The 71,673-nt window shown below is 42.2% G+C and overlaps 2 protein-coding genes, 1 long non-coding RNA gene, 8 other non-coding genes and 1 pseudogene across 11 annotated transcripts in view; 2 read left to right on the forward strand and 10 right to left on the reverse strand.

The window, feature by feature from the left end:
- The window catches only part of LOC125801709 (zinc finger protein 658B-like), a 16,380-nt gene extending 7,437 nt beyond the window's left edge, over positions 1 to 8,943 (reverse strand). Inside the window, exon 1 of the mRNA XM_049478803.1 lies at positions 8,860 to 8,943. The gene's annotated coding sequence lies outside the window, so the exon portion shown is untranslated. The remainder of the gene's footprint in view (positions 1 to 8,859) is intronic.
- A 3,385-nt stretch (positions 8,944 to 12,328) lies between these two features.
- Positions 12,329 to 14,051, forward strand: LOC111194582 (uncharacterized). Its single transcript, XR_002651183.2, has 2 exons — positions 12,329 to 12,574; positions 12,664 to 14,051. It is a non-coding gene; the product is annotated as an uncharacterized LOC111194582 (long non-coding RNA).
- A 239-nt stretch (positions 14,052 to 14,290) lies between these two features.
- On the reverse strand, positions 14,291 to 14,395 carry LOC125802092 (U6 spliceosomal RNA). The gene has a single exon (XR_007439051.1). It is a non-coding gene; the product is annotated as a U6 spliceosomal RNA (small nuclear RNA).
- Positions 14,396 to 21,528: 7,133 nt separating this feature from the next.
- On the forward strand, positions 21,529 to 23,479 carry LOC111197182 (uncharacterized). Its single transcript, XM_049478996.1, has 4 exons — positions 21,529 to 21,546; positions 21,638 to 22,421; positions 22,508 to 22,753; positions 22,843 to 23,479. The coding sequence occupies exons 1-3, from the start codon at positions 21,529 to 21,531 to the stop codon at positions 22,636 to 22,638; spliced, it is 933 nt and encodes a 310-aa protein (XP_049334953.1). The 3' UTR covers positions 22,639 to 22,753; positions 22,843 to 23,479.
- Positions 23,480 to 29,659: 6,180 nt separating this feature from the next.
- Positions 29,660 to 29,762, reverse strand: LOC125802090 (U6 spliceosomal RNA). Its single transcript, XR_007439049.1, has one exon. It is a non-coding gene; the product is annotated as a U6 spliceosomal RNA (small nuclear RNA).
- A 488-nt stretch (positions 29,763 to 30,250) lies between these two features.
- On the reverse strand, positions 30,251 to 30,353 carry LOC125802084 (U6 spliceosomal RNA). Its single transcript, XR_007439045.1, has one exon. It is a non-coding gene; the product is annotated as a U6 spliceosomal RNA (small nuclear RNA).
- A 2,318-nt stretch (positions 30,354 to 32,671) lies between these two features.
- On the reverse strand, positions 32,672 to 32,774 carry LOC125802087 (U6 spliceosomal RNA). The gene has a single exon (XR_007439047.1). It is a non-coding gene; the product is annotated as a U6 spliceosomal RNA (small nuclear RNA).
- A 686-nt stretch (positions 32,775 to 33,460) lies between these two features.
- LOC125802093 (U6 spliceosomal RNA) lies at positions 33,461 to 33,565 on the reverse strand. The gene has a single exon (XR_007439052.1). It is a non-coding gene; the product is annotated as a U6 spliceosomal RNA (small nuclear RNA).
- Positions 33,566 to 34,255: 690 nt separating this feature from the next.
- LOC125802094 (U6 spliceosomal RNA) lies at positions 34,256 to 34,360 on the reverse strand. The gene has a single exon (XR_007439053.1). It is a non-coding gene; the product is annotated as a U6 spliceosomal RNA (small nuclear RNA).
- Positions 34,361 to 35,627: 1,267 nt separating this feature from the next.
- On the reverse strand, positions 35,628 to 35,745 carry LOC125802089 (U6 spliceosomal RNA; annotated as a pseudogene).
- A 609-nt stretch (positions 35,746 to 36,354) lies between these two features.
- LOC125802088 (U6 spliceosomal RNA) lies at positions 36,355 to 36,459 on the reverse strand. The gene has a single exon (XR_007439048.1). It is a non-coding gene; the product is annotated as a U6 spliceosomal RNA (small nuclear RNA).
- Positions 36,460 to 37,139: 680 nt separating this feature from the next.
- On the reverse strand, positions 37,140 to 37,242 carry LOC125802091 (U6 spliceosomal RNA). Its single transcript, XR_007439050.1, has one exon. It is a non-coding gene; the product is annotated as a U6 spliceosomal RNA (small nuclear RNA).
- Between the last annotated feature and the right edge of the window lie 34,431 nt (positions 37,243 to 71,673).

Below are 71,673 nucleotides of genomic sequence, written 5' to 3' on the forward strand. Positions count from 1 at the left end.
TAAATGCAATATTAATTAAGCTAATTATATAAAATATCATCACTTATAAATGCAATATTAATTAAGCTAATTCAATAAAATACCATCACTTATAAATGCAATACTTAAGCTAATTAAAATAAAATACCATCACTTATAAATGCAATACTTAATTAAGCTAATTATATAAAATATCATCACTTATAAATGCAATATTAATTAAGCTAATTCAATAAAATACCATCACTTATAAATGCAATACTTAAGCTAATTAAAATAAAATACCATCACTTATAAATGCAATACTTAAGCTAATTAAAATAAAATACCATCACTTATAAATGCAATACTTAAGCTAATTAAAATAAAATACCATCACTTATAAATGCAATACTTAAGCTAATTAAAATAAAATACCATCACTTATAAATGCAATACTTAAGCTAATTAAAATAAAATACCATCACTTATAAATGCAATACTTAAGCTAATTAAAATAAAATACCATCACTTATAAATGCAATACTTAAGCTAATTAAAATAAAATACCATCACTTATAAATGCAATACTTAAGCTAATTAAAATAAAATACCATCACTTATAAATGCAATACTTAAGCTAATTAAAATAAAATACCATCACTTATAAATGCAATACTTAAGCTAATTAAAATAAAATACCATCACTTATAAATGCAATACTTAAGCTAATTAAATAAAATACCATCAGTTATAAATGCAATACTTAATTAAGCTACTTAAATAAAATTTGATTTCAATTAAACAATTTATAAATCAACAGGCATTAATACAATTATTTTAATAATAAAACCATTTTTAATTCACATAATATAAACATGCAGACACAGACGTTTTTTGCAGCCAGCTGTGCCTCCACTGATGAGAGCATTCTTGGACACTTAACACCACTACAGTGCAGCCTATAAAAAAGACAAAATAAGAAAATATTTTATTTCAGAAACAGCAGAAAAGAAGTGGCTAGAAATGAATATAGCATACTAAAATGACAAGTGTTTTTCATTTGACCAAATTTCTAAAAGATATATAAATGTCACAGCTGTATTTAATAGGGGCTAGCTAATTTTCATTTATACCATTTCACATAATAAATAATTACCATTTTACTGGAATTATGCACCCAAAATTAAAAGAAAGATAAATAAAAAGTGCACTTATAGCTTTGGGGTGCATTTCCCAAAAGCTTTGTAAGGCTAAGAACTTTGTTAACTCATACTTAAAATTATATTGTATTTTATTTACAATAGAATATAAGTCAGCGTTTTTTGATAAATGCATTTGTTGTTGCAGTTGTAATTGTGTTTTTGCTAATAAAGCGGCCAGGTGATAAATGTTCAGGTTAACCCTCAAGCCCCCTTCAAATTTTGCACCCTCTGGACACGTTTGTGGTAAAAATGTACAAGCACCTAAAAAATGCTCTTAAATCATTATACATCAATATTTTTTTTTTTTACATAAATAAACTTTTTTTTTCATAAAATCACTTAATCAACTTCCGTTCTACCCAAAACTATCAAACATTAAATAATTTTCAGGATTTTAACCCTTTAAATGACAGTTTAAATATTTTAACTATTGTTATATTTTGGCAAAAAAAAAAAAAAAAAAACACAAAAATTATTTTCCACAAAACAAACAGCAGACAAATGAGGCATTGGTGACTATTAGAGTCTTGGACATGTAAAAGATTAGCAACAAAATTGATTTGATTGCATTATTATTTTTTTACGTAGTGCCAGATTTAAATTTTGCACCCTCTGGACACCTTTGTTGCCAAAAATGTACATGCACAAAATCAGCAATAAAATACTCATATACATTTTTTTTTGCTATTTTTTCATAAATCACTTAATCAAATCCAGCCCTGATCAAAATGATCAAATATTTAATACATTCCAGGATTTTAACCCTTTAATTGACAGTTTAATTACATTCATGATTAATTATTCATTAAAAACCCCCACAAAAGTTGTACTATTTCTCATATAATAAATATTAGATGTATGGGGCATTGGTAGAATTTTTTTATGTAGTGTCAAATACTCCCTCTGAACACCTTCGTGGCCAAAAATGCCCCATTGACTTCCATTGAAAACACATTTTTTTATCTCACTGTAATTACTGTATAAAATTATTAAACAGTTATTTAAATGGTTAAAATCCTGATTTATAAAAAAAAAGCAAAACAATATTGATGTATAATGATTTAAGAGCAGTTTGTAGGTGTGTGAACATTTTTGCCATGAACATGTCCAGAGAGTGCAAAATGCGTCCAGAGAGTATGAATGACATGAGAGTAAAAGACATTAGATTTCAAAAATTTAATGAAAAAGCAGGTTTTCTGCAAAAATGCATTCCCCTGGCTGCAACATAGCCAAAACGATCACCAAATGAAAAAAAAGTTGAGTCAGTACATCAGTAGGTGGGCCCATTACATTCTCATTGAAGGCTAATGCATCCAAAATTGATTTAAATGCTATTCTCAGTGGGCCCTGTTTCTTTTCAAAATAGATATTAAAGTCACCAACAATGATAACTCTGTCAGAGTTGAGAGCTACTGCAGCTAAAAAATATACTGAATTTCTTAGTGAATTTTGCATATGGTCCTGGAGGACGGTACATAGTTATCAGCAGGAATGAATGTTGGGTTTTGGTGGCAGTAGATGGGCCTGCGACTATAAGGTTAAACAGTTCAAATGACTTAGCTTCAAACTCTGTATTTTGATTTATTCCTATAACTGACAACTACACCACCACCCTGACCAGTCCTGCATGGGTAGATGAAATAGCTAGAACCTGGGGGGAGTGGACTCATTTACAGCTAAATATCCATCAGTTTTAACCCATGTCTCATAGAGAGTGCATTGTCAATGATAATTTAACCTACAGTAACTGATTTAGGTGCCAGCGATCTTATATTTAACAGCCCCGATTTAATGTGGTTGTTGCTGTAACTCAGAAGGACAGACGAGTTTGTATTAATTCTAATGGAGTTGTTAAAACAGATTTTCCAGCTATTTTGATAACGTGTTTTATTTACACTATTATGAAGAATTGACATACAAATAGTACAAGCAGAAATACCAGCAAACAAACCTACTTGGCTGGTGTGACTGGGTAGAGACAGTCAGTCTCAGCGTAGCACCGCCTCGATGTTCACAGAGAGAAGCCTGTCTCTGTGGAACGGGGCCGGTCGCTCCCGAAAGCTCATCCCCACGTGGAGGGCGATGGTGCCGGGGTTCCTGCTTTGGCAATGCGCCCCAGGGAGCCGCTTGCCGACTACCAGCATGCAAGCATCTGGAAGACATGAAATTGTGCCATTACTCTTAGATACTTTTAAATGTCTAACAATTGAATCTCCTATAATGAGAGTACCGCCCTTGGTAGTTTTCCTCTGTGCTGGGGGAGGCGAGGGCTGAGGACCTCGAACCATTTTGCGGATACCAAATCCTGCTGAAAAAGTTGTAAATTAAATAAATTATTTTAAAAAAATCATAAATTGTGATTTCCGGATTTTTATTATGTCTCTCACGGTGGACATGCACCAAATATGAAAATTTCAGACCCCTCAATGATTTATAAGTGAGAGAACTTGCAAAGTCGCAGGGTGTTCATTTTCCTCACTGTATATATGTGTGCCTCTAGGTCAACTCAGTTCCACAGAGTTCCACCATGTACCACCTAACTGCCCACTGATTTTATGCTACAGGTGGTTTCCTGCAGACAACTGGTGATGGTCACGGTCTTAGCAAGTGTGCAGACTCCAAGTCTGTGCATTCTGTAACCCAGTTGTTACTGCACCATACACACACTTATATGGAATTCCCAAGGAAATACAGGATTTACAGGAATTGCAAAGGGGAGGAGTCAACAAAGACGCTCTTTGAACTTTTTGCAAAGCTCTATGGGAAACACTTGAAGAACTGGCTCGTTCTTTTCTCACGTCATGCGTTAGTTTGTTTGTTATTCGCTAAGATTGATCACTTTCAGGAAAAACACCCCTGTCCTATTTAGTGTGTCATGGTGACCATGTGTAATTACAGTGAGTCTGGAGAAATCCTGCAGTAGTTCTCTCCAGCTTAAAAAAAAGCAAAACATTTAAAACTGTTATTTTTAGTTTTCTAGTCAGGAATAGACAACTGATTAGGAATTATTTTAGTTCAAAAGGTGGCAATCATTTAAGATAAAGCAAAGGGATGAAAAGTAATGAAGTATTAGTACTTGGTTACTTTACTCAAGGGTATAGAGTTAGCACGGACACCAATATCCAGTGATTTTTTAAATGGTCCCCGCCAACAATTTGATTTGATAATTTGAACCTCGATCTGATAACGCCTGATGTAATTGTTATTATACGTAACAACACAAATGTTTTAAAAGGAAAGAAATGTATATTTCTTACCTTAACTACTCTATGTATAATGTCACTGCTCAGTGCATCAAGTACTGTTAGGATCCAGGCTGATCCTGCGAGGGGGAGATGCAGCAAGCGCAGACAGAAAACAAAACACAAACTTAAAAGCTATTCTGAACTTCAAAATCACTGTTTCACTCCATTGAGGTGTAATACACTGAATAATATTCCTCTCATGTCTGATCTGACCTCCACGGTGTTGAAACGAGGCTGAGAAAGTTCTGATAGCAGGGCACGCAAATACTTACATAGCCTTGTTTTAACACAGTGGAGCCCAGATCAGACATGAGAGGACTTTTATTCTGTATATTACAGCTCAATGGAGTGGAACACTAATTTTTATGGTTGTAAATTTACTTCTTTAAAAATGTATATAAATTAATCAAGAAAATCTTACAGTGTCCCTTAAAGTTTTTAGTGCAGTGGCACAACAAACAATTAAAATAAGAAAGTGGATAAATGCTACATTAAGAGCAAACATATCAAATCAAACGTGTATCAACAGACTTAAAGTCAAAATTAATTACAGAACTGCTGGAAAATAGAATTAATTACCTTGTTAGGTGATTTGATGGGTAAATGATTACACCTAAAAAACAAACAAAACAAAATTACATTCAGTATTGTAAGTTAAGCATTTTCTTTTTTAAAATAAAGGCTGAACTTTAACTTACCATACATCAGATTTGCATCAGACTTTATGTATCCAGATTGAGTTATCCAAAAACTTATTTGCAAATAATGAACAAACTAAACTAAATGAGGCAATAAGTTTTGTAAACCTAACTATTAATCACTGTTGCAGCAACCTATACATGAAAGATCCATGTTCAAAGCTTTGTTGTCACATATTTAGCACTTCTGAAAATTACTACACTACAAAGCAGTAGAGGGCACAGAGGCCCTTTAAGGCAAGTTCGGCTCAAAACGTGTTTTTTAGGATCATACTGTTATTGCATATATTTATTTATAGAATTGGCCTCTGATACAGAATGCAAATTTTCTGCTTAATAATAAACATGAACTTCATTGGGTAATGGTGCTTGCAATTATGACATTTTCCTTAAATGGTCATTTATAGAATTGGTCTTTGATGCAGCAGGCAAAATATATAATAAACTATTAACATAATATATGTTGTATAACAAACAAGACTACCGTAATATTAAACATAAAATGCATTAGGTGGATCCAACCTGTAAACATACATTTTATTAGCTAAAATAATTGTATCTCACCTTATCTCAGGTCCCCAGCCCTCAGCAGCCCTACTAAGCAAATGCATATAATTAATATATTGTAGTAACTTTGAACAGGTGTTTTTAAGTTGAAATCAGAACAGATATTGTTTAATATTACTACACATATGCTGATTTAGGCTAGCAAATATTACCCAATTATTATTCTAAAGATTCACATTTTGCTGATATGGACACTGGCCAGCTCCTTCGTGCGCCACGACGTGAGAATAAATTTAAGGTGGAATGGAAAAGTTTATGCTGGAAAATAATAAGTTAAATGCAGTCTCATATTTTTATTGACAGTAACTTAGTTGTGTTTATAACAAATTATAAAATGTATAATTACTTTTTTTTTTTTTTTACTTTTGGCCAGCTTCTTTGTATTTCCCACTCCACCTTAAACAGTGCTTAAATATGTCAATGTCAGTAAGCCATTGCTGCACGATTTAAGGTGGAGCAGGAAAACGTCTGACGAGCTTTATTATAATTAAGCCCAAACACAACTATTTAAGGTTCTAAGAATAACTAAAGTTGTTTATTTTAATAAAAAAAAAAGGTGTGTTACTCGAGCAAAATGAGTTAACAGCGTTTATTTCAGCTAGTTAGCCTGGTTAGCTTAGCTAGTTATACTAGCTAATACTAGCATAACTAACTGGTATCGTTAACTGAAGCTTTTTGTCAATTTTGCCTACAAATTGACAACAATTAACATTAAATACACAAAAAAACAATTGATATTATCCAACATACACGTGATAAATCAACTTTAGCATATACAAGATTAAAAATGAGCAATAAATGTAATTAAATGACGCTGATATCTAGTTAGCTAGTTAACTCACCTGAAGCGCAGATTCAGCAGATGTCAGTTGGTCCTCGCGCTGAGTTTGAATTTCTCCCGCTCCTGTGCCGCTCCGCCGATGCGGCCCGGATCCGCAAAACGACACTGAACTGACACTGAACTCACATCTGGTATCTGACTCCGTGCTGAAGTCATATGGAAGGCGTGAAATGAGACGGACTGTTATGCGGATTTACCGTCAGTAAAACGGATCTGAACGTGAGTCACAATCATAACCCGAACCCGGAGTGAAGCCGGACCAGATCCACTAAACAGACCTGACTGTAGCGCGGATCTGCCGGAGGTAAAACGGATCCGGATCGGAGTAGTCTGCTATCAGGGGAGCTTCCTCTCTCAAAAGTGAAGCCACCACAGGTCGGGCGCCCCCTGCTGTTCGGTTTCAGAAAGCCGTGTAACCCCAGCCATCCCCATAGGTTTCAATGGCAAAACAAACAACTTTCAATCAAGATTTGTTCTAATATACTGTAATTCTACCTCCATTATTTAAATGCTACAGCTAGTGTAACCTCTGCTTATATTGCCAAATTTTTATATCCCAGCAGAATTCGTTTTTTAAAACGTTATTCAGCTCTATTCAAAACAGGTGTGGTTATTGTAAAAGGGCTGGTTATGGGCGGGACCAATAACAGACCGTCAGCTCCGCTCGGCTCTGCTCCGCTCAGCAGTCTGTGACCGCGAGGCAGCCCTCATAGGCGGTCTCTCCACAGTCTTTCTCCCTCCTCTGGTCTCTACTGCGCAGACTCGGGTATCAGGATCACCAACATGGCGGAAGATTTTGGCTTCATTTTCATTGAATGAATGGGAACGGAGACACAATGTCCATCTTTTTTTACAGTCTCTGCTTCAGACTAACAGTGACTAACATTTTCCCTCAATTTTCCATTCCACCTTAAATATCATCACTTCTTATAATTTGTCCTGGAAATGTAGCTATACGTTTAGTGAATAATAACTTTAACATTTCACATATATTGTTCTTTTTTTGAGCATGTAATTCTAAGCAGCCCGGTATGGAACGTATATGCTTTAGAGAGAGAGTGTCCTCTCTACGGACGTTTTTGCGTTCTAGAAATGAAATCATGTTTTTTTTTCCAGTTGAGGGACAGAAAGACATACACACCTTGGGTTTAACCGATGTGAGTCGAGTGACAAGGCAGAGAGCACAGGACAAAGACTGACTAACGTTCTCGAACAAACTCTCCCTCTTTAAAACAAAGTAAAAAGTCTGCGTGTAAAAAGTCTGTGAGTAAAAAGTCTGTGATTTGTCTTTAGATGTGAGAGGGAGTCAGACTTTAGTCTGTTAAAAGTCTTGTAGTCGTGTAGTGTACGGACAGCATAACACAGACTACACTGCTCAACATCACCAGACTGAAAGGGTTTTCACCTGTTTATAAATACTTGATTTATATATGATTATATATAAATGATATATGATTTACAGATATTTAGATACTATGAATGATCCTCTGTGAAAAAGAAAAACAATCCAAATCGTGATCTGACCGGAGCTCCACAGCCGGTGTCATATCTCTGATAGTCCCCTCACATTCTGTGTTGTAAGGTCAGTTCAGTGCGCTGTAGCATTAGCTAAACGCTAGCATTATTCTAATTATGACACTTAAACGATCTCGTAATTCAGAGGATCCAGTGATGTTCATGTGTATTAGTGATGTGGGCAAGAGGTGCTTCACAGGGCAAATGCACTGCCAAGCCCCAGAAATGCACTCTCAAGCCCCAAACCTTCAGTGGCCAATGATGACTGTTGTGCGCACTGTATCTATTAATTAGCAAATACAGACCAATACAACCAGAGAACAGATTAGAGCTATTAATATGAATAAACGGCTTATCTTAGAATAAACTGTTTTTATTTTCTTGTAGTTACCACAGATAGACAAGCTCATCCACGATGCATCGTTTAGGGTAACAACAACTTGGGGCTTGAGAGTGCATTTCTGGGGCTTGGTGGTCCATGTGCACTGGGAAACCCCTGTTGCACACAGACCCCTCTCTATGTGGGAGAGGGCAGGAGTGTGAGGCTCCGTTATCCTGTGTATGATCTGTAAAGCCCCCCATCCCCAGCTCCGCGACCCCCTACTCAAACCTGTGTCCGTGGGCCAGAGGCAGACGGCTGGGCAGAGCTAGGAGAAGATCCAGTGCTGGTGGTGTAAATGCTGCACATGTTGAGTGTGGTGTTGGTGTGGGTGTAGGAGTGAATGTAGAACAGTGTGTTGAAGAGAGAGAGAGAGAGAGAGAGAGAGAGAGAGAGAGAGAGAGAGAGAGAGAGAGAGAGAGAGAGAGAGAGAGATAGAGATTCTCCATACCTCCTGTAGTTCAGTTGATCCTGCTCTTTCTCCTCTCCAGCTACAGACCCCAGAAGCTCAGCCTCATCCGGGTCATGGACAGTCCCGCCCGATCTCCGCTATATCACGTTATACCCCATCACCGCTAGAGGGAGACCGCGAGGGAGTCCTCAATGCATGGAGCTGAATGGAGCTTAACAGCTAAAACTCTCATTTAAAACACTGTATAACTACTTCTCTGGGGTTTCTTTAATTTTACAACGTAGAACAAAGTATTTAACTAAAATAGAAAAAAAAATGTACCCATACAACTAATGTTTTTTATTTAATAGATTTACTAGCATTACTGCTACTGATGCTGGAGTTACACACAGAGCTTGATTAAAACTGCAGTTTAAAAGCTTTAATTAATAAATCTGTGCTGAAACCGTTTATGATATTCTGTGTTGAAGAATATAAGATAATTCTTTTTTGTATAAAAAGTATCAAACATTTATAAATTATTATTTTGCTATTATTTTATTATTATCAGTTAGTCCATATGAACAATGTTTACATGTGGAACAATTGAGCCATAGTTTATAAATGTTTAATACTTTTTATACTTTTTAAATCAGTAACTGCTGTGACCATGTATGTCATATGTTACTGTATGTTACATATTTCTGCACCTTATTCTCACTAGCACTTTTTTAATTGTACCACTTGGTTACTGAACCGTCCTGTCTGTTAAAGGCACACTAGGTAGGATTTCCTTGATTATTGAACTTTTTAAAGTAGTGAACAGCTTCAAACTCACTGCAGCGCTCCATTAAGGTGTAATAGGATGAAAAGCGGTCTTTTTGTGTCTGTGCTGGAGCTCCTCTGAGATCAAACCAGACTCTGTAAGTTTTCCTATGCGGCCGCAACCAACGCTCCCAAGAACTGCGCCTCTTTCAATAACTGCGACCTGCTTTCCGACCTGTATGTAGTTCTAACAGTTCTACAAGCACTACAAAAACTATAATTTTCTTTCTATTTTACAGATTTAGCCATTTTCTTCCCTTATTAACCAATAACTTAAATATTAATGACAATGGTTCAACAGTTACTGTAACATTAATATAAAATCATAAAAGGTGGTATCCACAGCGATTGCATTTTATACAAAGACAAACATGTAGTTGACAGACAAACAAACAAACAAACATTTATTGTTACAGCACTTTTTCTCTTGTCCCTTTTATCTATTAAATTCGCTTGAATTTTGTCTTGCTTTGCACTTATTAATTTTCATATTTATAGAGCTCTTTGTATATGAAAACTTTAAAGACAGTAACCACAATGTACGCACTTAAACAAAGACAGTGAAGAACAAACATATAACATTTACCTTTTCCCTTTTCTCTTGAGATGTCTGTTATTTATCTCTCTCTGCACTTCAAACTCTATCATATAACTATTCTTACAACTGTCCTAAGCACACGTCTCTGTCCAGGCATTAATGCAGCAATAAGCAATAGCAAGCAATGCTAATTAGTGTAGTTCATACAAGGCAGCAATTTTACACAGCAATTCTGAACCAGCCATATTACACACCAATTTTGCACTAGCTATATACAGCAGTATTACACAGCAATTTAACACCTACTTATAGATAAAAATGTAAAAATCAATCACCTTTCACACTTGGCCAACAACACAGTTTCAACACTCCAACACACCTTTGCAAACACAATACTCACACAATTAGACAACTTAACAAAATAAACACAACATTTAACATATATCTCTTTTCTCTTATTCTCTTAGGGCTTTTCTCTTGGGCCCTTTTTACTCTTTATTTCTCTTTGTCTCCTTGTCTTCTTTCTACAGCTACTTTAACGTCAGGCTAGCTTACCACTCGCACCATATGACGTGTCCGGTTTGCACTGCACGGTGTGTGAGGTGACTTAAAACCAGCACATCAAGCATTAAAACACCTTAGTGCCTCCGCAGAGAACGCGTATAAATCAGGCTTTCAGTCACCTTAGTGCTAAGCACGTATAAAATCAAGCGTTAAACGCACCTTAGTGCTTATTAATTACTTATATAGCCAAATAATGTTGGGTTGTATATCCTTCAATCTTTACTTATACCTTACTTTCTTTAAAGCATGGTTCTCGTCTGTTGCACAACTTAATTAATCTTTCAGATGTTTTAACAATCTGTTTTAGGCTTTTAATAACAACTATACATGCCAAACAACACAGTTTATCAATAATTAATAGCACAGTTAATTGGGTAAGCCATCAAAATAGAGTCATTTAGAGCAATGGCACTATTGTAATGAGAAGATACAATATTCACCTTAATACAGAATTTTTATAAAAAGGCTTTTGCGCACCTTTTAATTTCAGCACTTGCATTGAAGTTTGTATGGTTCTCTGTCACACGGTGTCACCGGTGTCTTGGTTGCTCCGTCAACGTGGATCCGTTTCAAGCCACACAACGTTAGGGCACCAATTCTGTCGTGCCTAAATACAACAGAGATGGGTGGTTCCCCCGAAAGGAAACCAGGGCTCTCTACAACTTACTAAGTTCGCTAAGCATACAATTTATAAAGTAAAAGCAGTAAATAAAGGATAGACGAGAATCAAACTTTTAAAGAAAGGGGGAGACAGGTTTATTTAGCAGATAGTTTTAATCTTACAAGGTCATTTGAATCACCAAAATCTTCCAGCTTACAGAGTCAAAAACACAAGGTTTTATACAGTTAAAAATTGGTTGAACATTCTCAGTGGGCTGGAACACAGTTGGGGCTTCAGGTTCCACCATTTTCTTCATTATGTACCCCCCTTCAGTTTAGTTTAATTGTATCCAAATTAGGTCAGGGTCTGTTTATTAAAAATAATCTTAAGCGTCCTCGAGAGGGCAGATTGACCCCACACCTGCTTTATCAGCTCTTACCTATAACTCCCCCTCGGAAGACAGGTCTCAGTCTTGCTAACGAGCCGTTGGCTAGCTTGCTTGGGGAAATTGTAAACTTCTAAGGTTAGACCTTGGGAAACTGGGTGCCTCCTTTACCGTTACTGTATATTGGCCCGCTGCCAATGGCCAAACTGTCTGCTTGTTGTTAATAAGTCTGCACCTGCACTTGGGCTCACTCCCCATCCAGGTCTAAAACCCTTACACACATATGCTTGAGAGGCCAGTTTGAGGAGTTTGTACAGAGTACAGTGCAGATCAACACCTCTGCTGTTTTACAGTTACATTGCATTAAGATACATTGTAAATATCTATAAGGTAACCTATTTTGATTACCACAGTATCCTCCACGCCATCAGGAGAAACTAACCGCCAGATGCTTCAAGGCCACAAAATATACCTCGGGCACTCCTGGTGTAGAGAGTCTCAAAAGATAACAGGTGTTTAAATCACTTTAGAGAGAATGCTACTGACAATTTGCCAAACAAAAGAACACTTGTCCTTATCAGCCTGAACTCACTGAAATGTTTGTGTTTTATAGGTGTCTCTTGGGAGAGACTACCGGACCTGAAAAGTGGCCAGATGCTAGCAGGATTGTGGAAGCAGTCTGCCGCCAGTTGTGCGATCTGCACCCATCTTCTGTACAGACAAAGGGGGTGTGGGTCGAAAGGTGGGCGCTGATACTTTGAGACTACCAAAGCATAAGACAGCTAGTCCTAAACACTCCAATGCTGCTGAGCAGGACTACGCTGCAGCTGTTTGAAATAAATCGGCGAACTCTTATGCAGCGGTAAGTTTACCATACAAATGCTGCTTTTAGATATGAGGGTTTTTTTTCTGCTAGATTGGTCAGATGATTAATATGTTGCTCTATTTTAGGTTCAACAAACGTCAGAAGGCCCAAGAGTGTGCTGTTCTTCTTCAGGGGGTGGAGCGACCGAGTGCCAGCGCTGTGGCCCAGGATCCACTCCCACCCCCATGTGAGCAGCCCTTTGCATTCCAGCCATTCACCTTCACAAATGCCTCAAGCTCCCCGTGCTCGCCTTGTCCTTCCTGCTGCCTCTGTGACTCAGACACAGCCTGTATGTGTTTTTATTCCACCGCCTCCTTCATCGCATATTCCGGTACCAGTGTTTCAGCCAGTCCAGTACACCGCTCAATCACCCACAGCAGTGACAGGAGCAGCAGTACAGGTTGAACAAGTTTCACCAATCACAGCCTGGTACCGTAAGAAGACTAAGGGCACCCAGAGGCGCAAGTATGAACGCTCCAGTGAGCACAACTTGTGCTCTAAATGTGGTCAGCCCAAACAAAAGGAATTTGGCCACAACAGGTTTGGAAGCGAGACCTTTCGTGCTGCAACCTCATCACTAACTGTGGACCAGTGGTTGGCACAGATGAGTGAAAAACTACAAGAAGTAACATTTTATAAGCAATTTAATGTCTTCTACTTCAAGAACTTCTTCACTGTTTGTTTACCAGTTCAATTTAACAATCGTTTTATGCTGCACTGTGCAGAATTGTCCTGTTTGTATTGATTAGAATTGATTGTTTTATTATACTGCACTTTATATTGAGCAGACTTTTCCTGTTTGTATTGATTAGAATTGTGTTATTATTCTGCTCTGTTTATATTGTGCAGAATTTTCCTGTTAGTATTGATTATAATTGATTGTTGTATTATACCGCACTGTTTATATTGTGCAGTGTTTTTCTGTTTGTACTGAAAGACTTGATTGTTTTATTATACTGCACTTTATATTTTATTTTAAAAAATGTTTTAATTTCTTCAAACAATTCTTATTTTCATTTATAGTGCCCTATTCAATGTTACCACCCATGGGACACCATTAAAAACCACCGGCAACTGTTAGAACCCACCGTCGACAGTTATACCCCACGGGCGACCGCTAAAAACCAGCAACTGTTAGAAACCTCCGGCAACCATTAGAAACACTGGGAGCCGTTTGCGTAGACCAGTCGTGATCAGGCTGGGTCGTTCTTCTTTTTTTTTTACTTCATGTATGGTAACACTATAATCTATTTTCAGTGCCTGCCGATGAGACGGCAGTGTAAGCTTTTCCTCATTTGCACAGCCTTCAAGAACTTAACATGCAGAACTTTTGCATGTAAAAGACATGATTTCATCAAGCTTGTATTGCAAGTAAGTAAATTAAATACATTTTAGCTGACTGGTCAACGCATACATTCCATTGCATAATCTTGTCACAGTATTTACTGTATTGAAATAAAAGATTGAGTGACAAGTTGTTTTTCTTTTTTTCTCTTTTCTTATTTCTCTCTATTTCAGGTAAGCACTGATTTTCAAAGGATTACCACATTAAATGTTGAGACAAGTCGTGTAGAGGTTGGCTCTTAAACTGTTGTTCCTGTTCCAAGCTAAGAAGAGTAGTGTAGCAGAGCAAGAGGTGAAAATAAACGGTGTCGTGCCAAATTCACCACCCTTGCCACAATTTTTTTAATTATTATTATTTATTTGTTTTTAGATGAGTATTGGCGCTTCACGATTTTGCGTGTTGTCCTTGCGCACAGGAGGCCATGCTAATCTTCTCTGTATTGTTCCAATTTTAGTAATTAGCCAAATGTGATTCTCTTTGTGCATCTAGTGAAGAACAACCAACTCTCTCATATAGTCTACAGTAGTGAGTTCTGTAAGGGGTGCCAGTAATAAATCTCAGAGCAGAATTGTAGATTCAGTCTAACGGTTTGTGAGCACTGGCGGAAGCTTTTTTATAAGTTACATCACCATAGTCCAGGACTGCTAGTATGGTTAGTATCGGCTGCTTGTAGCTGTTAGAGTCTACAGGCAGCAGATAGAGTCAGCAGGCTTCATTAACATGTATTGGCGACCATTATAGCCCACTGGCAACCATTAGAACCGAAGGGCCACGCTTAGAACCTACTGCGACCATTAGAACCCATGAGCGGCTTTTTTTCTCTCTTCTCTTATTCCTCCCTCGGGTAAGCACTGATTTTCAAAGGATTACCACATTAAATGTTGAGACAAGTCTTGTAGAGGTAGGCTCCTAAACTGTTGTTCCTGTTTTAAGCTAGGAAGGGTGCTGCAGCAGAGCAAGAGGTGAAAAAAAAGGGTGTCATGCCGAATTCACCACCCTTGCCCACATTTTTTATTATTATTTTTAGTATTGGCGCTTCACGATTTTGCATGTTGTCCTTGCTGAATGTTAGAGTTTGCGCCGACCAATCACAGCTCTCCAACTCCTGCTTTTTAGAAATTTTAGAAAATCAGAATCAGCCAATTGCGACAATGCATTGGGCGTCTCCGCCAATCCTGATCGAGAACTGTGAATTTTAGAAAGAGTTAGAATCAGCCAATCGGCTTCAGGTACACGCCTTTGTTTACTATCGACCAATGGAGAGTGCGCTACTCTGCTAACAAACCGCTGGAACTGGCCCCTGGGTCTGTGAGCGAGCGGTTTTCCAGAACGGAGCGGAGCGTTATACAGACAACTTTTGAGAAAATCTTCCAAAAACGTGAGAATTCTGCATAAATGTAAGTACTTTTCCTTTAGTTGTGTAGTAGAAGTAGTGCCATATTTATTGTGGGTTTTTTTGTGAGTTACGAGCGTTGGTACCGGCGCAAAACGTTATAGTCTCCTTTTAAGTCAGTTTTAATGTGTTTTATTACGTGTATTCTTTTAAAATAATGCCGTTTTATTATGATATATGTTCGTTTTATTTAGCTAAGTACTGCTAGGTCTTTGCTTTAAATTTTTTCGAGTAAAAATATTTTGAGACAGTTGTAATGTGTTTTATTACATATATTCTTTTACAATAATGCCGTTTTATGATATATGTGTTACAGAAGTGAGGGGATGGACGTAAGTGCAGAATAATTATATTTATTTAAATTAACAAACTAAAACAAATTAACAAACAAACAAAATAAACCAAAGTTACACTGAATACAAAACTACAAAACACTAAACTTGAAAACAGGAAGCTAACAAACATCAAGAGACATGAAACAAACCTGATCACGGACAGCAAACAAACTAACAAAAGACTAGGCAAAGAAGGCTTGAAACAAAGGGGCTTATATACACATGGAGGGAACAGGAAACTGGAAACACCTGAGGATCAATCAAGAGGGGGCGGGGTTACAAATAACTAATGACAGGGTGGGGCTAGGGCAGAGACAGGACCAAAACACAACAATAGCACATGGCTGGGAAACATGACAGGTAAACAGAGGGGCAGGAGCACACGAGACCAAATGAGGGAGAAACATGACAGACATGGGCTAAACTGTGACAATATGTTCGTTTTATGTAGCTAAGTAGTGCTAGGTCATTTAAAAAACAAGTAAAAATGAGTTTAAGTAATTATATAATACTATATCATTATTTTCCTCTTTTAATGTTTTTCTACATGTAATACTTTTGAAAATGCACATTTTTAAGGTATTTTATTTATTTGTGGTAACCACTTTAAAATAATACTACCCTCATAAAGGGATTATAACTGGTTTATAAATTATTTAGTTAATAGTTATTGATAAGATTGTAAAATCCTTAAAAAACTTTAATAAGCAGTTACAACCAATTCATATCCAAAAAATAAACTCCTTTATAAACCATTTGTAAACCTTTATAAAGGTAGTCTTATTTTAAAATGGTACCAAATTTGTTAAATTGTTGAAAAATTTAAGACAGAAATTTCAGTGTATGGTGTTTAAATTGCTCAGTATGCTTTATTATTTAGCATTGTCAGATGAATTTGGGCCAGATTCATAACATATAAAAATGGGACCCAAACCTCAGATTTGAAAGATGCCAGACGGTAGGAGGGGCTAAGTTGCCTGATTTGACCCAGACCTCAATTTTGAAAGATGCCAGACAGTGAGGGTAGTCTGGGAGGGGCACTGGGTAACTAATGAGTCTAGGGGCCTGGGCAAAAAATTAAGAGACCACTTCCCTTGTCATTTAGAGCATTTATTTGCAGAAAATTAAAATGGAAAAAGGCTGAAACAAAAAAGATGCAGAGAAATCAATATTTGGGTGGAATACCCTAGTTTTTATGCATCTTAGTATGTTCTCCTCCACCAGTCTTTTATATATATATATATATATATATATATATATATATATATATATATATATATATATATATATATATATATATATGTATGTATATACATATGTATGTATATGTGTGTGTCATTTAAAACGAACGTATTAATGCATTAATACTACTCCTTTGTTTTATTTATTACAGAGCCATGGCTGGAATTCCCACATTTCGGCACGTCCCTGATTCCGAGGAGCTTCTTCTGTCTCCTTCTGATGTGGCAAAGTCTTCTGCTGAATCCAGTAAAAGTTCATCCCAGGGATGGGTGCCGAAGTCATCGGATCAGGTGCGCAAGGAGGCCTTGTTCCGAGTGAGAGCGGCTAGAGGAGATGTTGATGACAACCAGCTTGTCCTTAGACACTACTCTATACAGTTTGGCAAATATCGTGGCCAGACCTTCCTGTGGCTGCTGGAGAATGACGTCGGTTATGTCGTTTCCGTCGTCGCCATCCACATAAAGGAGAGGCAGACCTTGACAACATGTCCAACAAAGACTCTCTGAAGGAGTACACCTGCAGTTTTCCACACGTCATTGCTGCAGCGGACCTGCAGAAACTTCAGAACGAGGTGCAGGAAAAGGCCGCTGAACCTGGCCAGGAGGACCTACGACTGCTGGGGTTTGGTCAGCACAGGGAGCTGACTTGGCGTGAGCTTTATGATGCTGAGGATAAGGAGAAGAAGGGGTAAGCCTTAATTGTGTGTTGCCCCCTAAAGAAATACTTTAAGAACAATTGTGCATGCACATTACATTAATACATTCAATTAAACAGTTGTGTTTTGCTGATACTGCAGGTACGTCAAGTGGATAAAGCAGCAGACTCCTCGCCCTGGGACACAGATGGAGGCGTTCCGCGCTATCCTTAACGAAGACTCAGCTTGGCAGTAAAGCCCCTACAGCTGGTAAGCACTGACTGAGTTGTGTTATCAGTTCTTAAAAAAAACATACATTTTCTCTCTAACCAGAATGAGTAACATTTTCACTTCTTACAGCAGCGGAGAGGCAGCCTTCATCTTCTGGACCAGCAGAAGTGACAGATGCAGAGCTGCTAAATGTAGAGGAGCCATCAGCTGTGGTCCCAAGTTGTAAGTTCTGCACCAGCACAGATGAAGAAAAACAAATACTGATTTTATTCACCACATATTGTCCTGTTACTTACAGCTTTAGTGTTTACGTGCTTGTAATAAAGCATGTGCCGTTTTAGAATTTTGTGCAATATATGTAAATAAAAAAATGTATATATAAATTAATAAAAATTAAAAAAAAAACAGTCAAACATCGTTATAAATTACAGAGCAGTAAGTATAGCAAATAATGAGATACAATACATGCTCAAAACATACAATAGCCGATAGCCACTAATTGGATTTCATTGTACACACATTATAAATGTACACTTTCCTTTTTTACAGGTTATTTTTCTCCCATCCCCTTCTACAGAGGATGGACTCACTCATGTAATTATAATTCAGTAGTTAGCCCACTGGTACACTTTTAGAACCCTGCAGGTAAGTATGAACAGTGTAAGACTGACACGGGTATACAGTGCCTTGCAAAAGTATTCACCCCCTTGGATTATTTCCCTATTTTACTACATTACAACCTGTATGTATTTTTTTTATCGGAATTGAATGTGATGCATCTGCACAAAATAGTCTACGTTTTAGAAGTGAAATGAGAAAAAATATATATGTATATAAAGAAAATATGAAAATAAAAAACTGAAAATTGGCATGTGCATATGTATTCACCCCCTTTGTTATGAAGCCCCTAAAAAGTTCTGGTGCAACCAATTACCTTCAGAAGTCACATGCTTAGTGAAATGAAGGCCACCTGTGTGCAATCTAAGTGTCACATGATCTGTCAGTATATACACACCTTTTCTGAAAGGCCCCAGAGGCTGCAACACCATTAAGCTAACCAAACAACACCATGAAGACCAAGGAGCTCTCCAAGCAAGTCAGGGATAAAGTTGTAGAGAAGTATAAGTCAGGGTTGGGTTATAAAAAAATATCCAAATCTCTGATGATCCCCCGGAGCACCATCAAATCCATCATCATCAAATGGAAAGAACATGGTACCACAACAAACCTGCCAAGAGAGGGCCGCCCACCAAAACTCTCAGCCCGGTCAAGGAGGGCATTAATCAGAGAGGCAGCACAGAGACCAAAAAGGAGCTGCAGAGTTCCCAAGCAGAACACAATAAGCCGTACACTCCATAGAGTTGGGCTTTATGGAAGAGTGGCCAGAAAAAAACCTTTACTTACAGGCAAAAATAGGAAGGCTCGTTTCGAGTTTGCAAAAAGGCATGTGGGAGACTCCCAAACTGTATGGAGAAAGGTACTGTGGTCAGATGAGACCAAAATTGAACTTTTTGGCCACCAAGGAAAACGCTATGTCTGGCGCAAACCCAACACATCTCATCACCCCAAGAACACCATTCCCACAGTGAAACATGGAGGTGGAAGCATCATGCTGTGGGGATGTTTTTCAGCAGCAGGGACTGGAAAACTGGTCCGAGTCGAGGGGAAGATGGATGGTGCTAAATACAGGGATATTCTTGAGCAAAACCTGTTTACGTCTGTCAGTGATTTGAGACTAGGGCAGAGATTTACCTTCCAACAGGACAATGACCCAAAGCATACTGCTAAAGCAACACTTGAGTGGTTCAAGAGGAAACGTGTAAACATATTGGAATGGCCTAGTCAAAGCCCAGACCTTAATCCAATTGAGAATCTGTGGTCAGACTTGAAGATTGCTGTTCACCAACGGAAACCATCTAACTTGAAGGAGCTGGAGCAGTTTTGCCATGAGGAATGGGCAAAAATTCCAGTGGCAAGATGTGGCAAGCTCATAGAAACTTATCCAAAGCGACTTGCAGCTGTAATTGCTGCAAAAGGTGGCTCTACAAAGTACTGACTTACGGGGGTGAATAGTTATGCACACTGATGTTTTCAGTTATTTTGTCCTATTTGTTGTTTGCTTCACAATAAAAAAAATTGTTAAATGTTGAAAGTTGTATGCATGGTCTGTAAATTAAATGATGCAGACCCTCAAATATTCCCTTTGAATTCCAGGTTGGGAGGTAACAAAATGTGAAAAATGTAAAGAGGGGTGAATACTTTCGCAAGGCACTGTTAGTATACATACGTGATTGTATATGTTGGTAATGAGTAGCTGTACTTTACAGTGTTTCTCTTTTTTTTGTAATACACGAGAAACGAGGATAGGGTAAGTCTGTAAAACTGCATGACATGGTTTCCATGTCTCTGTGCATGGCTTAAGTTCTTTTACACCTTCCCTGTAGAATCACGGTAGTAGCGGAGCCGTCCTTGGTTTAGTATAGCTGCTTCCTTTGTGCTTGCTGCCATTAAGTTTGGTTAATCCCTCATTGAATAGGTGACCTTCCTAACTCCTATAATGCATCAGCTTTACCTAGTAGTTCACAGCATTGTGTTTGCAGCACAACACTTGGGCAATTGCGTTATGTTCCTAAACGCACATGCAAAGACGCACTCAAGCTGCTAGTGTCTGAAAGTCTTTTACGTGGCCACTTGTACCCCCTTTTTATTTATCCAGCCACAGGGCCGAAGATTCCTCTGACGCCAGCCGTGACGACGACCCCTCCGACGCCAGCTGTGATTTCTGGCTCGTTGCCCGTGCTTACACCCCAGGCTCTGCAACAGGCATCTCGGGTATTTAAGAGGCTATATATTTGTTAAATCACAGCCATGTCACTAAACACCTCTCATTTGTTCAAATGTACTACATACAGTGATTTAAAATGTACTGCAATGCATCCTTATTAAACTGTATTGAGTGTGCTCTCTGTAAGTAAATGCATATCTGCGTTAGCAATGTTTTACGCTTTTAATAACTTCCGTTCATACTTGCAAAAAAAAATAAATGTTGTCAGAAGAAAAAAAAAATTAATTGTAATCACATTTCTGTAATTTTATTTGTTCTCTCAAGATGCTGATGCCTGAGAGCTGGAAGCAGTGCCTGCCGCCGGAACAGCTTGCATGGATAAACAAGGGACTGTTCCGCAGGAACCGCTTCGGGAGGCGTGAGCTGATGCCAGAATTGAAGCTGTGGTGGTACCCTCCGCAGCCACAAACTGACAGGGGCTGGGCTCTACAAAACAGTCCGAAGGGTACTGTGTGTGGACGGGTGGTACGATATGGCCATGGAGTACATGGAGTGCAGGAGGTGCAAGAGAAAGTACACCTCTTGGTCCGGCAAGCTCCTGAAGTAGCTGGATCCGGGACACAGGAGCTACTTCCCAGCAATCCTCACATACAGGTATGAAAAAAATCCCATTCTGTTAATTTACCTGACATTTATATTAATTACAGCAACTGTGAAGTAACACAATGTATTTTGCTGTAGGTTGTCCTGTGATTACAGTGTTATACGAAGTACAGTAACTGTGTAGTATTATAATGTATTTTGCTGTAGGTTGTCTTGTAATTACAGTGTGGTGCGGCTCACGAGGGAGTGCACGCTTGGCAACAGCTCCACGCAGCTGTGTCAGCAGCTGAGAGAGCAGCACTCAGAAACATGGATGAGGAAGTGCCTGCGATACCTGGCGGACTGCGAGCAAAGTGACCTCGACCTTTGGGTCCATTCTGAAAATGGACTCCACGAAGAAGGTAATTTGTGTGTTCCCGCTCTACAGTTCTCCATGATGTCAAGCTGTGTGCACACGCTTATGATAATATCTGTCCACAATGTGTCCTGCAGATCGTGAAGAAGCTGGCAGGCGACACTGCGGGCACCGCCGCGTGGGCTACCAACGTCAGGAAAGAGCACGGGCAGGTCCTGACGACCGTGCTGACGTCCCACGAGGGTACGGGCCTGGTGGACATGGCGTCAAGCTTAATGAAGCGCTACAGGGATGCCATGGATCCTCCTCCACGTGTGATCTACATGGACCGTGACTGCTGCTCCCTGACGGGGTCCTCCAGCGTTGCCAAACTCTTCCACGAGTGGGAGGACGTGACCATTGTGCGTCTGGACGTGTGGTATCTCATGCGGTGGTTTGCGAGCCCCGTCACCACAGAAAGCCACCAGTTGTACGGTGCTTTCATGAGCGGCCTGTCTGGATGCATCTTCGTGTGGGAGGCTGGCGACGTGACAAGGCTGAGGGAGGCCAAGCGCCTTTTCGGCCTGAGCGACGACCAGGTAGAGCTCCGCATCACAAAGAAGGAGCTGGCGAAGCACTGCAGGAGCCGCACGCGTGGGGCGGAGGAAACCACGTGGCTGATCAGGCAGCTTACTGACACGTTTAAAGGGCACAAGGGCAGCGACACCATGGGTATACCCCTTTTGGACAGAGGGCGGATCGAAGCTGTGTGGCAGTCCCAAAAACGCCACCTCATCTGTATCCAGGACCTTGACGAGGAGCAGCTGTACACTAAGGTCAGGCAGCTCGTTAAGGGGGGTGTGACGTTGCCCGTGTACCACTGCGCTCGAGGATCCACCTCGCTCGAGTCCTTTCACCTGCACCTGAATAATTTCATTCAAGGTATGTATGGGCCTCAATGAGAGTTACTGCCGGTACTCCCAAATCTAACATGACATTCATGGAAAGTTATGCTCTTTGTTTTCTAGGCACAAGTGCGAACGGCATGCACTTGCAGGTGTACTTGCTGGAGGGCCTTGTGAGGTGGAACGAGAACCGTGCCATCGCCGCCATCAAGGGAGAAAAAGCTGCCCGAGATCGCAGCCACTGCCGCCATTAGATCTGGCCTAAAACGCAAGTAGGACAGTGATGAAGCCAGCAAAGGGTCCCAAGGTGAGGCCCCACCTTTGCAGGAGGGAGAGCTCAGCCCCACTTCATTGTCGCCCCCACAGACCGTGAGTGTACAGATATGAGCAGAGTTGTGCCAGTTTGATATTTTGTGTGGTTTAAGTTTAGAACAATTTTTTTTGTTTTGTTTGTTTAGCGAGAAGAGTCACATGGACCTGATGGCGCACCAGGGTATGAGCATGTAAATCTCGCAATTGCTCTGGTTGGTCTTCGCAAGCTGACTCACCTGACTGACAGCAAGGTGGACGAGCTTGTTGCTTTGTGGGAGCTGCTTACTGACTCTGACAAGGAAAGGTCAGTGTATCCTCCACGTCATCAGGACAGACTAACCGCCAGACAAGTCAAGGACACAAAATATACCTTGGGCACTCCTGGCATAGAGAGTCTCAAAAGGTAAGAGGTGTTTAAATCACTTTAGGGATGCTACTGACAATTTGCCAAACTAAAGAACACTTGTCCTTATCAGCCTGAACTCACTGAAATGTTAGTGTTTTATAGGTGTCTCTTGGGAGAGACTACCGGACCTGCAGAGTGGCCAGATGTTAGCAGGGTTGTGGAAGCAGTCTGCCGGCAGTTGTGCGACCTGCACCCGTCTTCTGTACAGACCAAGGGGGTGCGGGTTGAAAGGTGGGCGTTGATCCTTCAAGACTACCACAGCATAAGACAGCTAGTCCTTAACGCTCCAGCGCTGCTGAGCAGGACTACGCTGCAGCTGTTTGAAATAAATCGGCGAACTCTTATTCAGTGGTAAGTTTACCATACAAATGCTGCTTCTAGATTTTTTTTCCTGCTAGATTGGTCAGATCATTAATACGTTGCTGTCTTTTAGGTTCAACAAACATCAGAAGGCCCAGGAGCGTGCTGTTCTTCTTCAGGGGGTGGAGCGACCGAGTGCCAGCACTGTGGCCCAGGATCCACCCCCACGTGAGCAGCCCTTACAGCCCCACACCTTTGCATTCCAGCCATTCACCTTCGCCTCTCCGCCAAATACAGCCGTCAGAAGACAAAGATGCCACAACTGCCTCAAGCTCCCCGTGCTCGCCTTGTCCTTCCTGCTGCCTCTGCGACTCAGACACAGCCTGTCTGTGTATTTATTTCACCGACCCCCTTCATCGCAAATTCCGGTACCAGTGCTTCAGCCAGTCCAGTACACAGTTCAACACCCACAGCAGTGACAGCAGCACAGGTTGAACAAGTTCCAGCAACCACAGCCTGGTACCGTAAGAAGACTGAGGGCACCCAGTGGCGGAAATATGAGCGTTCTAGCGAGGCTTACTTGTGCTCTAAGTGTGGTCAGCCCAAACGAAAAGAATTTGGCCACAGCAGGTTTGGCAGCGAGACATTTTGTGCTGCAAACTCATCACTAACTGTGGACCAGTGGTTGGCACAGATGAGGGAAAAACACAAGAAGTAATATTTTAGAATGTAATGTCTTCTACCTCGAACTGTTCACTGTTTGTTTAAGGGTGAAAGACATGCCGCTCATTTTTTGCTGTCCCTGCAGTTTGAATAACTTTAAAAATGAGAACATTTCGTAATAAAGTTATATTTAACTTTAAAATAAGTTTTTCTGTCGGCCCCTACCTTGAAATGTCTGATTTTATTAAGTTTTGAGATAATATTAAGATAATAAGGGCAAAATTGTCTAAATGGTGTAACCACAAAAATGCAGCACCAAGAATATAAGTTGTTGAAAAAATATGTAATCATCTTCTAAACAGCTTCTGAAATACACTGGCATAATCTTAAACAAGTATTCTTTAATACCAAATAATAATAGAGAAACATGGCAGTTCTGAATTTATCTAGTAACATGGGGAATCATGTCTGCCAAGTGAAACTTCTAAAATGTCAACTGGTGTAACCACTCTTTTTGGAGCCATTTTGAACATTTTGAGCCAGACGATCATGTGACAGGATGTCATGTCAAACAGAAGGACCCCTGAAGACCCCAACTGCCACAAGTCAAGGTTAGTAACTCTCTCTAAAATTTGACAAAATAAAGCATTTTCAGGTCATGGTCAGGTATGATTACAATACATGTCAAATGGTATGACCTCATTAAAATGTTAATAAACATGGATAATCATAAAATTTTCATAATAAAATGAAAAACAGTTTTAACAGTTCAATCCAAGGTCAAGTGTTTCCATAGTTGTCCACTAAAATGCCTGCAAATTGTGGTTTTAATTGGAAATGTCCAGTGGTGTAACCAGGTTACACCATTGGAATTTTTCTTTTATGAATTTTTCTTTTATTTTTCTTAAATTGACTATTATTATTGTTATTAATAATAACAACAATAATAACAATAATATTATTTTTTATATATTATTATTGTTATTATTATTACTATTATGATTAATAGTAATAATAATAAATAGTGTTATCATTTTTTATATTTTATTTTTTATATACATTATTAATATAATAATAATAATAATAATAATAATAATAATAATAATAATAATAATTTAAGACAGATTTTTAAAGTTAAAAAAAAATGTTTTACTACATTTCACAATATACCATATCATCATTTTAATTATATCAACAATAATTTTATAATAATAATAATAATTATTATTATTATTATTATTATTATTATTATTATTATTATTTTTATACAATGATTGTTATTATTAAAATGATGATATGGTATATTGTGAAATGTAGTAAAACAATTTTTTTAAACTTAAAAATCTGTCTCAAATTATTCTTATTATTCTTATTCTTATTATTATTATACAATGATTGTTATTATTAAAATGATAATGCTACAATGTGAAATAAAGTCTTAAAAACAATAAAATAAATAACTGGAATCTGTGTTTAATATAAAAATTATATAAGACAAAAGCATGTAGTATGTAGGTTGAAACTTGTGTATGCAAACATCTAACTCTCCTTTTCTCCTAATAGATGCCACTTTCAAGTAAAGAAAAAGTGGCTCGCCACAGAGCACGGGTTAATGCTGATCCTGCTACAAGGGCACATTACCTGACTAAAAGAAAGGAAAGGTACTCTTCATACACCCACCCACACTTAATGAGAAAGTAAAATCAGTAATGTAGATCTCCTAAAAGGTTTTAGTGAGAGATGTTTAGTTAAAATGAAAGATAAATTAAGGTTCTGGACATAATGCTAACAGTTTTAGTAATTTTCTTTACTCTTAGCTATCAGAGGAGAAAGAGACAGGGAAAGATCACAAACACCCTAGTTGCAGATCTGCCCAGGGAAAAACAGGAGCAGATGAGGGAAAGTGTAAGGGCAGTGCAGAAAAGTACCAGCAAACAAAGAGCAGTGCTGAAGGAAAGGGAAATGCTAAGGTTTGAGCTCATCAAGATAAGGAAGGAACTTAAAAGTGAAAGAAAGAAGATAAAAAAAGCTGCAACAGAAAGTTGATCAACTCAGAGAGAAGAAAAGAAAGAAAGTGTGTGCGAGAAACACAAAGAAAGACAAAAAGAAAATTGCAGAGGACAAAAAGGAGCGGGTTGTCAGCTTTCTCTGTAGAGATGAAAATAGCCGCATGCTGTCAGGTAAGAAAGACACTGTTACAAAAAATAAAATAAAACACCAAAGGAGAGTACTTCTTCATTCTCTGAAAGACCTCCACTCCAGCTATAATACAACCTCCCTGAAACACCATGCAGTCTCCTATCGACAGTTCCTCAGGTACTGCCCTTATTATGTTACTCAAGCGAAAGTGTCTGACTGAAACACCTGTAGCTGCATTGACCATGACAACTTTAAAATGATTGTCGACAGGCTCTGCCAGAAAGGTATTCTGTCGACTAACAGCATTTCAGAGCTTCTGGAATCCATTGTTTGTGACCCAACCAATCAGAAGTGTATGTACCGCTTATGTACTAAGTGTTGCTACAATGAGGTGGAGTTTGAGGGCCCACTAGATAATAGCATCATCACATGGGAGCAGTGGGAGAGAATTGTTGTTACAGGAGGAGAAATCATCTGCAAAGTATCACAAGGTTGAAAATAGTGTCAGGACGGCAGAACAAGAAGCTAGACGCCTTCACACAGCATCACTTTAACTGGCTGCACCAGACCCAGTCCCTGAGAGAATTAAAACATTCGTTGCTTAGAGATGAACTGTGTGTTCATATTGATTTCTCAGAAAATTATGGCTGCAAACTAAACCGCGAAATCCAGCCGTTCCACTTTGGTAGCAGCTGGAAACAGGCCACCATCCACACCTGTGTGGTATACACAGGTAATGCCACTCACACCTACGCCACCATCTCTGACTGTCATCGCCATGATGAACGTGCAGTGTGGGCACATTTAGAGCCTGTTGTGAGAGATGCCATGACAAAATGTGAAACGCCACCTTCCTCCCTCCACATTATAAGTGATGGGCCTGTAACACAGTACAGGAACCGAAAGAACTTTTACCTCTTGAGTACTGTACCTTTTCTTTTGGGATTCAAGAGTGTGACCTGGAACTTCAGTGAGAAAGCACACGGGAAAGGTGCACCTGATGGAGTTGGGGCAACTGTGAAGCGTCTTGCTGATACAGCAGTGCAGAGAGGAAAGGATTTGCAGACCCCTGAGGATGTATATGACTTCCTGATTAAACAGAAATCTACCATTAACATCTACTAGATATCTGAGGAGGATGTTAAAAAATTTGATGAGAAAGTGCCAGAGCTTTTGCCAGCTGTAAAGGGCACCATGAAGCTACATCAAGTCATCTCCACAGAGCCAGCCACAATTCTATACAGACACATTTCATGCTTCTGTTCAAGACCAGCAGCCATTTGCAGATGTTACAACCCATCAACGGTAGATTTTAGAAATGTGTCAGAAGTCCCAGAACCACCCAGTCTGAATCAGAGAGGCAAATTCATTGTTGTGAATTATGAGGGTAAGCCTTTTGTGGGACAGATCATTCAGGTTGTGGGCGATGAGATAGAGGTCAGCTGCATGAAACAGCTGAGTGCAAAGAATGTTTTCACCTGGCCTCACCCACCTGACATCCTTTTCTATTTTAAATCTGATGTACTGTTCATGATCTCTGAGCCAGAACCTGTCAACTCCCGTCACTCCAAACTGACAACAGAAGACTGGAAAAAATTCCAGACTCAAAGTAAAGATGTATAATTGAGATATGAATGTTTGAATCAGAAATAAGAAATAAATTATCAGAAATAATCTCTCTCTCTCTCTCTTAAAAGCATTGAATTGTATTGTTGACATGATTGTTTTGAATGTAATTTGATAAATAACATGTTTGAATTTTTCTGGCCATTGTTCAAGTGCCATTTTTTGGACTACGAATGTTTTTTTGGAAACCAAAATGTTACTGAAATCTGTTACTGAGGTCAATCTGTTTCTTCATTGTTAAGAATACTGTTTTTGTGTTATGAAAAAAAAAACTAATGAGAGTTTTTTCACATTTATTAAAATACCCAAATCACTTTACTCTTTGACTTTTCATTCAAATTCATGTGTCAATTACTTGTCGTTCTCTCTGCAGATAGTATGGTCAGTTGGTGTAACCGATAAATGTCAATTGGTGTAACCAATATTTCTCATAGAAATCTGAAGCTGAAATAAAAAAGTTACTATGAATATGATTTTAGTACTATACTACACTGTAAAAATGACATTTTAAATGATTGTAAACCAACTGACCCAAGAATAGAAAGAAAACATTCATGTGCACAGCATACTGACCTGCTCAGTGCAACAAAATCCCAATATTATCCACATTTAGAAATAAAAATAATTAAATCTGCTTTGAGATTATATTTCATAATAAATTCATTATTGTCATCAGGACTCTTGCATAACTTCTAGGAAGGTGAATTATTTAATATTTGGCGTGTTTTTGTGGTTACACCATTTGACAATATAAAGGGACTGCAAATCTTTATTTGGTTAAAAATGGTAGAAATGTCATATAAAATACTATGACACCAACATAAATGCAAACTATACATTTAAGCAAACATCTACTTGTTTGAACAAGTTTAAAGCATATTTTAGATTTGGACATCACGCCAACTCTTATGTCACTGACCCTTAACTTTTGTTCAATTTAATTAATTGTTTTATGCTGCACTGTGCAGAATTGTCCTGTTTGTTTCTGATATAGTTGATTGTTTTATTACACTGCACTTTATATTGAGCAGTTTTCCTATTTGTACTGACAGAATTGATTGTTTTATTATACTGCACTGTTTTATTTTCACTATTTATATTGCCCTATTCAATGTATTTATTTTTAGTTTTATACTGCACTGTTTATAGTAAGCAGAATTTTCCTGTTTGTATTGACAGAATTGGTCATTTTATTTTACTATATATAATTATATTTTATTTACAAAATAGATAGTTTTATATAATTTCTTTAAGCATTTTTTGTTGTGACTATTTATATTGCCCTATTTAATTTATTCATTTTTAGTTTTATACTACACTGTTTATAGTGAGTAGAATTTTCTTGGTTGTATTTTATTTATTTAAAATTGTGCAGGATACTGTTTATTTAATGAATTTTTGTCATCCCATGTTACAATTTTTTTTATATGGTGAAGAATTGTCTTGTTTGTATTTATATATGTACTGCAATTGAGTGTGCAGAATTCACTTTTATGTACTATTATATATTTGTTTAATAAACATTAAATAAACATAATATCTCTAGTCTCTGTCTGTTCGCTCGGTGGTGCAGAATTCTGTAATTTTTTGGACTCGGCAACGGTTGTACCCAACAGGCAACCGTTAAAAACCACCAGCGACTGTTAGAACCCAAGGGCAGCCGTTAAATATTGAGACAAGTCATGTAGAGGTTGACTCCTTTACTGTTGTTCCTGTTTCAAGCTAAGAAGGGTAGTGTAGCAGAGCAAGAGGTGAAAATAAACGGTGTCGTGCAAAATTCACCACCCTTGCCACAATTTTTTTTTATTATTATTATTTTATTTTTTTTAAATAAGTATTGGCGCTTCACGATTTTGCGTGTTGTCCTTGCGCACAGGAGGCCGTGCTAATCTTCTCTGTATTGTTCCAATTTTAGTAATTAGCCAAATGTCTCTTTGTGCATCTAGTGAAGAACAACCAACTCTCTCATATAGTCTACAGTGGTGAGTACTGTAAGAGTCGCCAGTAATATATTTTAGAGCAGAATTGTAGATTCAGTCTAATGGTTTGTGAGCACTGGCGGAAGCTTTTTTTTATAAATGACATCACCATAGTCCAGGACTGTTAGTATGGTTAGTATCACCTGCCTGTAGCTGTTGGAGTCTACAGGCAGCCGATAGAGTCGGCAGCCTCCGTTAACATATACTAGTGACCGTTATAGCCCACCGGCAACCGTTAAAAACCACCAGCGACTGTTAGAACCCAAGGGCAACCGTTAAATATTGAGACAAGTCATGTAGAGGTTGGCTCCTTTACTGTTGTTCCTGTTTCAAGCTAAGAAGGGTAGTGCAGCAGAGCAAGAGGTGAAAATAAACGGTGTCGTGCCAAATTCACCACCCTTGCCACAATTTTTTTCAATTATTATTATTTATTTATTTTTAAATAAGTATTGGCGCTTCACGATTTTGCGTGTTGTCCTTGCACAGGAGGCCGTGCTAATCTTCTCTGTATCGTTCCAATTTTAGTAATTAGCCAAATGTGATTCTCTTTGTGCATCTAGTGAAGAACAACCAACTCTCTCATATAGTCTACAGTGGTGAATACTGTAAGAGTCGCCAGTAATAAATCTCAGAGCAGAATTGTAGATTCAGTCTAATGGTTTGTGAGCACTGGTGGTAGGGCTGGGCAATATGGAAAAAAATCTTATCACGATATAGTTTTCCATATCAGCCGATATCGATATATATCACAATATAAATCGAATCACTTTCAGTTACACTTACAGGTTTTGACAGAATAAGGGAGTTATGGCCAAAATCACTAGCAGGCTCAGAGTCTTGTGGAAAGTCACTAGGATGTCCACATCATGCCAGGTGGGTACAAGGTGCTCAGACAGCATTTAAATTAATTTTAAAAAGTCATTATACATCCACACAGGTCCGGAACCCCCCCCCACAGGTTTGGCCCTTAAAACAAGTACAGGGGGACAAATATAAATAAAACTTTAAATTAAATTCAGACCCTTTACATTATTTGCCTGTTTAATTTAAACTGCAATAGCAATTAATACAATTATATTTAATCAAAGGATTATTCCCCTCCCTGAATGCAGGCAACTACATAAAGCAAAATACAATAGTATATCACAGTGTTCATTTTGACAGGTGATTTTGATACAGTTTAGTCTTAGTCTTTTGACTAAAATGTTTAATAGCTTTAATTACATTTAAGTCTATTGTATATTATTAGTTTCAGTCACATTTTAGTCTAGTTTTAGTCTAATAAATTTTGGTCATATGAAAAGTATGTATTACACATGTTTTACTGTTTTTCTATTTTCTATTTGTTTTTAATTTGAGATTATTTACTGCTAATGTTTATTAAAATAATAGCCTTTAAGTTTTGTTGCATTTAAATTATGCTAACATTTTAATATTTTAAAGCAAGTGACCTGTAATGGAGGTGGGACGAATAAAGTCAAGTTTCTGAAATGAACCACTTCTACTGCAGTACAGATTTATACTAACATTACAGGCTTTCAGTAGACTAGACTTAACTTTACTTAACAAGTGTATTTAAAACTCATCCAGTTCAGTAACAGCAATGTTTGGCTCAGTTCAAATGCAGCTACACAGATTATATAATCTTCTGTATTTAGTAAAATATCCAGCACAACAGACTCGCTATCTGTTAAAAACTAAAAACACAAAGACAGAGGAGAATTCTGCCCTCAGGGTTTTCTAAGAGAAACAGTGAGTTTAGGAAAAAACGGAAAGTGCTGCTTCTCTGTGTGTTTATATACTAACCCATCACTCGCGCTGAAGTTAACGTTAATTTACACGGAAAGTGGATAAACACATTAACGTGTGTTACCCATTAGTTTATTAGAATGTAAAAAGCAGTGAAGGCACCTTAGCTAATTATGACAGATTGCACAGAACCCTTTTACACCTAAACAGCAACTCTGAACCGGAGACGATCAGACAAGCTAACCTAACTAGCAGACGGGCTAACGGAGCAGCGTCACCTGCCTTCAGAAATCTTCACAAGCTCACCTCTCTAAATATCTTGGTGAGGAGACTCCATACCACATATTTAGGAGTTGAGTTTTCCATGGTAGCGCAGCTGAACTTATTGTTGTTTATCCAGTAAATTTGAGAGAAAGAGCAGCTGCGTGAATCAACTGTGTGAGGATCAGAGTGAGGGGCTCGGAGTGGTGCCAAGTATGTATTGCTGCAGACTGGAGCCCCTCCAAAGGGGAGGGGCTTACCTCAAAATGGGAAGTCCACCAACAGTATATGGCTCGAGACTGGGAGCGCGTTTGTGCGCGAGACCTCTCTCACCACGGCTCCGGCGAATGTCATAATAAACGTCTTCCATGATTATTATTATTACTATTATTCTATAACATCAAATTTAATGTTATATAGCATGTACTATCACATTATATTATATTATATTATACTATATTATATTATATTATATTATATAAAAGTCTACATTGTAAGGCAGGGAGACCTCACTCAACACAGCTCCATTTCTCTGCCGAATGCCACAAAAAAAGTCCTCCGTGATTAAAAGGCTCATGAATGTCAATAAATATATTAGTCAACAATTAATGATTATTTATATTTCTTAAATGTTAATATAATAAAATACGTGTAGTGTGTATGTATTTATAATATTATTGGCTATGAATAAACAACTGCCTTTATTATTTAGATCTTTACTATTTTATAATTTGAAAAATTCACAGCATAGCAAATAGTGCAGCAGAGCAAGGAGGTGAACATAAACGGTGTCATGCCAAATTAACCACCCTTGCCACAATTATTTTTTATTATTATTTTTTTTTATTTTTAAATAAGTGTTGGCGCTTCACGATTTTGCGTGTTGTCCTTGCACAGGAGGCCGTGCTAATCTTCTCTGTATTGTTCCAATTTTAGTAATTAGCCAAATGTGATTCTCTTTGTGCATCTAGTGAAGAACAACCAACTCTCTCATATAGTCTACAGTGGTGAGTGCTGGAAGTGTTGCCAGTAATACATTTAAGAGCAGAACTGTAGATTCAGTCTAATGGTTTGTGTGCACTGGCCGAAGCTTTTTTATAAATTACATCACCATAGTGCAGGACTGCTAGTATGGTTATTATCAGCTGCCTGTAGCTGTTGGAGTCTACAGGCAGCAGGTAGAGTCGGTAGCCTCCGTTAACATATGCTGGCGACCGTTATAGCCCACCAGCGACCATTAGAACCAAAGGGCCATGCTTAGAACCTACTGCGAACATTAGAACCCACGAGCGACTGTTAGAAACCTCTGTCGACCGTTAAAACACACAGGCGACCTTAGAAACCTCCGGCGATTGCTACAGTCCACGGGCGACCAGTAAAAACCACCAGCAACTGTAAGAACCCACCGGCAACGGTTGTATCCCACAGGCGACCGTTAAAAACCACCAGCGACTGTTAGAACCCAAGGGCAACCATTAAATATTAAGACAAGTCATGTAGAGGTTGACTCCTTTACTGTTGTTCCTGTTTCAAGCTAAGAAGGGTAGTGCAGCAGAGCAAGAGGTGAAAATAAACAGTGTTGTGCCAAATTCACCACCCTTGCCACTATTTTTTTCAATTATTATTATTTATTTATTTTTAAATAAGTATTGGCACTTCACGATTTTGTGTGTTGTCCTTGCACACAGGAGGCCGTGCTAATCTTCTCTGTATTGTTTCAATTTCAGTAATTAGCCAAATGTGATTCTCTTTGTGCGTCTAGTGAAGAACATGCAACTCTCTCATATAGTCTACACTGGTGAATACTGTAAGGGTTGCCAGTAATACATTTTAGCGCAGAACTGTAGATTCAGTCTAATGGTTTGTGAGCACTAGCGGAAGCTTTTTTATAAATTACATCACCATAGTGCAGGACTGCTAGTATTGTATGGTTAGTATCGGCTGCCTGTAGCTGTTGGAGTCTACAGGCAGCCGATAGAGTCGGCAGCCTCTGTTAACATATACTGGCGACAGTTATAGCCCACCGGCGACCATTAGAACTGAAGGGCCATGCTTAGAACCTACTGCGACCATTAGAACCCAAGAGCGACCGTTAAAAACCTCCGTCGACCCCTAAAACACACCGGCAACCTTAGAAACCTCCTGCAAACGTTACAATCTACGGGCGACCATTAAAAATCACCGCTAACTGTAAGAACCCACTGGCGACCGTTTTACCCCACAGGCGACCGTTAAAAACCACCAGCGACTGTTAGAACCCAAGGGCTACCATTAAATATTGAGACAAGTCGTGTAGAGGTAGACTCCTTTACTGTTGTTCCTGTTTCAAGCTAAGAAGGGTAGAGCAGCAGAGCAAGAGGTCAACATAAACAGTGTTGTGCCAAATTCACCACCCTTGCCACATTTTTTTTTATTATTATTATTTATTTATTTTTAAATAAGTATTGGCGCTTCACGATTGTGCGTGTTGTCCTTGCGCACAGGAGGCCGTGCTAATATTCTCTGTAACATTCCAATTTTAGTAATTAGCCAAATGTGATTCTCTTTGTGCATCTAGTGAAGAACAACCAACTCTCTCATATAGTCTACAGTGGTGAGTACTGTAAGAGTTGCCAGTAATGCATTTTAGAGCAGAATTGTAGATTCAGTCTAATGGTTTGTGAGCACTGGCGGAAGCTTTTTTATAAATAACATCACCGTAGTGCAGGACTGCTAGTATGGTTATTATCAGCTGCCTGTAGCTTTTGGCGATTCGGCAGCCTCCGTTAACATATACTGGCAACCGTTATAGCCCACCGGCAACCATTAGAACCGAAGGACCACGCTTAGAACCTACTGCGAACATTAGAACCCACGAGCGACTGTTAGAAACCTCTGTCGACCGTTAAAACACACTGGCGATCTTAGAAACCCCCGGTGACCGCTACAATCCCCGGGCGACCATTAAAAACCCACCAGCGACCGTTATACCCCACAGGCGACCGTTAAAAACCACCAGCGACTGTTAGAACCCAAGGGCAACCGTAAGTGTGCACAGGCAACCCTTATAAACCACCGGCAACTCTTAGAAACCACAGATGATCGCTAGAAAACACCAGCAACCAGTAGAACCTACAGGCGAACTTTAGAACCCACCAACAACAGTTAGAAACCTCTGGCAATTGTTAGAACTAACCGGCGACCTCCGGTAACTGTTACACCCAGGGGTGACCGTTAGAACATACTGGCCTGAAACCAGGTCAACCGTTAAAACCCAAGGACAACCATTAAAAACCTCTGGCTACCGTTGGAAACCAACAACGACCATAAGAAACCTCCGGCGACCGTTAGAAAACACTGGGAGCCATTCACGTAGACCAGTCGTGATCAGGCTGGGTCGTTCATTTTTTTTTTGTATGGTAACACTATAATCTATTTTCAGTGCCTGTCGATGAGACGGCAGTGTAAGCTCTCCTCATTTGCACAGCCTTCAAGAACTTAACATGCAGAACTTTTGCATGTAGAAGACATGATTTCATCAAGCTTGTATTGCAAGTGAGTAAATTAAATTAATTTCAGCAGACTGGTCAACGCATACATTACATTGAGTAATCTTGTCACAGTATTTGCTGCTCTCTTCTCTTATTTCTCCCTCTTTGGGGTGAGCACTGATTTTCAAAGGATTACCAAAATGTTGAGAAAAGTCGTGTAGAGGTTGGCTCCTAAACTGTTGTTCCTGTTTCAAGCTAAGAAGGGTAGTGCATTAGAGCGAGAGATAAAAAAAAAAAGGTATCGTGCCATTATTATTATTTTATTTATTCTTTTTTTAAATAAGTATTGGCGCTTCACGATTTTGCGTGTTGTCCTTGCGCACAGGAGGCCGTGCTAATCTTCTCTGTATCGTTCCAATTTTAGTAGTGATTCTCTTTGTGCATCTAGTGAAGAACAACCAACTCTCTCATATAGTCTACAGTGGTGAGTGCTGGAAGTGTTGCCAGTAATACATTTTAGAGCAGAATTGTAGATTCAGTCTAATGGTTTGTGAGCACTGGCGGAAGCTTTTTTATAAATTACATCACCTTAGTCCAGGACTGCTAGTATGGTTAGTATCGGCTGCCTGTAGCTGTTAGAGTCTACAGGCAGCCGATAGAGACGGCACCCTCCGTTAACATATACTGGCGACTGGGCCACGCTTAGAACCTACTGCGAACATTAAAACCCACGAGCGACTGTTAGAAACCTCTGTCGACCGTTAAAACACACAGGCGACCTTAGAAACCTCCGGCGACCATTAAAAACCACCGCCAACTGTAAGAACCCACCAGTGACCGTTATACTGCACAGGCGACCGTTAAAAACCACCAGTGACTATTAGACCCCAAGGGCAACCGTTAAATATTGAGACAAGTCATGTAGAGGTTGACTCCTTTACTGTTGTTCCTGTTTCAAGCTAAGAAGGGTAGTGCAGCAGAGCAAGAGATGAAAATAAACAGTGTTGTGTCAAATTCACCACCCTTGCCACAATTTTTTTTATTATTATTATTTATTTATTTTTAAATAAGTATTGGCGCTTCACAATTTTGCGTGTTGTCCTTGCGCACAGGAGGCCATGCTAATCTTCTCTGTATCGTTCCAATTTTAGTAATTAGCCAAATGTGATTCTCTTTGTGCATCTAGTGAAGAACAACCAACTCTCTCATATAGTCTACAGTGGTGAGTACTGTATGTGTCGCTAGTAATACATTTTAGAGCAGAATTGTAGATTCAGTCTAATAGTTTGTAAACACAGGCAGAAGCTTTTTTATAAATTACATCACCATAGTCCAGGACTGCTAGTATGGTTAGTATCGGCTGCCTGTAGCTGTTAGAGTCTACAGGTAGCCGATAGATTCGGCAGCCTCCGTTAACATATGCTGGCGATCGTTATAGCCCACCAGTGACCATTAGAACCGAAGGGCCACGCTTAGAACGTACTGCGACCATTAGAACCCATGAGCGATCGTTAGAAACCTCCATCGACCAGACTGGCAACCTTAGAAACCTCTGGCGACCATTACAACGCACGGACGACCATAAAAAAAACACAGGCAACTGTAAGAACCCACCAGCGACCGCTACACCCCACAGGCGACCATTAAAATCCACCAGCGACTGTTAGAACCCAAGGGCAACCGTTAAATATTGACACAAGTCATGTAGAGGTTGACTTCTTTACTATTGTTCCTGTTTCAAGCTAAGAAGGGTAGTGCAGCAGAGCAAGAGGTGAAAATAAACGGTGTTGTGTCAAATTCACCACCCTTACCACAATTTTTTTTTTATTATTATTATTTTTTTATTTTTAAATGAGTATTGGCGCTTCACGATTTTGCGTGTTGTCCTTGCGCACAGGAGGCCGTGCTAATCTTCTCTGTATTGTTCCAATTTTAGTAATTAGCCAAATGTCTCTGTGCATCTAGTGAAGAACAACCAACTCTCTCATATAGTCTACAGTGGTGAATACTGTAAGGGTCGCCAGTAATAAATTGTAGATTCAGTCTAATGGTTTGTGAGCACTGGCGGAAGCTTTTTTATAAATGACATCACCATAGTGCAGGACTGCTAGTATGGTTAGTATCGGCTGCCTGTATCTGTTAGCTGTTAGAGTCTTGTCACAAAATGCCCTGTGTGCACAAAGCGTTCCACTGACCAGACCTCCAACAAGATGAAGGTCAGTAAAGCTGCTGACTGCGGGATATTTCTAAATAGGCAAACATTAATAAAACCAAAATAACAAAGCGCTAAGGCTGTCTGGTTTTCTGCCAAAAGCATTATTTTTTTCAAATATATATATATATATATTATTTTATTTTATTTTTTTTTTTAACCAAGTATTGGCGCTTCACGATTTTGCGTGTCTGGACAGGAGGCCACTACAGTGGAACAATCTTCGGGCGAACCATGACGAAGTGTTTCACCTCCTGATTGGTCGATGGAAGAAGTGTTTCACACCCTGATTGGTCGCTGGAAGAAGTGTTTCACACGAAGTGTTTCACGGCGGACGGCGCTGATAGGTTGCTATGCGTATAGAGCCCCCGCGATTGGCCAGTGGGCGTGTTTTGGTGACGAAGTGTTTCAGACTGCTTTCCCCTCCTGGCCCGGGCTCTGAGGCGGCATTTTTGAAACCTGAGCGTTTCAGAGCACTTCGGAGCGGACGGATCTTTTCCAGCCTCAGCACTTTAACACGTAAGTCATCAGTTTTTAAAATAACTTTCGATTGCGGGATTTTTTGTACTTAACGAAAATATATATATATGTACATTTTGTCTCGTTGGAAAGACGTTTTTATTGTATTAATGTAAGTTACTGGTCACTGGCTGGCTAGATACATATCCCCGTGTTTTCTAGCGTCCTAAAAGCTTGGTTTTTGATTCGAAATGTAAGCGTATTTTTTTCCAAGTAATAGAAGATTTTAACTAGTTTAACCAGCTACAAAGTGTTATGTTTTGTCGCGGTAAAAATCCTCCGTTTTGTCGTATTTGTCTTTATCAACTAAGTTATCATATTTTCCACGTTTACTTACCTAAAGCAATATGTAAATGCTATTAATCCCTTTTTTATAATTCTGTAATGAATACTGTAACAATTCTTATTTATTTGTAATTAATATTATAGCATTATGTTGTCGAATTTAGCAATAAAATACTACAGGGTGTGTTAAACATCAGGGCTGTGATTTGGTTATTATATGTGAGTGTATAATAATCTAATTGTAGTAGTATAATAATTGTTATAATAATATTATGATATATTGCCAGACCATTTTAACTTAAACTTAAGGAACTTTTTTTCTGTCTGTTTAAAGAACTGTTACCACATTTGGGCAGGATTAGTCTTGTTTATTAGGTTTTGGTTATTTTTGTAAATGTAGTAAATAGTTCTAAAAAATGTGGAACCAATAATTCTAGGTTTGGATATTAGTTAAAAGATATTTATTAAGTGTAGCATTTTGAGTCAAATGCAAACTAAATATTTAACATGTAACAGTGAATCGTACTCTTTAATTGTTTTTGAAATGTGGCATTTATAGGTAAATTTTATGTACTTAAAAATAGATAAACATGAAAAATATTAATTATAACAGTAACAGTTGTTGTGATATAAATGTTTCAGATGTCAAAATGTATTTTTCCATACAGTTCATTTCTGATAATATACATTTTTTGTATTTTTAAAGGATTCTAAGCATGGATGCAAAGCCAGCATTCCGTTTTGAGGAGAATGGGGAACTCACCCTGCGAGCTTCACCTGCAGCACAGGCAGCAGAGAGGGAGCACTTGGCACGCATAGGGTCAGGTGCTCCCTTCAAGATGCAGGATCGGGATGTAGCCTGGGCAGAAGCCAAGCAGAAGGTGGTGGCTGGAGGAGGAGACCCTCGGGACAACCAGCTGGTAGCCAGTGTGAGCACCATCCAGTTTGGCCAGTACCGAGGGAAAAACTTCAGATGGCTTCTGGAAAATGACATGGGCTACGCTGCCATGGTCCTCGCTGGGCATCAGAAGGAGCGTGAGTCCGGCGATTTGAGCGAGACTGCCCTCATGAGCAATAAGGATGTTCTCCTCAAATACGCCAGCTTCTACCCCGAGGTCGCTGAGGCCATAAAGCAGCGGAGGCAGGGGGGCACAGTCGGTGATTGCTTGGTGGGCTTTGGCGCACACAAGACTTGCACCTGTAAGGACCTGTACGAGTCTCAGGACAAGGAGAAAAAAAGGTGAAGAAAACCTAAGCCATACTGTAATTTTTTTGGTGTACTAGCAGTGTCTTTGTAAATACGTAGATGTAACATAATTAGATATGTGATGTGATTAAAAAGAAGTTGATTGTAAACTTTTTTTTTTCCCCATAATTCTGTGTTTTAATAGCTATGTCCAGTGGCTGAGGGTTCAGAAGACCAGACCTGGAACCAAGATGGATGCACTAAAAAAGTACATCCAGAAGAGGGATTTGGAGGTGCTGCATTCCACCTCATTTCCTCCTCCTCCAATGGCTCGTGACTCACCTCTGCACCGATCGTCTCACAAAGCTCCTGGTGAGATTCAATCTGATGAAAAGCCACATGTGAAAAAATTTTATGAAAATGATCATATAAAAAAGTTCTATAATTTTTGTACTTTTCAGAGCCCACTGATGATGAGCTGATGATGTGTGCAGAGGAGGTGGAGAGATCAGGTGTGTGTTTCTGGATTTAATTTTGATTATACAAAATGTTAATTACAAAAATCTTAAATAATGTATTTAATGTGTTTCTTTAAATCCATGTGTTTTATTAGTTCTTTTGGAATGATGCAGAAGAAGTTAAGGTAACTGCTGTAACTGGCCCATCGAACATTAGTCCCTGTCATTATACTAGAAACGTAGTTGGTTCTAGTGTGCATGCCCTCTCCCTTCGTCCTTTGCTTGGGTGGAATAATTGCAAAAAAAATTGTAAGCATCACTTGTCTCTGTGCTTCCATCACTGTTATTTGGCTGAAATTTCCTGAAGGTTTCCATGTTTTACTCACTCTTGTTTCATTGTTTCCTGCTTTTTTTGGCACTCATTTACATAGTTAGCAGTAGATGTAGTATATGTTTGTTAGTGCAATAACAACTATATTACGAATTCGAAATACATTGTTTAGAATCTCTATTGACAGACTTTTTTATGATTCTTGCAGCTCCTTCACCTGTTCCTGTCACACCACCTGCTCTCCCATCTCGTTCTGCCAGGATTGTAGCACAGAAAGGTGCGACCCCTCCTGCTGTTTCCGAGGTAAGGTTATCATTAATCTGTAGTGTTTTATCACTTCACAAGAACAAGTATGGAGAAAAACATAGACTGACAAGCCTTCTTTTCTGAAGGGCCCAGTGCTTCCACAGAGCTGGAAGCACCATCTCCCAAAGGAGCAGCATGAGTGGGTCAGCCGTGCTCTTTTCAGGAGGGACCAGGCAGGAAAGGCTGTTCTTGTGGACAGCCAACATATGTGGTGGTATCCCCCGCCTCCACGCCCTGTCTATAATCAGCCCCCATCCTCACCTGACGTATTCTTCACCCGGCCCTTCTGTCTGTGGATGCCCTACCGGAGGTGGTCGTTCAAGCTCTTGTGCAAGCAGCCCAACTGCCATCGGGCTGGTCAGCACCTAACGTCCAGCGGCTTGTACAAGACGGTCAGGAGGGTGCTAGACGTTGACGGCTGGTACTTTCTGGCCACAGAGTACCTCGAGTGCCATCGTTGTCGGAAGAAGATTGCAGGGTGGTCACAGGACATCCTGGAGCAGATGGATCCTGCACATCGTGCCATGTTTCCAGCTGTCCTCACATACAGGTAAAACAAACAAACACAAGGCCCACACATTACAGACCAATTAAGGTCCATTGATGGGGTGGTATTGTCATGTTAAGTGAGCAGTAGTGTATTGTCTTGTCACCTTTTCATGTCCTTGGTCTGGAATGTCGGCCCGTTTGTACGGCCGTTAACTCCTCTATTGTTCTCTCCCTGCAACCCACCTGTACAGATCACAGAACACAGAACTCGCAGCCATTTACAGCCTGTCCAACCTTTTTTCTGTTAATGTGTGTGCTTACAGGTTGTCCTGTGACATGAGGGTGGTGCGGCTGATGAGGGAGCGGACCCTTGGCAACAGCATCCGTATGCTCTCCAATAAATTGAGGGAGCAGCACAGCGAGGCGTGGATGGCAAGCACACTGCAATATCTTGCAGTGTGTAAGAAATTCCAGGTCGCTGGCGTAGAGGCACCGAGCATTGCACCACCACCACCCATGGTGCCTATTCCCTCTCACCACTGGCTTCTCACTGTCCACGCCGAGGATGTGCGTACGCGGATCGGTGAGATGAAGTCAAGGGTCACCTCCATTTTTGGATCCATCTTAAAGATGGATTCCACAAAGAAGGTAATATTTTTAATTGACCGACTTTCAAGCATTGTAAAACAGCACACTTTGTAATATGTCAACTCATGCATTGTCTTTTTTTTTTTTTTTTTTTTTGTGCATTTAGGTTACAAAGAAGCTGGCTGGGGCAGCAGCTAGGACAGCAGCCTGGGTGACCAATGTGTAGTCCTGCCTGTTTACCGGTGTGCACGGGGCACCACCTCCCTGGAATCATTCCATCATCATCTAAACAACTTCATACCTGGTGAGTATTGTACCATGGATCCTATGTGTCTTTATGTGTGTGCGTACATATGTGCATGTGTCTTTTATTGAACTCAATATCTAAATTGTGTCTTTGCGTAACAGGAACTTCTGCAAATGCAGAAAATTTCCAGGCATTCCTTTTGGAAGGATTGACGAGATGGAATGAGGACCGTGCCGCAGCGGTAGACCAGTCAGATCAGGTACTGCGCTGTTACAGTGGCCATCTGCAGCACAGCCTGAACCAGCTCAGTCAACAGCTGCTGAACTGCAAGCTTGTTGCAGACTGGACAAAACCAGGAGAGTACACAGGTAACTATTCTCATCAGAGTCATGACGCTGTTGTCGACCAATCAAACACAAATACAAACCTGTTATTCTTTTTTTTTAATATTGTATTGTGATTTTTTTTTTTTGTGCGTGTCTTGCAGGCGAGTTAATAGGTGTTGAGTACCTGTACTCCCAGCAGTGTAAGGAGCTGAGGGAGGACATCGGTCGGGACCCAGACGCCCCAGATGACACCCCAGATGACGAGTCAGAGTGGGAGGATGATGAGGTCAGCTATTTGGTCAAAGAGGAGGAAATCATTGACCCCACAGTGGCGCCGGTTTCTGGTTTACAACCCCACCACGGATTGCTGTCCAGATATGCTCCACCAGTGGCTCCAGCAGAACCATTGACTGCGGCAGAACCAGTGGCTACTCCTCCTTCTCCTCCTCTGTCCAAGGAGCCCCTCTCTGAGCCAGGCCTTCCGTCCTCAGTAGCTGCATCAGGGGTGGATGACGGCAATAATGTAAGTTTAGATTTAAATAATTTTTAAAACGCTCATGTCAAAGCAACTTGAATTTGAATTTATTTCTTTTGTTCTTTTGTTTATTTTGCCAGGTGGTCATAGGGCCCGATAGAGCACCGGGGTACGATCATGTGGTCAGGCTGGCCAGGTACCTGGTGGGGCTGCGTGATGAACCTGTAAATAATCAGCCTCTGGAAGTCTCTGTCAGAGGCTGACAAGCAGCGTGTCTCCTACTTGCCGAGACACAGGGAGCGGCTTCTCCAGGGCCGGTTTAAGGCCAGCCACTCGAAGACCACCACATGCAGTGGAACAGAAAGTCTGAAACGGTAAGGAGTTTGCTCTTTAATGACGGATAGGACTGGATAAAACTGTAAGCAAAACAATCCAAACAGTCTTCTATTATACGACTGATTATTTTTAAAAAACAGCACCGAAACAGTAGTTCGATTTAATATACTAAACTTGTCTGTTTTTGTGTGTTTTTCTTTGTAGCTGTTTGCTGGGCCAAGGCACAGGGCCGGCGCAATGGCCGAATGCAAGCCGCCTTGTTGAGGCCATTTGCCTGGAGCTGTGCTTTGTTCATCCCAGGGGCCGAAAGCTGATGGGCTTCAGGATGAACCGGTGGGCTGTCGTCCTATATGACTATGGTAGGATACGGAGTCTGACTCTGAACAGCCCCGGGCTCGTGGAAGCAACAGCGCTTCAACTTTTTGAAATTAACCAACGCACTCTCTCTCTGTGGTAAGTTTCTTAACCTAACAGTATCAATGCAGTGCAGACAATTCACAGCTGAACCCTGAAAATTATTTATTTATGTGTTTGTTTTCTCTTCTTTTTTCTTTTTTTCTGATTTAATAGGCACAACAATTTCCAGAAGAAGCAGGAACAGGTTGTGCTGTCAATGCAGATCCCTGCACCAAATCCCAGCATTCTGTCAGCCACCCCACAACCTGAGCCCAGGCAGATTGATCCAAAGCCTGAACATCCGAGGCCATTTGAGTTCATCACTCCTCCGGATCGGTCTGGGCAGGCTGCACGGAGAGGACAGCGTCAGGTTTCTGCTGCAGTGTCGTAACTGCAAAGCCAGCTGACACCACAACAACCTGGTCGCTTTCCAGTGCCACCTCAACCACGTCTACTGCCTCACTCTGTGTTGTTGCCACAGCCACCTCAGCCAGTGCTTATGCTGCAGCCACCTGCGCCACCTCAGCATGCGCTTATGCCGCAGCCACCTCAGCCTGTGCTTATGCCGCAGCCACCTGCGCCACCTCAGCATGCGCTTATGCCGCAGCCACCTCAGCCTGTGCTTATGCCGCAGCCACCTCCACCACCTCAGCCTGTGCTTATGCCGCAGCCACCTCCACCACCTCGTCCAGACCATGAACATGTTGGCAAAGTGCTGAGTAGGTCCACACAGTGCAGGAGGAGAACAGAATCCTTAAATTTCTTCAACATTTGAAAAGTACAAATAAAATACAGAAATTTAAATATTTACAAGAAATATGGTTAAACTTCAGCTTTTTACAAATCTTAAGCGCTGGAGGGCTGGGCAGGGATTTTTTTTCTTCAGTTCTTCAGTCCTTCTTCCTCCCACTCTTGCTCTTTACAGGTCTGCCTTTTCGGTCTGCGGAGCGTTGCTTGGCGAGCCACTCTTCGACTGATATCCCTTCATATAGCGAGCAGAAGGGGACCCCTTTGTAGCGGCTGTGCCCAAAATCCTTTTGTCGGGGTTGGCCACACAGGTTGCAAATGTGGAAACCAGGCCTTTTCCTGTCCTTCAGCCTGACACCAAACTCCTCAGCTTCCTGTTCCCTCTGCCTTCTTTTTTGAGTATTCCAGGCTGTGGTTCTTGGGACGTTCCTTCCCCTGCATGACCCATCCACCCACTTCTGCTCTGCCAGCCAGTCGGGGGCACTCTGGCCAGAGGCGGTGGAGCAAAAGCTCTTGCCCTTGTAGGTGACATGGCCGAATTCCATTCTCCTGGGCTGGCCACAGAGATGGCAGAGGATGCCAGGTGGCTTCTGTGTGTAAACATATCTAATCTTCTGCAGGACCTTCTTGTCCTCTTCCAAACTTCTTTTCCTTCTCCACACAGTTGCTCTTGTCACCTTGGCTGAGGTTAAAAAAAGCATGACAAAATTTAGTCCTCACAGAACACGTAGATGTAAGAATTGTAGTACATGAAAAAGGGTCTGCCAAAGTACATTACCTGGTTTGGAAGCCCTCCTGCGTCTTTTCTTGGCCTGAGCAAGTCGGGCCCTCTCAAGCTCCCGCAGAAACCAGCTTCTTTTCATCATCTCTTTTTGGGAGATGACTGGCGGCCAGTGGGGAGGGCAGAACTGAGACCCACCTCTGCTCTCTGTGCCACCTGAGCGAGGATCAGGCCTGCTCCTTGGAAGCTTGGACGCAGAGGCCTGGACTGCTTGGACCCACTCCAGCTCTCTTCTTGCCCTCTTCCTTCTCTCCCTCAACATTATGGAGATGATGGGCGGCCAGCGTGGAAGGCAGAATTTAGCTGCTCTCTTTTTCTCCTCGTCCAGTTGCAAAACTAGTGCCTTCTTTGCATGCAAATGCCCACCCGGTTTGCAGTGGACCTGCCTCAGCCAGCCAATGTAACTATATAACACAAAAATACAATAACAAAACAGACGTGCATGAATAATAATATACAGATATATTAATACAACAGTCTTAATATACTAAAAAAAATGCACACTGAACAAATACCTTTTATCCTTTAACTTAGTGGATTTATGAAGCCTCTGGATAATTTTCTTTTCAAAAGTGTTCATTCTGTGAAAAACAAGAACAGAAAAACAAACAAATTATAGGTTTTAAACACACACAAATACTTTTTTATAAACACACTCGCGGTGATTGATTTTCTTGCCTTCTCTCTCTCTCTCTCTCTCTCTCTCCACGTTGTCCGGTAATACTTTTTTATAAACACACTCGCGGTGATTGATTTTCTTGCCTTCTCTCTCTCTCTCTCTCTCTCTCTCTCCACGTTGTCCGGTAATACTTTTTTATAAACACACTCGCGGTGATTGATTTTCTTGCCTTCTCTCTCTCTCTCTCTCTCTCTCCACGTTGTCCGGTTCTGTATCCTGGTGTTCTCCTGTCGTGTATGCTGGGCCGGTGTTTTCATAACTCCCGCTACGCGAGAGCCCGCCCCTCCTTTTAGAGCCCGCCCCTCCATCTCCCCGCCTCTCGTTCCGGTTGGCTCAAGCTCTCCCCGCCCGAAGCTCAAGCTCTGCCCGCCCCCAAATGAAACAATTCCTCCCCAAAACGAAACAACTCCTCCCCACCCCGCTGTCCGAGACCGCGTCGGGGCGATCCCCGTTCACGGCCGAGCCCGTTTTCGTTCCCGGAGGTTCTCGCACGGCCCGCGGGGGCTCAACCGAGAAGATTGGGCCCCATTTTAGGCCACTACAGTGGAACAATCTTCGGGCGAACCATGACGAAGTGTTTCACCTCCTGATTGGTCGATGGAAGAAGTGTTTCACACCCTGATTGGTCGCTGGAAGAAGTGTTTCACACGAAGTGTTTCACGGCGGACGGCGCTGATAGGTTGCTATGCGTATAGAGCCCCCGCGATTGGCCAGTGGGCGTGTTTTGGTGACGAAGTGTTTCAGACTGCTTTCCCCTCCTGGCCCGGGCTCTGAGGCGGCATTTTTGAAACCTGAGCGTTTCAGAGCACTTCGGAGCGGACGGATCTTTTCCAGCCTCAGCACTTTAACACGTAAGTCATCAGTTTTTAAAATAACTTTCGATTGCGGGATTTTTTGTACTTAACGAAATATATATATATATGTACATTTTGTCTCGTTGGAAAGACGTTTTTATTGTATTAATGTAAGTTACTGGTCACTGGCTGGCTAGATACATATCCCCGTGTTTTCTAGCGTCCTAAAAGCTTGGTTTTTGATTCGAAATGTAAGCGTATTTTTTTCCAAGTAATAGAAGATTTTAACTAGTTTAACCAGCTACAAAGTGTTATGTTTTGTCGCGGTAAAAATCCTCCGTTTTGTCGTATTTGTCTTTATCAACTAAGTTATCATATTTTCCACGTTTACTTACCTAAAGCAATATGTAAATGCTATTAATCCCTTTTTTATAATTCTGTAATGAATACTGTAACAATTCTTATTTATTTGTAATTAATATTATAGCATTATGTTGTCGAATTTAGCAATAAAATACTACAGGGTGTGTTAAACATCAGGGCTGTGATTTGGTTATTATATGTGAGTGTATAATAATCTAATTGTAGTAGTATAATAATTGTTATAATAATATTATGATATATTGCCAGACCATTTTAACTTAAACTTAAGGAACTTTTTTTCTGTCTGTTTAAAGAACTGTTACCACATTTGGGCAGGATTAGTCTTGTTTATTAGGTTTTGGTTATTTTTGTAAATGTAGTAAATAGTTCTAAAAAATGTGGAACCAATAATTCTAGGTTTGGATATTAGTTAAAAGATATTTATTAAGTGTAGCATTTTGAGTCAAATGCAAACTAAATATTTAACATGTAACAGTGAATCGTACTCTTTAATTGTTTTTGAAATGTGGCATTTATAGGTAAATTTTATGTACTTAAAAATAGATAAACATGAAAAATATTAATTATAACAGTAACAGTTGTTGTGATATAAATGTTTCAGATGTCAAAATGTATTTTTCCATACAGTTCATTTCTGATAATATACATTTTTTGTATTTTTAAAGGATTCTAAGCATGGATGCAAAGCCAGCATTCCGTTTTGAGGAGAATGGGGAACTCACCCTGCGAGCTTCACCTGCAGCACAGGCAGCAGAGAGGGAGCACTTGGCACGCATAGGGTCAGGTGCTCCCTTCAAGATGCAGGATCGGGATGTAGCCTGGGCAGAAGCCAAGCAGAAGGTGGTGGCTGGAGGAGGAGACCCTCGGGACAACCAGCTGGTAGCCAGTGTGAGCACCATCCAGTTTGGCCAGTACCGAGGGAAAAACTTCAGATGGCTTCTGGAAAATGACATGGGCTACGCTGCCATGGTCCTCGCTGGGCATCAGAAGGAGCGTGAGTCCGGCGATTTGAGCGAGACTGCCCTCATGAGCAATAAGGATGTTCTCCTCAAATACGCCAGCTTCTACCCCGAGGTCGCTGAGGCCATAAAGCAGCGGAGGCAGGGGGGCACAGTCGGTGATTGCTTGGTGGGCTTTGGCGCACACAAGACTTGCACCTGTAAGGACCTGTACGAGTCTCAGGACAAGGAGAAAAAAAGGTGAAGAAAACCTAAGCCATACTGTAATTTTTTTGGTGTACTAGCAGTGTCTTTGTAAATACGTAGATGTAACATAATTAGATATGTGATGTGATTAAAAAGAAGTTGATTGTAAACTTTTTTTTTTCCCCATAATTCTGTGTTTTAATAGCTATGTCCAGTGGCTGAGGGTTCAGAAGACCAGACCTGGAACCAAGATGGATGCACTAAAAAAGTACATCCAGAAGAGGGATTTGGAGGTGCTGCATTCCACCTCATTTCCTCCTCCTCCAATGGCTCGTGACTCACCTCTGCACCGATCGTCTCACAAAGCTCCTGGTGAGATTCAATCTGATGAAAAGCCACATGTGAAAAAATTTTATGAAAATGATCATATAAAAAAGTTCTATAATTTTTGTACTTTTCAGAGCCCACTGATGATGAGCTGATGATGTGTGCAGAGGAGGTGGAGAGATCAGGTGTGTGTTTCTGGATTTAATTTTGATTATACAAAATGTTAATTACAAAAATCTTAAATAATGTATTTAATGTGTTTCTTTAAATCCATGTGTTTTATTAGTTCTTTTGGAATGATGCAGAAGAAGTTAAGGTAACTGCTGTAACTGGCCCATCGAACATTAGTCCCTGTCATTATACTAGAAACGTAGTTGGTTCTAGTGTGCATGCCCTCTCCCTTCGTCCTTTGCTTGGGTGGAATAATTGCAAAAAAAATTGTAAGCATCACTTGTCTCTGTGCTTCCATCACTGTTATTTGGCTGAAATTTCCTGAAGGTTTCCATGTTTTACTCACTCTTGTTTCATTGTTTCCTGCTTTTTTTGGCACTCATTTACATAGTTAGCAGTAGATGTAGTATATGTTTGTTAGTGCAATAACAACTATATTACGAATTCGAAATACATTGTTTAGAATCTCTATTGACAGACTTTTTTATGATTCTTGCAGCTCCTTCACCTGTTCCTGTCACACCACCTGCTCTCCCATCTCGTTCTGCCAGGATTGTAGCACAGAAAGGTGCGACCCCTCCTGCTGTTTCCGAGGTAAGGTTATCATTAATCTGTAGTGTTTTATCACTTCACAAGAACAAGTATGGAGAAAAACATAGACTGACAAGCCTTCTTTTCTGAAGGGCCCAGTGCTTCCACAGAGCTGGAAGCACCATCTCCCAAAGGAGCAGCATGAGTGGGTCAGCCGTGCTCTTTTCAGGAGGGACCAGGCAGGAAAGGCTGTTCTTGTGGACAGCCAACATATGTGGTGGTATCCCCCGCCTCCACGCCCTGTCTATAATCAGCCCCCATCCTCACCTGACGTATTCTTCACCCGGCCCTTCTGTCTGTGGATGCCCTACCGGAGGTGGTCGTTCAAGCTCTTGTGCAAGCAGCCCAACTGCCATCGGGCTGGTCAGCACCTAACGTCCAGCGGCTTGTACAAGACGGTCAGGAGGGTGCTAGACGTTGACGGCTGGTACTTTCTGGCCACAGAGTACCTCGAGTGCCATCGTTGTCGGAAGAAGATTGCAGGGTGGTCACAGGACATCCTGGAGCAGATGGATCCTGCACATCGTGCCATGTTTCCAGCTGTCCTCACATACAGGTAAAACAAACAAACACAAGGCCCACACATTACAGACCAATTAAGGTCCATTGATGGGGTGGTATTGTCATGTTAAGTGAGCAGTAGTGTATTGTCTTGTCACCTTTTCATGTCCTTGGTCTGGAATGTCGGCCCGTTTGTACGGCCGTTAACTCCTCTATTGTTCTCTCCCTGCAACCCACCTGTACAGATCACAGAACACAGAACTCGCAGCCATTTACAGCCTGTCCAACCTTTTTTCTGTTAATGTGTGTGCTTACAGGTTGTCCTGTGACATGAGGGTGGTGCGGCTGATGAGGGAGCGGACCCTTGGCAACAGCATCCGTATGCTCTCCAATAAATTGAGGGAGCAGCACAGCGAGGCGTGGATGGCAAGCACACTGCAATATCTTGCAGTGTGTAAGAAATTCCAGGTCGCTGGCGTAGAGGCACCGAGCATTGCACCACCACCACCCATGGTGCCTATTCCCTCTCACCACTGGCTTCTCACTGTCCACGCCGAGGATGTGCGTACGCGGATCGGTGAGATGAAGTCAAGGGTCACCTCCATTTTTGGATCCATCTTAAAGATGGATTCCACAAAGAAGGTAATATTTTTAATTGACCGACTTTCAAGCATTGTAAAACAGCACACTTTGTAATATGTCAACTCATGCATTGTCTTTTTTTTTTTTTTTTTTTTTGTGCATTTAGGTTACAAAGAAGCTGGCTGGGGCAGCAGCTAGGACAGCAGCCTGGGTGACCAATGTGTAGTCCTGCCTGTTTACCGGTGTGCACGGGGCACCACCTCCCTGGAATCATTCCATCATCATCTAAACAACTTCATACCTGGTGAGTATTGTACCATGGATCCTATGTGTCTTTATGTGTGTGCGTACATATGTGCATGTGTCTTTTATTGAACTCAATATCTAAATTGTGTCTTTGCGTAACAGGAACTTCTGCAAATGCAGAAAATTTCCAGGCATTCCTTTTGGAAGGATTGACGAGATGGAATGAGGACCGTGCCGCAGCGGTAGACCAGTCAGATCAGGTACTGCGCTGTTACAGTGGCCATCTGCAGCACAGCCTGAACCAGCTCAGTCAACAGCTGCTGAACTGCAAGCTTGTTGCAGACTGGACAAAACCAGGAGAGTACACAGGTAACTATTCTCATCAGAGTCATGACGCTGTTGTCGACCAATCAAACACAAATACAAACCTGTTATTCTTTTTTTTTAATATTGTATTGTGATTTTTTTTTTTTGTGCGTGTCTTGCAGGCGAGTTAATAGGTGTTGAGTACCTGTACTCCCAGCAGTGTAAGGAGCTGAGGGAGGACATCGGTCGGGACCCAGACGCCCCAGATGACACCCCAGATGACGAGTCAGAGTGGGAGGATGATGAGGTCAGCTATTTGGTCAAAGAGGAGGAAATCATTGACCCCACAGTGGCGCCGGTTTCTGGTTTACAACCCCACCACGGATTGCTGTCCAGATATGCTCCACCAGTGGCTCCAGCAGAACCATTGACTGCGGCAGAACCAGTGGCTACTCCTCCTTCTCCTCCTCTGTCCAAGGAGCCCCTCTCTGAGCCAGGCCTTCCGTCCTCAGTAGCTGCATCAGGGGTGGATGACGGCAATAATGTAAGTTTAGATTTAAATAATTTTTAAAACGCTCATGTCAAAGCAACTTGAATTTGAATTTATTTCTTTTGTTCTTTTGTTTATTTTGCCAGGTGGTCATAGGGCCCGATAGAGCACCGGGGTACGATCATGTGGTCAGGCTGGCCAGGTACCTGGTGGGGCTGCGTGATGAACCTGTAAATAATCAGCCTCTGGAAGTCTCTGTCAGAGGCTGACAAGCAGCGTGTCTCCTACTTGCCGAGACACAGGGAGCGGCTTCTCCAGGGCCGGTTTAAGGCCAGCCACTCGAAGACCACCACATGCAGTGGAACAGAAAGTCTGAAACGGTAAGGAGTTTGTTCTTTAATGACGGATAGGACTGGATAAAACTGTAAGCAAAACAATCCAAACAGTCTTCTATTATACGACTGATTATTTTTAAAAAACAGCACCGAAACAGTAGTTCGATTTAATATACTAAACTTGTCTGTTTTTGTGTGTTTTTCTTTGTAGCTGTTTGCTGGGCCAAGGCACAGGGCCGGCGCAATGGCCGAATGCAAGCCGCCTTGTTGAGGCCATTTGCCTGGAGCTGTGCTTTGTTCATCCCAGGGGCCGAAAGCTGATGGGCTTCAGGATGAACCGGTGGGCTGTCGTCCTATATGACTATGGTAGGATACGGAGTCTGACTCTGAACAGCCCCGGGCTCGTGGAAGCAACAGCGCTTCAACTTTTTGAAATTAACCAACGCACTCTCTCTCTGTGGTAAGTTTCTTAACCTAACAGTATCAATGCAGTGCAGACAATTCACAGCTGAACCCTGAAAATTATTTATTTATGTGTTTGTTTTCTCTTCTTTTTTCTTTTTTTCTGATTTAATAGGCACAACAATTTCCAGAAGAAGCAGGAACAGGTTGTGCTGTCAATGCAGATCCCTGCACCAAATCCCAGCATTCTGTCAGCCACCCCACAACCTGAGCCCAGGCAGATTGATCCAAAGCCTGAACATCCGAGGCCATTTGAGTTCATCACTCCTCCGGATCGGTCTGGGCAGGCTGCACGGAGAGGACAGCGTCAGGTTTCTGCTGCAGTGTCGTAACTGCAAAGCCAGCTGACACCACAACAACCTGGTCGCTTTCCAGTGCCACCTCAACCACGTCTACTGCCTCACTCTGTGTTGTTGCCACAGCCACCTCAGCCAGTGCTTATGCTGCAGCCACCTGCGCCACCTCAGCATGCGCTTATGCCGCAGCCACCTCAGCCTGTGCTTATGCCGCAGCCACCTGCGCCACCTCAGCATGCGCTTATGCCGCAGCCACCTCAGCCTGTGCTTATGCCGCAGCCACCTCCACCACCTCAGCCTGTGCTTATGCCGCAGCCACCTCCACCACCTCGTCCAGACCATGAACATGTTGGCAAAGTGCTGAGTAGGTCCACACAGTGCAGGAGGAGAACAGAATCCTTAAATTTCTTCAACATTTGAAAAGTACAAATAAAATACAGAAATTTAAATATTTACAAGAAATATGGTTAAACTTCAGCTTTTTACAAATCTTAAGCGCTGGAGGGCTGGGCAGGGATTTTTTTTCTTCAGTTCTTCAGTCCTTCTTCCTCCCACTCTTGCTCTTTACAGGTCTGCCTTTTCGGTCTGCGGAGCGTTGCTTGGCGAGCCACTCTTCGACTGATATCCCTTCATATAGCGAGCAGAAGGGGACCCCTTTGTAGCGGCTGTGCCCAAAATCCTTTTGTCGGGGTTGGCCACACAGGTTGCAAATGTGGAAACCAGGCCTTTTCCTGTCCTTCAGCCTGACACCAAACTCCTCAGCTTCCTGTTCCCTCTGCCTTCTTTTTTGAGTATTCCAGGCTGTGGTTCTTGGGACGTTCCTTCCCCTGCATGACCCATCCACCCACTTCTGCTCTGCCAGCCAGTCGGGGGCACTCTGGCCAGAGGCGGTGGAGCAAAAGCTCTTGCCCTTGTAGGTGACATGGCCGAATTCCATTCTCCTGGGCTGGCCACAGAGATGGCAGAGGATGCCAGGTGGCTTCTGTGTGTAAACATATCTAATCTTCTGCAGGACCTTCTTGTCCTCTTCCAAACTTCTTTTCCTTCTCCACACAGTTGCTCTTGTCACCTTGGCTGAGGTTAAAAAAAGCATGACAAAATTTAGTCCTCACAGAACACGTAGATGTAAGAATTGTAGTACATGAAAAAGGGTCTGCCAAAGTACATTACCTGGTTTGGAAGCCCTCCTGCGTCTTTTCTTGGCCTGAGCAAGTCGGGCCCTCTCAAGCTCCCGCAGAAACCAGCTTCTTTTCATCATCTCTTTTTGGGAGATGACTGGCGGCCAGTGGGGAGGGCAGAACTGAGACCCACCTCTGCTCTCTGTGCCACCTGAGCGAGGATCAGGCCTGCTCCTTGGAAGCTTGGACGCAGAGGCCTGGACTGCTTGGACCCACTCCAGCTCTCTTCTTGCCCTCTTCCTTCTCTCCCTCAACATTATGGAGATGATGGGCGGCCAGCGTGGAAGGCAGAATTTAGCTGCTCTCTTTTTCTCCTCGTCCAGTTGCAAAACTAGTGCCTTCTTTGCATGCAAATGCCCACCCGGTTTGCAGTGGACCTGCCTCAGCCAGCCAATGTAACTATATAACACAAAAATACAATAACAAAACAGACGTGCATGAATAATAATATACAGATATATTAATACAACAGTCTTAATATACTAAAAAAAATGCACACTGAACAAATACCTTTTATCCTTTAACTTAGTGGATTTATGAAGCCTCTGGATAATTTTCTTTTCAAAAGTGTTCATTCTGTGAAAAACAAGAACAGAAAAACAAACAAATTATAGGTTTTAAACACACACAAATACTTTTTTATAAACACACTCGCGGTGATTGATTTTCTTGCCTTCTCTCTCTCTCTCTCTCTCTCTCTCTCCACGTTGTCCGGTAATACTTTTTTATAAACACACTCGCGGTGATTGATTTTCTTGCCTTCTCTCTCTCTCTCTCTCTCTCTCTCTCCACGTTGTCCGGTAATACTTTTTTATAAACACACTCGCGGTGATTGATTTTCTTGCCTTCTCTCTCTCTCTCTCTCTCTCTCCACGTTGTCCGGTTCTGTATCCTGGTGTTCTCCTGTCGTGTATGCTGGGCCGGTGTTTTCATAACTCCCGCTACGCGAGAGCCCGCCCCTCCTTTTAGAGCCCGCCCCTCCATCTCCCCGCCTCTCGTTCCGGTTGGCTCAAGCTCTCCCCGCCCGAAGCTCAAGCTCTGCCCGCCCCCAAATGAAACAATTCCTCCCCAAAACGAAACAACTCCTCCCCACCCCGCTGTCCGAGACCGCGTCGGGGCGATCCCCGTTCACGGCCGAGCCCGTTTTCGTTCCCGGAGGTTCTCGCACGGCCCGCGGGGGCTCAACCGAGAAGATTGGGCCCCATTTTAGGCCACTACAGTGGAACAATCTTCGGGCGAACCATGACGAAGTGTTTCACCTCCTGATTGGTCGATGGAAGAAGTGTTTCACACCCTGATTGGTCGCTGGAAGAAGTGTTTCACACGAAGTGTTTCACGGCGGACGGCGCTGATAGGTTGCTATGCGTATAGAGCCCCCGCGATTGGCCAGTGGGCGTGTTTTGGTGACGAAGTGTTTCAGACTGCTTTCCCCTCCTGGCCCGGGCTCTGAGGCGGCATTTTTGAAACCTGAGCGTTTCAGAGCACTTCGGAGCGGACGGATCTTTTCCAGCCTCAGCACTTTAACACGTAAGTCATCAGTTTTTAAAATAACTTTCGATTGCGGGATTTTTTGTACTTAACGAAAATATATATATATGTACATTTTGTCTCGTTGGAAAGACGTTTTTATTGTATTAATGTAAGTTACTGGTCACTGGCTGGCTAGATACATATCCCCGTGTTTTCTAGCGTCCTAAAAGCTTGGTTTTTGATTCGAAATGTAAGCGTATTTTTTTCCAAGTAATAGAAGATTTTAACTAGTTTAACCAGCTACAAAGTGTTATGTTTTGTCGCGGTAAAAATCCTCCGTTTTGTCGTATTTGTCTTTATCAACTAAGTTATCATATTTTCCACGTTTACTTACCTAAAGCAATATGTAAATGCTATTAATCCCTTTTTTATAATTCTGTAATGAATACTGTAACAATTCTTATTTATTTGTAATTAATATTATAGCATTATGTTGTCGAATTTAGCAATAAAATACTACAGGGTGTGTTAAACATCAGGGCTGTGATTTGGTTATTATATGTGAGTGTATAATAATCTAATTGTAGTAGTATAATAATTGTTATAATAATATTATGATATATTGCCAGACCATTTTAACTTAAACTTAAGGAACTTTTTTTCTGTCTGTTTAAAGAACTGTTACCACATTTGGGCAGGATTAGTCTTGTTTATTAGGTTTTGGTTATTTTTGTAAATGTAGTAAATAGTTCTAAAAAATGTGGAACCAATAATTCTAGGTTTGGATATTAGTTAAAAGATATTTATTAAGTGTAGCATTTTGAGTCAAATGCAAACTAAATATTTAACATGTAACAGTGAATCGTACTCTTTAATTGTTTTTGAAATGTGGCATTTATAGGTAAATTTTATGTACTTAAAAATAGATAAACATGAAAAATATTAATTATAACAGTAACAGTTGTTGTGATATAAATGTTTCAGATGTCAAAATGTATTTTTCCATACAGTTCATTTCTGATAATATACATTTTTTGTATTTTTAAAGGATTCTAAGCATGGATGCAAAGCCAGCATTCCGTTTTGAGGAGAATGGGGAACTCACCCTGCGAGCTTCACCTGCAGCACAGGCAGCAGAGAGGGAGCACTTGGCACGCATAGGGTCAGGTGCTCCCTTCAAGATGCAGGATCGGGATGTAGCCTGGGCAGAAGCCAAGCAGAAGGTGGTGGCTGGAGGAGGAGACCCTCGGGACAACCAGCTGGTAGCCAGTGTGAGCACCATCCAGTTTGGCCAGTACCGAGGGAAAAACTTCAGATGGCTTCTGGAAAATGACATGGGCTACGCTGCCATGGTCCTCGCTGGGCATCAGAAGGAGCGTGAGTCCGGCGATTTGAGCGAGACTGCCCTCATGAGCAATAAGGATGTTCTCCTCAAATACGCCAGCTTCTACCCCGAGGTCGCTGAGGCCATAAAGCAGCGGAGGCAGGGGGGCACAGTCGGTGATTGCTTGGTGGGCTTTGGCGCACACAAGACTTGCACCTGTAAGGACCTGTACGAGTCTCAGGACAAGGAGAAAAAAAGGTGAAGAAAACCTAAGCCATACTGTAATTTTTTTGGTGTACTAGCAGTGTCTTTGTAAATACGTAGATGTAACATAATTAGATATGTGATGTGATTAAAAAGAAGTTGATTGTAAACTTTTTTTTTTCCCCATAATTCTGTGTTTTAATAGCTATGTCCAGTGGCTGAGGGTTCAGAAGACCAGACCTGGAACCAAGATGGATGCACTAAAAAAGTACATCCAGAAGAGGGATTTGGAGGTGCTGCATTCCACCTCATTTCCTCCTCCTCCAATGGCTCGTGACTCACCTCTGCACCGATCGTCTCACAAAGCTCCTGGTGAGATTCAATCTGATGAAAAGCCACATGTGAAAAAATTTTATGAAAATGATCATATAAAAAAGTTCTATAATTTTTGTACTTTTCAGAGCCCACTGATGATGAGCTGATGATGTGTGCAGAGGAGGTGGAGAGATCAGGTGTGTGTTTCTGGATTTAATTTTGATTATACAAAATGTTAATTACAAAAATCTTAAATAATGTATTTAATGTGTTTCTTTAAATCCATGTGTTTTATTAGTTCTTTTGGAATGATGCAGAAGAAGTTAAGGTAACTGCTGTAACTGGCCCATCGAACATTAGTCCCTGTCATTATACTAGAAACGTAGTTGGTTCTAGTGTGCATGCCCTCTCCCTTCGTCCTTTGCTTGGGTGGAATAATTGCAAAAAAAATTGTAAGCATCACTTGTCTCTGTGCTTCCATCACTGTTATTTGGCTGAAATTTCCTGAAGGTTTCCATGTTTTACTCACTCTTGTTTCATTGTTTCCTGCTTTTTTTGGCACTCATTTACATAGTTAGCAGTAGATGTAGTATATGTTTGTTAGTGCAATAACAACTATATTACGAATTCGAAATACATTGTTTAGAATCTCTATTGACAGACTTTTTTATGATTCTTGCAGCTCCTTCACCTGTTCCTGTCACACCACCTGCTCTCCCATCTCGTTCTGCCAGGATTGTAGCACAGAAAGGTGCGACCCCTCCTGCTGTTTCCGAGGTAAGGTTATCATTAATCTGTAGTGTTTTATCACTTCACAAGAACAAGTATGGAGAAAAACATAGACTGACAAGCCTTCTTTTCTGAAGGGCCCAGTGCTTCCACAGAGCTGGAAGCACCATCTCCCAAAGGAGCAGCATGAGTGGGTCAGCCGTGCTCTTTTCAGGAGGGACCAGGCAGGAAAGGCTGTTCTTGTGGACAGCCAACATATGTGGTGGTATCCCCCGCCTCCACGCCCTGTCTATAATCAGCCCCCATCCTCACCTGACGTATTCTTCACCCGGCCCTTCTGTCTGTGGATGCCCTACCGGAGGTGGTCGTTCAAGCTCTTGTGCAAGCAGCCCAACTGCCATCGGGCTGGTCAGCACCTAACGTCCAGCGGCTTGTACAAGACGGTCAGGAGGGTGCTAGACGTTGACGGCTGGTACTTTCTGGCCACAGAGTACCTCGAGTGCCATCGTTGTCGGAAGAAGATTGCAGGGTGGTCACAGGACATCCTGGAGCAGATGGATCCTGCACATCGTGCCATGTTTCCAGCTGTCCTCACATACAGGTAAAACAAACAAACACAAGGCCCACACATTACAGACCAATTAAGGTCCATTGATGGGGTGGTATTGTCATGTTAAGTGAGCAGTAGTGTATTGTCTTGTCACCTTTTCATGTCCTTGGTCTGGAATGTCGGCCCGTTTGTACGGCCGTTAACTCCTCTATTGTTCTCTCCCTGCAACCCACCTGTACAGATCACAGAACACAGAACTCGCAGCCATTTACAGCCTGTCCAACCTTTTTTCTGTTAATGTGTGTGCTTACAGGTTGTCCTGTGACATGAGGGTGGTGCGGCTGATGAGGGAGCGGACCCTTGGCAACAGCATCCGTATGCTCTCCAATAAATTGAGGGAGCAGCACAGCGAGGCGTGGATGGCAAGCACACTGCAATATCTTGCAGTGTGTAAGAAATTCCAGGTCGCTGGCGTAGAGGCACCGAGCATTGCACCACCACCACCCATGGTGCCTATTCCCTCTCACCACTGGCTTCTCACTGTCCACGCCGAGGATGTGCGTACGCGGATCGGTGAGATGAAGTCAAGGGTCACCTCCATTTTTGGATCCATCTTAAAGATGGATTCCACAAAGAAGGTAATATTTTTAATTGACCGACTTTCAAGCATTGTAAAACAGCACACTTTGTAATATGTCAACTCATGCATTGTCTTTTTTTTTTTTTTTTTTTTTGTGCATTTAGGTTACAAAGAAGCTGGCTGGGGCAGCAGCTAGGACAGCAGCCTGGGTGACCAATGTGTAGTCCTGCCTGTTTACCGGTGTGCACGGGGCACCACCTCCCTGGAATCATTCCATCATCATCTAAACAACTTCATACCTGGTGAGTATTGTACCATGGATCCTATGTGTCTTTATGTGTGTGCGTACATATGTGCATGTGTCTTTTATTGAACTCAATATCTAAATTGTGTCTTTGCGTAACAGGAACTTCTGCAAATGCAGAAAATTTCCAGGCATTCCTTTTGGAAGGATTGACGAGATGGAATGAGGACCGTGCCGCAGCGGTAGACCAGTCAGATCAGGTACTGCGCTGTTACAGTGGCCATCTGCAGCACAGCCTGAACCAGCTCAGTCAACAGCTGCTGAACTGCAAGCTTGTTGCAGACTGGACAAAACCAGGAGAGTACACAGGTAACTATTCTCATCAGAGTCATGACGCTGTTGTCGACCAATCAAACACAAATACAAACCTGTTATTCTTTTTTTTTAATATTGTATTGTGATTTTTTTTTTTTGTGCGTGTCTTGCAGGCGAGTTAATAGGTGTTGAGTACCTGTACTCCCAGCAGTGTAAGGAGCTGAGGGAGGACATCGGTCGGGACCCAGACGCCCCAGATGACACCCCAGATGACGAGTCAGAGTGGGAGGATGATGAGGTCAGCTATTTGGTCAAAGAGGAGGAAATCATTGACCCCACAGTGGCGCCGGTTTCTGGTTTACAACCCCACCACGTATTGCTGTCCAGATATGCTCCACCAGTGGCTCCAGCAGAACCATTGACTGCGGCAGAACCAGTGGCTACTCCTCCTTCTCCTCCTCTGTCCAAGGAGCCCCTCTCTGAGCCAGGCCTTCCGTCCTCAGTAGCTGCATCAGGGGTGGATGACGGCAATAATGTAAGTTTAGATTTAAATAATTTTTAAAACGCTCATGTCAAAGCAACTTGAATTTGAATTTATTTCTTTTGTTCTTTTGTTTATTTTGCCAGGTGGTCATAGGGCCCGATAGAGCACCGGGGTACGATCATGTGGTCAGGCTGGCCAGGTACCTGGTGGGGCTGCGTGATGAACCTGTAAATAATCAGCCTCTGGAAGTCTCTGTCAGAGGCTGACAAGCAGCGTGTCTCCTACTTGCCGAGACACAGGGAGCGGCTTCTCCAGGGCCGGTTTAAGGCCAGCCACTCGAAGACCACCACATGCAGTGGAACAGAAAGTCTGAAACGGTAAGGAGTTTGCTCTTTAATGACGGATAGGACTGGATAAAACTGTAAGCAAAACAATCCAAACAGTCTTCTATTATACGACTGATTATTTTTAAAAAACAGCACCGAAACAGTAGTTCGATTTAATATACTAAACTTGTCTGTTTTTGTGTGTTTTTCTTTGTAGCTGTTTGCTGGGCCAAGGCACAGGGCCGGCGCAATGGCCGAATGCAAGCCGCCTTGTTGAGGCCATTTGCCTGGAGCTGTGCTTTGTTCATCCCAGGGGCCGAAAGCTGATGGGCTTCAGGATGAACCGGTGGGCTGTCGTCCTATATGACTATGGTAGGATACGGAGTCTGACTCTGAACAGCCCCGGGCTCGTGGAAGCAACAGCGCTTCAACTTTTTGAAATTAACCAACGCACTCTCTCTCTGTGGTAAGTTTCTTAACCTAACAGTATCAATGCAGTGCAGACAATTCACAGCTGAACCCTGAAAATTATTTATTTATGTGTTTGTTTTCTCTTCTTTTTTCTTTTTTTCTGATTTAATAGGCACAACAATTTCCAGAAGAAGCAGGAACAGGTTGTGCTGTCAATGCAGATCCCTGCACCAAATCCCAGCATTCTGTCAGCCACCCCACAACCTGAGCCCAGGCAGATTGATCCAAAGCCTGAACATCCGAGGCCATTTGAGTTCATCACTCCTCCGGATCGGTCTGGGCAGGCTGCACGGAGAGGACAGCGTCAGGTTTCTGCTGCAGTGTCGTAACTGCAAAGCCAGCTGACACCACAACAACCTGGTCGCTTTCCAGTGCCACCTCAACCACGTCTACTGCCTCACTCTGTGTTGTTGCCACAGCCACCTCAGCCAGTGCTTATGCTGCAGCCACCTGCGCCACCTCAGCATGCGCTTATGCCGCAGCCACCTCAGCCTGTGCTTATGCCGCAGCCACCTGCGCCACCTCAGCATGCGCTTATGCCGCAGCCACCTCAGCCTGTGCTTATGCCGCAGCCACCTCCACCACCTCAGCCTGTGCTTATGCCGCAGCCACCTCCACCACCTCGTCCAGACCATGAACATGTTGGCAAAGTGCTGAGTAGGTCCACACAGTGCAGGAGGAGAACAGAATCCTTAAATTTCTTCAACATTTGAAAAGTACAAATAAAATACAGAAATTTAAATATTTACAAGAAATATGGTTAAACTTCAGCTTTTTACAAATCTTAAGCGCTGGAGGGCTGGGCAGGGATTTTTTTTCTTCAGTTCTTCAGTCCTTCTTCCTCCCACTCTTGCTCTTTACAGGTCTGCCTTTTCGGTCTGCGGAGCGTTGCTTGGCGAGCCACTCTTCGACTGATATCCCTTCATATAGCGAGCAGAAGGGGACCCCTTTGTAGCGGCTGTGCCCAAAATCCTTTTGTCGGGGTTGGCCACACAGGTTGCAAATGTGGAAACCAGGCCTTTTCCTGTCCTTCAGCCTGACACCAAACTCCTCAGCTTCCTGTTCCCTCTGCCTTCTTTTTTGAGTATTCCAGGCTGTGGTTCTTGGGACGTTCCTTCCCCTGCATGACCCATCCACCCACTTCTGCTCTGCCAGCCAGTCGGGGGCACTCTGGCCAGAGGCGGTGGAGCAAAAGCTCTTGCCCTTGTAGGTGACATGGCCGAATTCCATTCTCCTGGGCTGGCCACAGAGATGGCAGAGGATGCCAGGTGGCTTCTGTGTGTAAACATATCTAATCTTCTGCAGGACCTTCTTGTCCTCTTCCAAACTTCTTTTCCTTCTCCACACAGTTGCTCTTGTCACCTTGGCTGAGGTTAAAAAAAGCATGACAAAATTTAGTCCTCACAGAACACGTAGATGTAAGAATTGTAGTACATGAAAAAGGGTCTGCCAAAGTACATTACCTGGTTTGGAAGCCCTCCTGCGTCTTTTCTTGGCCTGAGCAAGTCGGGCCCTCTCAAGCTCCCGCAGAAACCAGCTTCTTTTCATCATCTCTTTTTGGGAGATGACTGGCGGCCAGTGGGGAGGGCAGAACTGAGACCCACCTCTGCTCTCTGTGCCACCTGAGCGAGGATCAGGCCTGCTCCTTGGAAGCTTGGACGCAGAGGCCTGGACTGCTTGGACCCACTCCAGCTCTCTTCTTGCCCTCTTCCTTCTCTCCCTCAACATTATGGAGATGATGGGCGGCCAGCGTGGAAGGCAGAATTTAGCTGCTCTCTTTTTCTCCTCGTCCAGTTGCAAAACTAGTGCCTTCTTTGCATGCAAATGCCCACCCGGTTTGCAGTGGACCTGCCTCAGCCAGCCAATGTAACTATATAACACAAAAATACAATAACAAAACAGACGTGCATGAATAATAATATACAGATATATTAATACAACAGTCTTAATATACTAAAAAAAATGCACACTGAACAAATACCTTTTATCCTTTAACTTAGTGGATTTATGAAGCCTCTGGATAATTTTCTTTTCAAAAGTGTTCATTCTGTGAAAAACAAGAACAGAAAAACAAACAAATTATAGGTTTTAAACACACACAAATACTTTTTTATAAACACACTCGCGGTGATTGATTTTCTTGCCTTCTCTCTCTCTCTCTCTCTCTCTCTCCACGTTGTCCGGTAATACTTTTTTATAAACACACTCGCGGTGATTGATTTTCTTGCCTTCTCTCTCTCTCTCTCTCTCTCTCTCTCCACGTTGTCCGGTAATACTTTTTTATAAACACACTCGCGGTGATTGATTTTCTTGCCTTCTCTCTCTCTCTCTCTCTCTCTCCACGTTGTCCGGTTCTGTATCCTGGTGTTCTCCTGTCGTGTATGCTGGGCCGGTGTTTTCATAACTCCCGCTACGCGAGAGCCCGCCCCTCCTTTTAGAGCCCGCCCCTCCATCTCCCCGCCTCTCGTTCCGGTTGGCTCAAGCTCTCCCCGCCCGAAGCTCAAGCTCTGCCCGCCCCCAAATGAAACAATTCCTCCCCAAAACGAAACAACTCCTCCCCACCCCGCTGTCCGAGACCGCGTCGGGGCGATCCCCGTTCACGGCCGAGCCCGTTTTCGTTCCCGGAGGTTCTCGCACGGCCCGCGGGGGCTCAACCGAGAAGATTGGGCCCCATTTTAGGCCACTACAGTGGAACAATCTTCGGGCGAACCATGACGAAGTGTTTCACCTCCTGATTGGTCGATGGAAGAAGTGTTTCACACCCTGATTGGTCGCTGGAAGAAGTGTTTCACACGAAGTGTTTCACGGCGGACGGCGCTGATAGGTTGCTATGCGTATAGAGCCCCCGCGATTGGCCAGTGGGCGTGTTTTGGTGACGAAGTGTTTCAGACTGCTTTCCCCTCCTGGCCCGGGCTCTGAGGCGGCATTTTTGAAACCTGAGCGTTTCAGAGCACTTCGGAGCGGACGGATCTTTTCCAGCCTCAGCACTTTAACACGTAAGTCATCAGTTTTTAAAATAACTTTCGATTGCGGGATTTTTTGTACTTAACGAAAATATATATATATGTACATTTTGTCTCGTTGGAAAGACGTTTTTATTGTATTAATGTAAGTTACTGGTCACTGGCTGGCTAGATACATATCCCCGTGTTTTCTAGCGTCCTAAAAGCTTGGTTTTTGATTCGAAATGTAAGCGTATTTTTTTCCAAGTAATAGAAGATTTTAACTAGTTTAACCAGCTACAAAGTGTTATGTTTTGTCGCGGTAAAAATCCTCCGTTTTGTCGTATTTGTCTTTATCAACTAAGTTATCATATTTTCCACGTTTACTTACCTAAAGCAATATGTAAATGCTATTAATCCCTTTTTTATAATTCTGTAATGAATACTGTAACAATTCTTATTTATTTGTAATTAATATTATAGCATTATGTTGTCGAATTTAGCAATAAAATACTACAGGGTGTGTTAAACATCAGGGCTGTGATTTGGTTATTATATGTGAGTGTATAATAATCTAATTGTAGTAGTATAATAATTGTTATAATAATATTATGATATATTGCCAGACCATTTTAACTTAAACTTAAGGAACTTTTTTTCTGTCTGTTTAAAGAACTGTTACCACATTTGGGCAGGATTAGTCTTGTTTATTAGGTTTTGGTTATTTTTGTAAATGTAGTAAATAGTTCTAAAAAATGTGGAACCAATAATTCTAGGTTTGGATATTAGTTAAAAGATATTTATTAAGTGTAGCATTTTGAGTCAAATGCAAACTAAATATTTAACATGTAACAGTGAATCGTACTCTTTAATTGTTTTTGAAATGTGGCATTTATAGGTAAATTTTATGTACTTAAAAATAGATAAACATGAAAAATATTAATTATAACAGTAACAGTTGTTGTGATATAAATGTTTCAGATGTCAAAATGTATTTTTCCATACAGTTCATTTCTGATAATATACATTTTTTGTATTTTTAAAGGATTCTAAGCATGGATGCAAAGCCAGCATTCCGTTTTGAGGAGAATGGGGAACTCACCCTGCGAGCTTCACCTGCAGCACAGGCAGCAGAGAGGGAGCACTTGGCACGCATAGGGTCAGGTGCTCCCTTCAAGATGCAGGATCGGGATGTAGCCTGGGCAGAAGCCAAGCAGAAGGTGGTGGCTGGAGGAGGAGACCCTCGGGACAACCAGCTGGTAGCCAGTGTGAGCACCATCCAGTTTGGCCAGTACCGAGGGAAAAACTTCAGATGGCTTCTGGAAAATGACATGGGCTACGCTGCCATGGTCCTCGCTGGGCATCAGAAGGAGCGTGAGTCCGGCGATTTGAGCGAGACTGCCCTCATGAGCAATAAGGATGTTCTCCTCAAATACGCCAGCTTCTACCCCGAGGTCGCTGAGGCCATAAAGCAGCGGAGGCAGGGGGGCACAGTCGGTGATTGCTTGGTGGGCTTTGGCGCACACAAGACTTGCACCTGTAAGGACCTGTACGAGTCTCAGGACAAGGAGAAAAAAAGGTGAAGAAAACCTAAGCCATACTGTAATTTTTTTGGTGTACTAGCAGTGTCTTTGTAAATACGTAGATGTAACATAATTAGATATGTGATGTGATTAAAAAGAAGTTGATTGTAAACTTTTTTTTTTCCCCATAATTCTGTGTTTTAATAGCTATGTCCAGTGGCTGAGGGTTCAGAAGACCAGACCTGGAACCAAGATGGATGCACTAAAAAAGTACATCCAGAAGAGGGATTTGGAGGTGCTGCATTCCACCTCATTTCCTCCTCCTCCAATGGCTCGTGACTCACCTCTGCACCGATCGTCTCACAAAGCTCCTGGTGAGATTCAATCTGATGAAAAGCCACATGTGAAAAAATTTTATGAAAATGATCATATAAAAAAGTTCTATAATTTTTGTACTTTTCAGAGCCCACTGATGATGAGCTGATGATGTGTGCAGAGGAGGTGGAGAGATCAGGTGTGTGTTTCTGGATTTAATTTTGATTATACAAAATGTTAATTACAAAAATCTTAAATAATGTATTTAATGTGTTTCTTTAAATCCATGTGTTTTATTAGTTCTTTTGGAATGATGCAGAAGAAGTTAAGGTAACTGCTGTAACTGGCCCATCGAACATTAGTCCCTGTCATTATACTAGAAACGTAGTTGGTTCTAGTGTGCATGCCCTCTCCCTTCGTCCTTTGCTTGGGTGGAATAATTGCAAAAAAAATTGTAAGCATCACTTGTCTCTGTGCTTCCATCACTGTTATTTGGCTGAAATTTCCTGAAGGTTTCCATGTTTTACTCACTCTTGTTTCATTGTTTCCTGCTTTTTTTGGCACTCATTTACATAGTTAGCAGTAGATGTAGTATATGTTTGTTAGTGCAATAACAACTATATTACGAATTCGAAATACATTGTTTAGAATCTCTATTGACAGACTTTTTTATGATTCTTGCAGCTCCTTCACCTGTTCCTGTCACACCACCTGCTCTCCCATCTCGTTCTGCCAGGATTGTAGCACAGAAAGGTGCGACCCCTCCTGCTGTTTCCGAGGTAAGGTTATCATTAATCTGTAGTGTTTTATCACTTCACAAGAACAAGTATGGAGAAAAACATAGACTGACAAGCCTTCTTTTCTGAAGGGCCCAGTGCTTCCACAGAGCTGGAAGCACCATCTCCCAAAGGAGCAGCATGAGTGGGTCAGCCGTGCTCTTTTCAGGAGGGACCAGGCAGGAAAGGCTGTTCTTGTGGACAGCCAACATATGTGGTGGTATCCCCCGCCTCCACGCCCTGTCTATAATCAGCCCCCATCCTCACCTGACGTATTCTTCACCCGGCCCTTCTGTCTGTGGATGCCCTACCGGAGGTGGTCGTTCAAGCTCTTGTGCAAGCAGCCCAACTGCCATCGGGCTGGTCAGCACCTAACGTCCAGCGGCTTGTACAAGACGGTCAGGAGGGTGCTAGACGTTGACGGCTGGTACTTTCTGGCCACAGAGTACCTCGAGTGCCATCGTTGTCGGAAGAAGATTGCAGGGTGGTCACAGGACATCCTGGAGCAGATGGATCCTGCACATCGTGCCATGTTTCCAGCTGTCCTCACATACAGGTAAAACAAACAAACACAAGGCCCACACATTACAGACCAATTAAGGTCCATTGATGGGGTGGTATTGTCATGTTAAGTGAGCAGTAGTGTATTGTCTTGTCACCTTTTCATGTCCTTGGTCTGGAATGTCGGCCCGTTTGTACGGCCGTTAACTCCTCTATTGTTCTCTCCCTGCAACCCACCTGTACAGATCACAGAACACAGAACTCGCAGCCATTTACAGCCTGTCCAACCTTTTTTCTGTTAATGTGTGTGCTTACAGGTTGTCCTGTGACATGAGGGTGGTGCGGCTGATGAGGGAGCGGACCCTTGGCAACAGCATCCGTATGCTCTCCAATAAATTGAGGGAGCAGCACAGCGAGGCGTGGATGGCAAGCACACTGCAATATCTTGCAGTGTGTAAGAAATTCCAGGTCGCTGGCGTAGAGGCACCGAGCATTGCACCACCACCACCCATGGTGCCTATTCCCTCTCACCACTGGCTTCTCACTGTCCACGCCGAGGATGTGCGTACGCGGATCGGTGAGATGAAGTCAAGGGTCACCTCCATTTTTGGATCCATCTTAAAGATGGATTCCACAAAGAAGGTAATATTTTTAATTGACCGACTTTCAAGCATTGTAAAACAGCACACTTTGTAATATGTCAACTCATGCATTGTCTTTTTTTTTTTTTTTTTTTTTGTGCATTTAGGTTACAAAGAAGCTGGCTGGGGCAGCAGCTAGGACAGCAGCCTGGGTGACCAATGTGTAGTCCTGCCTGTTTACCGGTGTGCACGGGGCACCACCTCCCTGGAATCATTCCATCATCATCTAAACAACTTCATACCTGGTGAGTATTGTACCATGGATCCTATGTGTCTTTATGTGTGTGCGTACATATGTGCATGTGTCTTTTATTGAACTCAATATCTAAATTGTGTCTTTGCGTAACAGGAACTTCTGCAAATGCAGAAAATTTCCAGGCATTCCTTTTGGAAGGATTGACGAGATGGAATGAGGACCGTGCCGCAGCGGTAGACCAGTCAGATCAGGTACTGCGCTGTTACAGTGGCCATCTGCAGCACAGCCTGAACCAGCTCAGTCAACAGCTGCTGAACTGCAAGCTTGTTGCAGACTGGACAAAACCAGGAGAGTACACAGGTAACTATTCTCATCAGAGTCATGACGCTGTTGTCGACCAATCAAACACAAATACAAACCTGTTATTCTTTTTTTTTAATATTGTATTGTGATTTTTTTTTTTTGTGCGTGTCTTGCAGGCGAGTTAATAGGTGTTGAGTACCTGTACTCCCAGCAGTGTAAGGAGCTGAGGGAGGACATCGGTCGGGACCCAGACGCCCCAGATGACACCCCAGATGACGAGTCAGAGTGGGAGGATGATGAGGTCAGCTATTTGGTCAAAGAGGAGGAAATCATTGACCCCACAGTGGCGCCGGTTTCTGGTTTACAACCCCACCACGGATTGCTGTCCAGATATGCTCCACCAGTGGCTCCAGCAGAACCATTGACTGCGGCAGAACCAGTGGCTACTCCTCCTTCTCCTCCTCTGTCCAAGGAGCCCCTCTCTGAGCCAGGCCTTCCGTCCTCAGTAGCTGCATCAGGGGTGGATGACGGCAATAATGTAAGTTTAGATTTAAATAATTTTTAAAACGCTCATGTCAAAGCAACTTGAATTTGAATTTATTTCTTTTGTTCTTTTGTTTATTTTGCCAGGTGGTCATAGGGCCCGATAGAGCACCGGGGTACGATCATGTGGTCAGGCTGGCCAGGTACCTGGTGGGGCTGCGTGATGAACCTGTAAATAATCAGCCTCTGGAAGTCTCTGTCAGAGGCTGACAAGCAGCGTGTCTCCTACTTGCCGAGACACAGGGAGCGGCTTCTCCAGGGCCGGTTTAAGGCCAGCCACTCGAAGACCACCACATGCAGTGGAACAGAAAGTCTGAAACGGTAAGGAGTTTGCTCTTTAATGACGGATAGGACTGGATAAAACTGTAAGCAAAACAATCCAAACAGTCTTCTATTATACGACTGATTATTTTTAAAAAACAGCACCGAAACAGTAGTTCGATTTAATATACTAAACTTGTCTGTTTTTGTGTGTTTTTCTTTGTAGCTGTTTGCTGGGCCAAGGCACAGGGCCGGCGCAATGGCCGAATGCAAGCCGCCTTGTTGAGGCCATTTGCCTGGAGCTGTGCTTTGTTCATCCCAGGGGCCGAAAGCTGATGGGCTTCAGGATGAACCGGTGGGCTGTCGTCCTATATGACTATGGTAGGATACGGAGTCTGACTCTGAACAGCCCCGGGCTCGTGGAAGCAACAGCGCTTCAACTTTTTGAAATTAACCAACGCACTCTCTCTCTGTGGTAAGTTTCTTAACCTAACAGTATCAATGCAGTGCAGACAATTCACAGCTGAACCCTGAAAATTATTTATTTATGTGTTTGTTTTCTCTTCTTTTTTCTTTTTTTCTGATTTAATAGGCACAACAATTTCCAGAAGAAGCAGGAACAGGTTGTGCTGTCAATGCAGATCCCTGCACCAAATCCCAGCATTCTGTCAGCCACCCCACAACCTGAGCCCAGGCAGATTGATCCAAAGCCTGAACATCCGAGGCCATTTGAGTTCATCACTCCTCCGGATCGGTCTGGGCAGGCTGCACGGAGAGGACAGCGTCAGGTTTCTGCTGCAGTGTCGTAACTGCAAAGCCAGCTGACACCACAACAACCTGGTCGCTTTCCAGTGCCACCTCAACCACGTCTACTGCCTCACTCTGTGTTGTTGCCACAGCCACCTCAGCCAGTGCTTATGCTGCAGCCACCTGCGCCACCTCAGCATGCGCTTATGCCGCAGCCACCTCAGCCTGTGCTTATGCCGCAGCCACCTGCGCCACCTCAGCATGCGCTTATGCCGCAGCCACCTCAGCCTGTGCTTATGCCGCAGCCACCTCCACCACCTCAGCCTGTGCTTATGCCGCAGCCACCTCCACCACCTCGTCCAGACCATGAACATGTTGGCAAAGTGCTGAGTAGGTCCACACAGTGCAGGAGGAGAACAGAATCCTTAAATTTCTTCAACATTTGAAAAGTACAAATAAAATACAGAAATTTAAATATTTACAAGAAATATGGTTAAACTTCAGCTTTTTACAAATCTTAAGCGCTGGAGGGCTGGGCAGGGATTTTTTTTCTTCAGTTCTTCAGTCCTTCTTCCTCCCACTCTTGCTCTTTACAGGTCTGCCTTTTCGGTCTGCGGAGCGTTGCTTGGCGAGCCACTCTTCGACTGATATCCCTTCATATAGCGAGCAGAAGGGGACCCCTTTGTAGCGGCTGTGCCCAAAATCCTTTTGTCGGGGTTGGCCACACAGGTTGCAAATGTGGAAACCAGGCCTTTTCCTGTCCTTCAGCCTGACACCAAACTCCTCAGCTTCCTGTTCCCTCTGCCTTCTTTTTTGAGTATTCCAGGCTGTGGTTCTTGGGACGTTCCTTCCCCTGCATGACCCATCCACCCACTTCTGCTCTGCCAGCCAGTCGGGGGCACTCTGGCCAGAGGCGGTGGAGCAAAAGCTCTTGCCCTTGTAGGTGACATGGCCGAATTCCATTCTCCTGGGCTGGCCACAGAGATGGCAGAGGATGCCAGGTGGCTTCTGTGTGTAAACATATCTAATCTTCTGCAGGACCTTCTTGTCCTCTTCCAAACTTCTTTTCCTTCTCCACACAGTTGCTCTTGTCACCTTGGCTGAGGTTAAAAAAAGCATGACAAAATTTAGTCCTCACAGAACACGTAGATGTAAGAATTGTAGTACATGAAAAAGGGTCTGCCAAAGTACATTACCTGGTTTGGAAGCCCTCCTGCGTCTTTTCTTGGCCTGAGCAAGTCGGGCCCTCTCAAGCTCCCGCAGAAACCAGCTTCTTTTCATCATCTCTTTTTGGGAGATGACTGGCGGCCAGTGGGGAGGGCAGAACTGAGACCCACCTCTGCTCTCTGTGCCACCTGAGCGAGGATCAGGCCTGCTCCTTGGAAGCTTGGACGCAGAGGCCTGGACTGCTTGGACCCACTCCAGCTCTCTTCTTGCCCTCTTCCTTCTCTCCCTCAACATTATGGAGATGATGGGCGGCCAGCGTGGAAGGCAGAATTTAGCTGCTCTCTTTTTCTCCTCGTCCAGTTGCAAAACTAGTGCCTTCTTTGCATGCAAATGCCCACCCGGTTTGCAGTGGACCTGCCTCAGCCAGCCAATGTAACTATATAACACAAAAATACAATAACAAAACAGACGTGCATGAATAATAATATACAGATATATTAATACAACAGTCTTAATATACTAAAAAAAATGCACACTGAACAAATACCTTTTATCCTTTAACTTAGTGGATTTATGAAGCCTCTGGATAATTTTCTTTTCAAAAGTGTTCATTCTGTGAAAAACAAGAACAGAAAAACAAACAAATTATAGGTTTTAAACACACACAAATACTTTTTTATAAACACACTCGCGGTGATTGATTTTCTTGCCTTCTCTCTCTCTCTCTCTCTCTCTCTCCACGTTGTCCGGTAATACTTTTTTATAAACACACTCGCGGTGATTGATTTTCTTGCCTTCTCTCTCTCTCTCTCTCTCTCTCTCTCCACGTTGTCCGGTAATACTTTTTTATAAACACACTCGCGGTGATTGATTTTCTTGCCTTCTCTCTCTCTCTCTCTCTCTCTCCACGTTGTCCGGTTCTGTATCCTGGTGTTCTCCTGTCGTGTATGCTGGGCCGGTGTTTTCATAACTCCCGCTACGCGAGAGCCCGCCCCTCCTTTTAGAGCCCGCCCCTCCATCTCCCCGCCTCTCGTTCCGGTTGGCTCAAGCTCTCCCCGCCCGAAGCTCAAGCTCTGCCCGCCCCCAAATGAAACAATTCCTCCCCAAAACGAAACAACTCCTCCCCACCCCGCTGTCCGAGACCGCGTCGGGGCGATCCCCGTTCACGGCCGAGCCCGTTTTCGTTCCCGGAGGTTCTCGCACGGCCCGCGGGGGCTCAACCGAGAAGATTGGGCCCCATTTTAGGCCACTACAGTGGAACAATCTTCGGGCGAACCATGACGAAGTG

The sequence above is a fragment of the Astyanax mexicanus genome, chromosome 4, assembly GCF_023375975.1.
Source record: "Astyanax mexicanus isolate ESR-SI-001 chromosome 4, AstMex3_surface, whole genome shotgun sequence".
Taxonomy (NCBI): domain Eukaryota; kingdom Metazoa; phylum Chordata; class Actinopteri; order Characiformes; family Acestrorhamphidae; genus Astyanax; species Astyanax mexicanus.

Excerpts from the sequence above, each read along its gene's own strand:
- LOC111197182 (XM_049478996.1), top strand. Across the intron at positions 22,422-22,507 it reads CCTGAATAATTTCATTCAAG|GCACAAGTGCGAACGGCATG; the intron begins GTATGTATGGGC and ends TTTGTTTTCTAG.